Below are 72,089 nucleotides of genomic sequence, written 5' to 3'. Positions count from 1 at the left end.
GAGATGGAATCATCTGGGAAGCAAGTGTGCATATCGAGGTGAAGAGGGCAAAGACTGAACCCGGGGAGAAATTCCATCACGGAGAGATAACTTTGTGAGAGACAGTGGAAATCAACCTTTATCCCTTGCCCGTGACACAAACTTATGGTCAGTGTCAACTTCATCATTCCAGGTTTGACTCTAGTAACAAAAAACCAAAATCTCACCATTATATAGTGAAAAGATACTTACACTGAATGATAGGCCGGAACTCTCCTGTAAGCAAGATCCTGGCATACTGACTAATTAACTATGTTTTCTTATAGCTCCATGAGACAGGGAGGCCTTTTTACTTTCATTTTCTAGCCTGAGCCGTTTAGTCATTGAGGGTTAGTTAAAAGACTTTTAAAGGAAGTTGGGAGTGAGCCATGTAGTTTGAGGGAATAGTTGGTTACTGGTCAGGGTGCCTTTGCAGTCTGAATTCAACCTTCTCTAGGAACTAAAGGGCATTCATTGGTTGCCTTTCCTCTGATTATGAAACATTAAGTAAATCCTTTTTTTGGACAGGATAACTGCTCAGATTTCCACTTCTGGTGCTATCAAATACTGATGAATATTTTATATAGCTAAAATTATTCCCTGATATAAGCATATGCTGCATGTACAACTAATCAAATATTCAGCCAAGTCGCATAGCTTGTACGACAAGAAATCCCCTAATAAAGGGCTCAGAGTTTTCAGCAAACTGGTAAAATTCTCTCTTAGAAGCTAGTGGAACGTGTGACATTACTGTTCACTACATTTTAATGGCAAAATAATAACAAATAATGTCAGTTACTTTATCTCAACTGTTTTATCTTTTCCTTGCTGAAAGCCTCTAATGGAATTACTGTCTTTTTAGCTAACCAACTTATAGAGAATGTGGGTAGTGGTTTCAATATTTATGAAATGCTCATTTTCTCATAGTGTAGAGGCTACTGATTTTTTTCTGCAAATGACAGAATTTATTAATTGATGCTTGAGCCTGTTGCATGTTCACTTTAACTTTCAAGAAGGCAAAGAACATGGCAGACACATATTCAAAGCAAAACCTGAAACATCGCTTGAAAACATCTAGCTCAAAAACTTCATTATAGAGGAAAACACCCTCTGCACAGCGAAGAAAAGCTTCAGTTCCTGTCAGCATAATTAGGAAGCCCTGAAAGAGATTTCTTAGGATCGTTTTTATGTTTTTAATAAGAGTTCTTAACCAAAAGAATATATAGGGAAATTTATATTAATGGTATTCAAAAAATTGGTAGATTCATGTATCTCATATTTACTCATGAGTAGAATAGAATTATAAGTTTATGGAGCTGACACTTCTCTGAAAAACATGAACCTGATTTGTTTGGTATAAAAAGCACCAACTCTCTCTCAGCACTAAACAGGACATAGAAGGTGATGTGAATAGCCTCCAGCTATTATTTTTTAGTAGTTATGTTAGCTTTAAGTTCACTTACCATTTAGGGAAAGAACTTGGTTCAGGGAATGGACTAGAAATCTTGAAAGGCTGAACTCTTAGATTTTAATCTCAGTTCACAGTAGCCATAGGCAACTAGCCTCTGTCACAGAAGCAATTGAGAACATAAATGTTGTTAAAGTATCTTGAGCCAATTGAATAAGATAAAATTTTATAAAGATATATGCCAGGGTATTACTGATAAAGCAATGTGCTTTTTCAGGATAGCCATTATTATTAAACAGCTGGCGGAGTAATATAAATCCACACAATGGGCTTCAATCTGCCACATGGTCATCCCTAAGCACAGTAGTACATAAAGTAAAGCTTTGCTTTGGTCAGAATATCTTGAAAAGCTTTCCATGGTGCCTGAATCTCAGCTTCCCACTTTCCTTTCCAATGAGAAATCAGAATAGTTACTGGGGTGGAAGGCTTAGATGACGTCCAACTGGGTCCAAAGGCTCCAAAGGCTGGTGGGCTGTATTGTTTGGAGGCCCCTAAACAAAAGCAAGGATTATGAAGCGGGTTCAGTGTCTAACTCCTTTACAATTGGGTCCTGTTGGGTTTTTTGCATTGACAGCCTCTTAGTCATTATTATCCCAATCAAACCAGTTTTCACGATGATATTCCATATCCCATTTTCATCGCTACATGAAATGTAGTATTGAAAGGGCCGGGCATCTTTCACAGAGCATAACAGGACATTGATAACTGTGCAGATTGACTCCCAATGCAATCTCGGGCCTTGTTTCTTACTTTATGATCTTTTTTTTTTTTTTTTTTTTTCTGGACCAGCAGGCTTTCCCTCATCAGGCTGGCGATGGCTCACTTCACACATAACCACTCAAGACTTCTGTGCAGCATAAAATAGAAGATCAAAAGCAGGTAGGAGAAGAGGAATAAAGGAATGAATTGAAAATTGAAAGGGATGTAGTTGGAAGGAAACAAAGGTTTATAAAAGATGAGCTCAAGTTTCATGTTGGTGATGATTAGTCTTGCAAAACCTTCTGAGACCATGGAAGCATTTGCTTGTCGAAAATCCAGGTTTTCTCTCTCTCTCTCTTTTTAAAGGCTTTTCATAATGAGCAACTCTTTTCTCATTTGAAGGGTTGAATCTTTTTTGAAAGAGTTTGGTAACACCAGGCATTTGAACACTCAGTCACATGCAGCAGAACCAGGCACATGGAGAACAGCTGATTCCACAAAACCAAGGGCTTGGGTAAGTGCCTGGCGCTGAAGCCACCTAAAGTGACTGCAAATGCTGTGTTTTTTGTAAGCACAGGAAATTCATTTTAATTTAATAATCTTTTATGATGTAAGGCGATCTCTGGTAAAACTCTTCTGGTAGTGTGGTTCCATTGATGGGTAGGGGTTGGGCTGGGGAGTATCTTAAATATCGCAAAAGGAAACGAAAAACATCTTCCCATATTTGAGGGAAGAAAGCTATAAAGAAAATTTTATGTTGTGAACTGCAGTGTCATCCCGAACATTTGGGTTGGATTTGGAGAAAGGACTTAATCTTTTGGCAGCTTATTCAATTTTGAAGTTAGAGCCTGAGGTCAAAAGTTGTCCATGATTTGCTACACCATTGTATATCAGGCTGCAATTCCATCCGCTGTCCCCTGCCAGTCGGCCACAGTCCACAGATGTTCCATTAATGAGATATCAGGATCCCATCCTACCAGAAAATCTGGTTGAATATGGGTGGCATCATCTCTAATTATGAAGATGATATTATTGAAAATAATTATAGTTTGATTTTCTTTTAAATAAGAATAATTTTAATAATGAGCCTAGTATTACTAGAATTGACATGGGATCTCATGTAACCTGGGAGCTATCATGGCGATTCCCATTTCTTGGGTGACCTCTAAGTCTCCTTCCATTCTAAGTTTGCCTTTGGTAAAACCAGTTGTTTTTGATGTTAGAGAGAAGACCTTACTTCTTAGGTTCATGTATTTGAGATAATAATCTTTTTGGTTCTCAGGAGTATGACATTATTTGTTTTGCTACTGTGAATTGGCTTCTTACAATTCATTTTACAGGCCAAAGAAAAACAATCTAAACTGTCAGTTTAAATAACTTTGGTAGCAATAGCAAAGAGGTTGAATTTAGTTAAAAGTTTAGTATTTAATACATAATAGAATATTTCTTTATTTCATTTTTCAGTCAGTAGCTTTATCTTATGAGACAGATATCAGAGCTATTATTTGAACACTGTTCCTAGTTATACAGTTTTTAATGTTCCTCAGTGATTTTTTTAAGTTTTTCTTTACAGAGTATTATAATACTTGGCTAAATATAAAAATCTATAAATATGCTGTATGTACTTTCATTTTAGGCATTTTCAGCAATGTCCTCAAAATAAAATATAGTAATGGTTATTGTTAATAGCCACATAATGTAATAACCAGATCATGCTAGATATCGTAACAAATTCTACATTCCTTTCAAGACATTTAAAGCTCCCCCCCGCTTTTAAGAAGGCCTATGATAATGATCCAGAGGATATTAAAAAATCAGAGTTTTCTGCTAGGAAATCTTATTTCAAAGGTAACTTTTGAACCATGAGCAGATGCTCAGACTGTAATCTATTTAGTTATGGCATCAAACAGTGAATTACTGAAGATTATGTTTTTGTAGCTTTTTCAATAGCTTGGATAGCATTAAGATCATTAGTAGAAGATGATAATCTTTTGTATCATTTAAACACCTATTAGCAATGTTTGCCTTCAAGGAATTCAATTTTTTGGTTAATTTACCAAATCTGTGCTCTTTTTTTCTTCTGTATTTAAGCTGGAATTTAAACTGGGTCAAGACCATAAATTAAGCTTGATCTGGTTTGCCGTATTTTGCTTCCATTACAAAATGTTGTAACTAAAAACCAGGCATAACAGCTTTATCAAGACATGATAAAGTAAATGTTAGACTGACCTTTATAGATTCAGAGTCATGGCTGATTGTTACTAAGTATCTAAGTTGATTTTGAGTGGGGAATTACAGGAATTCCAAACTCTCAAGGCTTCAGTGATGTGGAAAAGAAAGGTACACCTCAAAAAAGTAAATGATCGACTTGACCAGTTTGATAATACTTTGCCAAATATGGAATGAATGTCATGGGAAGTGTTTTATTAATAATGACCAGTGGTTTTTACCAGGGCTTACAGAAAAATGTATTAATGAAAAAAATAATAAAATGATATTGGTTGAAAGGAATCTCCTGAGAAATGTATTGTGTCTTGTCCCCCAGACATATGTATTGTGTTATGTAGAGTCATACAGTAATGTTTAAAGCAGGGTTGGCAAGGCCCACAAAGTAAATATGTTTAGTCTTTGTGGGTCTTTGTCAGCACCACTTAAAGCTGCCATTGTAGCTCAAAAGCAGCCCCAGAAAATATGTATACAAATGAGTGTAGCTATGTTCCAATAACATTTCATTAGTAGACACTGAAATAAGAATGTCACATAATGTTCCCTTTTCATGAAATATTATGTTTTTTACTCTTTTTCAAACATTAAAATATGTGAAAACTGCCTTTGTTCATAGTCCATACAAAAGTAGGTGTTGGGTAGAATTAAGCCTGCAGGCCATAGGTCACTGACCCCTTGTTTAAAGTGTTAATTTTCTAGAACTCACAGTAAGGTATAATGGTACACTAAGAAATCTAAAAAAACAAAATTACATGCCTGGATTTTTACGGATTTTTAAAACATAACAAAAACGTTTAGAAACTATTATAGTGCCAAAACTTGAAGAAAAATAAAAAGCTGCTAAGCCTTAAGAACAGCAAAATTAAGTTATATTAATATGGCAATTTTGTTATTTCTATTGCTATGTATGTGAAAGTTCCAGATGCTAAAGACAAAAGGTATTTTTTTAGCTTGTTAAAAGGTGGTGGAAGTTAAATGAAAACATTAATAGCTTTATTTGTTTATAAAGTTCAGATTGTCTGTAAAATGATGTTAATTTCAAATTTTCACTAAGACTATAGTCATTTAATATGAAACTGCATCACTAGAAAGAGTAAGAAAAATGAAGACTGCTTAGTATCATATGTTAGAATTTAAAGTATATTTGCTCAAAAATGCTTAACTAATAAGTAATCAGAGCTCATATAACTACACTGTCTCTCAGTTGAACATACCATCATTAACCCACTGAATATAAACCTGTAAATTACATGAATAGTGCTTTCAAATTAAACCATTTTTTAGGTAAGTTATAATTTGAAATTAGAAAGAACTATGGCTAACTTTCTATTTCAAATGTAATTTATCATAATTTGGATATAAGAAGTTAAAATAATTGAATAATAAAAAACTACTAATCTTTTAGAGACTTAAAATCATTACCATAGGATATACGTTTTAAAAACTTAGGTGTGTTTGTGTATAATGCACATTTGTGCTCATACATGCGAATTCTGGCACAGCAATTCTATTTAGAAACTTATTTTGAATAAGTATTTGAAATTAAAGTAATATATTTCTGGTTTCTAAAAATTCCTTGCTTTCTCAGTTCTATCATAGGAATGTGTGCCATCAATGTTAATGGAATGAAAAGGAGACTTAGCAAGGGATTGTATTAAGTTTGATGCTTTTTAGTTTATAAAAACTGAAAAAAATATTTACAGGGCATTAAAAAGTGCTAGCTGAACATTTTTTTTTAAAAAGTGAAACAATTACTTAAAGCTATTTTGAGAACACTAAAAGTATGAATATTTTTTAAAAAACTGGATCAATTAACTAATTCAAGTAATTTTTAATCCAAGAGTTTTATATATGTGGATATATTCTTAGACCTCAATCTCATTTTATTTTGTTTTAAAATCATATAAAAATAAATATAAATTACCTCTAGTAATGGGTGGGTTTAAAGATTTTAATTTAATTAATGTTAGTTGAAATTGAAAATTTTCATTAATGATATAATCTTTAAAAATTAAAGCATTATCCTGATCAGGACTAGATGTTGGTATACTTGATTTTCTACATTTTGGTAGTATGGTGTTGTCCCTTTTATATCACAAATATGATACTAATTTATTTAACAAACATTTCTTGAGAATCTACAGTGGACATGGCACTTTGTTAGATCCTAAGTACAAAGGTGAGCATAATACTCTTGCTTTTATGAAGCTTACAGGTTTACTAGGGGAAAACAAAGATGTACATCTAGGTCATCTGGGGTAATTTTGAACTTCCTCTCCCACAGAGACATTTGGCAGTATCTGGAGATATTTTTGGGTGTCATGACTTGAGTGGGAGTACTCCTGGCATGGAGTGAGAAGAAGCCAAGGATACTGTTACACATTGTACAATGTTGTTAAAACATCCTATAAAAAACAATGATCTAGTCTAAAATGTCAACAGTGTTGACGCTGATAAGCCTTGACTTCAACGTAGTACATTTTTAGAACTGCTATTATACAATGGCACAGAGACTCTGGCAGAAACAGAATAGCTAGAAGCAGAAAGTGTTGTCTTGTTAGAGGAATATCTGAAAGAAGAGCTATATGTGAACGAACTCTCAAAAAGTTGATTGGAGAGATGTTCCTGATAAGAGGGGGTGGAGTTGGGAAGAGGAGCTTTGCAGACTGAGACAGCAAAATGAGCAAAAGAATGAATGTGTGTGTGAAATAACTTCTCATCTTTGGGAATGATAGGTGTAGAGTGGGTAGAATGGGTATTGGAGAAGAGAGATCTGAGGTTGGGCAGGTAAGTAGCAGTCTTATCTCAGAAGTTTTTTCTTTCTTTTGTTTTGCCACATCATAGAGTTGGGTTTTCCCCTGAAAGGTGTTGAAGATGATGAAGGGTTTCAAGAAAGGACATCACATGGTTGGGCAGTCTATTTGTAGGTTTTATCAGCCGTGGTGTCAAGTGTCATGATTATTTAAGGAAACACATAATACTACATCATTTGATCAGAGAAGAGCCATAGGAAGAAAATGTCTCCCAGTGAGAAAAAAGGATCCCTACTTTTTTTCCTATAAATGTTTTGCTTCTGATTATATACTTTTCACTTTCTTGGTCAGAACCACATGACAGCAATAAAAACTCAACCTACTTTAATTTATGTAGTTTTGTAAATGTATTCTGTTGCTGACTGGCTGAGTCCCACAGGCCTAAGCCACCATGTTGTGGTATTAGGTAGCATTGTCCTTTCTTAGAGGTTCTGTTTTCAAATTTCTGTTATGGAGCCATGATGAATTACAAAAAAAAAAAAAAAAAGAATCTGCTTACTACTAAAAAAAAAAAAAAGACAACTATAAATGAAATCTCAACTATAGCAAGACCTTGTTCTTTTGTCTCAGTGGTTCTCAACTCTGAATGCCCCGTAGAATAAGTGGGGGGAGAGATTTGGGTATCTGTATTTCTTAAAACTCCTCAGGTTAACTAGGAAATATTAACTTCACATTTTTATTTGGGTTTTTAATTTCTTTTTAAATTTTCTCCAATAAATGTATCTTCTTATTTCTATTAAAGATTAAAATGAATTTTAATTGTTTTGGGCATACAACAGCTTTTAAAAAGTGGCTTTCTGACAGTGATACAGAACAAGAGGAAACTAGTGTATGATTTCTTACATGAAATTCACAGGTTGGATGAGTCTCACTCAGGTAGCTAGTTAACTAGAGAGAACTAGGGATTTGAACATGGAATTTTGAACAGTGGTATTTATGCTTTCCAGTGGTCTTATTTTGTACTGCCTAGCTCTCTGATTGCTTGATCAAGGTGACTAATAAGCATGATGCAGTGAAAGAAAGGCTAGGAGTTTGATTTTCCTAGCTATAGATCAGACCTCTCATCCTAGACAGCTGCCTTAAAAATGTGGGGTGTTATTGCTAAAATGCTACAGGAGATTGTACTGTGTTCCTGTGATTGTACCAACAGAATTCATCCTTGCAAAAAAGTAACTAAAAATGCCAGTCCTAATCCTTCATTAACTCAATAAAAGCTACTAATTCCCTGATCTGTGCAAGGAGATGACATTTTTTTTCATCCATCAGGAAACAGAAAGGAAAAGAAGGTTCAGTTCTCATTCCCTAAGGATTATTTATAACATTGTGCCAATGGGCAAAGGAGAAAACACTGTCGTCTATGAGTTGTCTTCTCTACAGCTTCTGGAATATTTTTTTTTTGCATTTCTCTTCTTTGCATCAAAGCATTCCCTCTGTGGAAAAATTTCTTCTATATACTCATTGTCTTCTAGTTTCCTTACTAATTTTCTCCTTCAATTCACAAACTTTCTTTTTTTTTAAAATTTTTTTTTTTTCAATGTTTATTTATTTTTGGGACAGAGAGAGACAGAGCATGAACGGGGGAGGGGCAGAGTGAGAGGGAGACACAGAATCGGAAACAGGCTCCAGGCTCCGAGCCATCAGCCCGGAGCCTGACGCGGGGCTCGAACTCACGGACCGCGAGATCGTGACCTGGCTGAAGTCGGACGCTTAACCGACTGCGCCACCCAGGCGCCCCCACAAACTTTCTTAACCAAGTATCTATTGCCTCTACTTCCTTAATATATATTTATAACAAACATCCTCCTAAGACATAAACAAATAAATAATCAATCCCACTCTACAATCCTACTTCAAGTCCTTACTCAGAGCATGGGAAATACATTTTTTCTCAACATCGTTTTGTGGGGACCTCAGTCTGGGAATGACATTTTACCTTAGCTTGCTTCTTCTGTGTGAAGCCAATCAATGTTTGTAGGTAGGGACATTCAGCCCATGGGGACCATGTTGCTACCTTGTTCTAAACCAGTGAGTTTCAAACTTTCCAATATAACTCACAGTCAGATATTTACATTGTAATCTAGCATACACTCATCCAAACATACATACATACATACATAGTTTGTACATACAAATTTTATAAAAATATTCTATTTGACTCTATTCCATTATTTTCCATCCTATACTATCCCAAACTATTCCATTTCATGAGAAATGTTGTTCTTGACCCACTAAACTAATATCCTAGTACAATAATTATTTAAAAAGATTCTTCTCATCTAAACCCATGATTTTCAACAAGGTCTGAGAAGTGTAGAGATAGTTTGAAACCTCTCACGAGGTGTACAGGTAGTTTGAAAACAAAGCTGTTTTTGTTGTTCAATGAAGACTTGTGTTTAGTGAAGAGGATTATCTTATTTAGATTTTCAAATATCACATGTAGGAGATAATGAGACTGTTTCAAAGACGTCATTTCTATTCTTCTCATTTATAGTTTATCCTTTTTGTGGGTCATCCAAGAATAACTAAATACTTATTGCCATTCATTTGGCAATTAATTATGTATTGCTGGGTGACATCTTTTGTGTAAATCTTTGGGTCAGAGACATTTTTGTCATGATGAGCCTCAGTTTTCAAACTGTTCTTGTTGGAATATTTACCACAATAGTACAAAATAAACTCTCCTAAAGAAGTGGTATCTCCATGTCTGAAGGATTTGGGTTAAATTTTCCAAAGGCCCTGATTTACAGTTATGATACAATATTATCCATAATCTTATCCACCATAATATATCCAACTGCTTACCTCCTTCTTTCTGTTCACCTGCTTCCCTCTCACTTACTGATGAAGATCCACTGTAAGGGCCTTACCTACTGTGGCCTGCAGCTATCTCTACAGCTCTCTTGGGGCTTCAGATCCCAGACACAAATTTTGGTTTATGAGACAGAAGCTGAAATGTTGTAACTAGAGTTATAGCTTATATTCCTAGCACTGGCTATTGCAAGGGCCATGATTTTGTTTGAATTATTTTCATCTCATTGAAGATACAAAAGCTCATAAGTTCACTTCTTAGAAGTGATAACTATCCTCCCTTTCAGAACTTTCATTCTTCAATGTCTTGACATCATTGACTTTGATCCTATAAATAAATTAGGCTTATTTCTGCCTCTTTCCTGTAATGCTACTAGAAAAAGGATAAAATATTTTTTCAAAGGTTCTGTAACCTAGGTATAATTATTTAGTCACTTAGATTGTTCTTATTTTATAGATAACAAGAAAGTCCAAGAGAGGTAAAGTGGGTTACATAAGGTACCGCAGTTAGAATAAGTGAGCTGTAGCTCACTTGATTTTGTTTTTATTATAAATTTCAAAAATATAAGAGATCAAAATAATAGCATAAATTAATGTTTTGCCCTAGCTTCCACATACACACACACCCCCTTTTTCTTGATGTCATTAAATTTTTTAAAAGTTTATTTATTTTTGAAAGAGAGAGAGAGTGTGTGAGCAGGGGAGGGTCAGAGAGAAAGGGAGACAGAATCCAAAAAAGGCTCCGGCCTATGAGCCGTCAGCACGGGGCCTGATGCAGGGCTCAAACTCACAAACCATGAGGTCATGACCTAAGCCAAAGTCGGATGCTTAACCGACTGAGCCACCCACGTGCCCCTTTGATAAGTCATTTTAAAACAGAAATACTGCTGATACTTGAACATCAGGATTAATGGTTAATTCTTTCCTTTTAATTACTGATTTTCAGAGTAAGGATTTGATGTAATGATCACCTCCAGGGATCTATGAGTGGTCTTTCTAATTTGTGATGTAGAAACAATTAATTAACATGGAGCTAACTGAAATGTTGACATATGAGGATTTAAACTTTATGTTCTTCCTGATTTCAACACTGATATTTAAGTAAAGCTTTTGTATATACATACTACTTGATCTGACTGGCTAAAACTTCTGTGGATCTGATTTTATCATGGCCAAAGGTATCATGTTTTGTGTATATAATTGTGTTGTTATCAAACATCTAACTTAGAGATATTAGAATTTATTATTTCAAGAGCTTCTTCTAGTTATCTTCTTGTGTATTATCTATAACAAGCATGCATTACCTAGGAAAACCATTTGGTCACTCGGCACCAGTTCCCACGTCTAAAAAACAAAGGCAGCTCTTTCCTTCAAGGTACTCCTCAGAGTGATGTCATGAAGGTTAATATTACATTCCCCCAAACAGCTCAACAAATAATAAAAAAAATATATATCATGAACGTTAATGAGAACAGGGTTGAATATGTATTTGAGGCAGAACAAAGTGCAATTATAAATTCTCAGCAGCCTAGTTTATTCTGTGATTATTGCTTCCTGAAGGCCTTTGGGACCTTTGAGAAACAAACAAAAATGTAGATGCAATGAGACATAAATAAAAGTATAAAACCAATAGCAACTTATTTATTTTTAAGTGTCATGTTAATTTTACCATTTGTTTGTAGGACAGACATGCCCAAAAGTGGAAGGGTTAATGCTTTCCCTTTATACCATTGAGATTAATCTATGAGGCCCCTTGCTGATTTTTATTTCTTAGAAAACAACAAGAGGTAGATATGAGGATGTTCTAGATGCAGTGTTTGGCCCCTCATCAATTGTTGTGGAGAGAGCAAGAAGGCAGTAGGTCTCTAAAACCTTCTGATATTGTAAAGCCTAAATTCTGATAAGGGAGGAGATTTTAGAAAGAAGGTCTTGAGGAATTTATCACAATTTTCTCCTCCAGTTTTTAAAACATCATGATTTCATTGGCTCTTGATAGCGGGAAGTCATCTTAGTCATCTTCTAGTCAAACATTTCATTGCCCACATGAAGTAACTGAGAGTAAGACACATGATGTGACTTCCCCACGACCACAGACAGTTAGTAATAGAATGAGAACCAGAGCCCAGACTATGGTTATATTTAATCAGAAGTATGCTAGTGTATGCTACATAAGTGTTGCCTTATATGAATTAATAGGCAACATGGTAACAAAAATATCTCAGTGAGCCTTTAGAAGGAAGTTGTGGGTAGGCCCAGCCTATAATTTATGATAGTAAAACAATTTTCTTTTCTTAAGAGATCTTTCATTATCCCAAGGCCATAAAGATATTCTTCTAAATTAACTTCTAGAAGTTTTAATGTTGTTGATGTCATTATTGTGAAGCTTAAGTGTTTCCCCATTGACTAAAAACTTTTTGAGGGCAGAAACATATATTCAGAGGTATATATTCTGTGCATTTAGTGACATCACATCAAACTGGAATTTATCGTCAACAAATTCCACTATATAATCTTGGGGGAAAAAAAGAGAGAGAAATGCAATTAATTTAAATAGTATTTTCAGTCTTCCTATTATTCCAATCAATGAATTGATTGATTACTGTGTAAATATGAGATAGACTACATCAAACTGATATCTTTCAGTCAATCTTAGTTCCCCTGTAATTGTCTGAGGGTGACCATTACAATATGTGGTATATGAATTTACTGTTTAAAGATGTGAATTCTATGCCTAACATGGCTTCTGAAGCAAAACAACTACTTATTCTGTGTTTAGTGTGAGGCTGGTTTTTTTTTCCTGTGTTGAATAATTGAAAAATATATTCTGAAGTGTTTAAAGATTAACATTCAATTAGAATTACAAATGACCAAACCTAGCTTTTCTTGAAGATTTTAAGTTCAAATTCTGACTTTTGTCAGTAAATTCTAGCAGACTTTATCATTTTTAACAAGTCTTTGAGGAATATTTGATTGTGTATGAAAAAGTAGTTAATTGACATTTTGAAAAGGAAATAAAATATATTAAATTTTGATCAGAGGAAGTTTAGTATGTTTGTAGGAGTTAAATTATCTCCTATAAAAATCTTAAGTATTCAACTAATGCTCAAATATAAAAAATAGATTTTAACATGTGCTCAAATTTATATTTTCTTAAATATCTCGATAATATATATAATCTTGGTAGCATGTCAGTTTTACATAACAAGTCTGAATTTACTCAGTTACATATCTTAAATCAGAATAAAAGGGCTGACCTTAGTTAATTAAATAGGTCAAATTCTCTAACACATTAATGACAAAGAATGCCAGTGTATATCAGTTAACACAAGAAATGGTTCTCTAATTTTTGATTATTTTAAATACTTCTATGCCTAAGTATCCCTGGATTTAAGAGATACTAATCTACTTTGAAAGCAATTATCTTTTGAGCTAACATCAATTTCTTATTGGTCACAAGTTTTCACTTGGACAATGGATAGATTCTTATTTGTAACCATCATACTCCATAGCCTTATTTATTGCCTATACAAGGAATTGATAAATTAGAGATTGGTCTTATTGTTGTTATAAGCCACATAACTCATCCAGCCCATATCTCACATTTCTAGTATTCTTTATATTCATGTTACCCATTACCCAATTTTTGTCTCTGCAACCTCTACCATACAGTTTTTTTTTTCTTTTTTTTTTTTTTCAACGTTTATTTATTTTTGGGACAGAGAGAGACAGAGCATAAATGGGGGAGGGGCAGAGAGAGAGGGAAACACAGAATCGGAAACAGGCTCCAGGCTCTGAGCCATCAGCCCAGAGCCCGACGCGGGGCTCGAACTCACGGACCGCGAGATCATGACCTGGCTGAAGTCGGACGCTTAACCGACTGCGCCACCCAGGCGCCCCTCTACCATACAGTTTTAATTTTAGATTAAATTTTGTTTTCCTTTCCTCGTAAAATATTTGAATGATTTATTCAGCTTTAAATATTTCTGATTTTTACAGAATCTTGCATTTTCTGTCATTATTTTAGTCTAGTAGGACCATAAAATTCTTCTGAATATAAAATGATGTCAAGGCAGTGGGATTTCTATATTACAAGAGTCTAAAAGGATGTAACAACCCAAATACAATGCATAAACTTTTGCATTTAGTTATATTATCTGTTTCTTTTCTTTTCTTTTCTTTTCTTTTCTTTTTTTGATCCTGCATTGGGGGAAAAGCAGGTATAAAATACATTTTCAGTGAATTGGGAAAATCTGAATATGGAATTGATATTAAATGCTATTATAATTAATTATAATTGTATTATTTAGTAATGGTGTTGTGGTTATGTGGAAAAAGTCCTTTTTATCCTTATGAAATGTGTGTTGTAATATTAAGAACCAAAATGTCTAAAACTTAATACCAAATGGTATAAAAATCACAATCACCACAACAGTAGATGGATGGATAGATAAAATAAACCAAACATATGAGGAAAATAATATGTGATTGGAATCGAGATTTGATTGGAATCTCAAGGCTGTGTTAGATTCTGTGGTGTCATTGGCTTCTGAGATTGTAGCCTTGATTAACACAGATATCATCTTGAAAGATAGTAATCTATTCAATTGTGAAAAGAAAAACTAGCCATGAAGAACTTATGGATAATATGTATCTCTGTACAGGGTTTTGTACATACAATTAGTTTGTACCTTAGATACATTGAAGTGAATTTTTTGTTATTTCTCTCTAAGTGAACTTAAATCACATAGGAGACCACTATTACCAATGGCAGGAAACATCAAATCTTGCCATGTCAAGACAACTCTAGTTTAAAATTTAGTCACTGCTGGTTTAAAATTTAGTTACTTTGGGGTTAACTATTTAGTCATAGTCAAAATTCTCCTTATCCACTTCTGGCCTCCTCATGTTTTACATGTGTGGAAAGGGGGCTCTAGAGACAGTGTAGTTCAGGTTTAAGAGTATGGCCTCTAGAGCTAGATTACCTGGGTTCAGATGTTATCTCTATCACTTCCTACGTGAGGGACCAAAATCAAGCTACTTAACTTAACCTCTATGTGTTTCAATGTCCTCATCTTTAAAATAGGCACAATCTCATAGGTTGCGGGGAAAACTAAAAGGTAATATTGATAAATAATATTTAATAACTATTAAATTTAAAACTATTAATTACTTTCAATAACTATATAAATAATAATAATTTGTGTAAATAAAATAAATAGTAGTACTTATTATATGCGTTAACTACTTAAAAAAATTCTTAACGTTCCCACAATGGTGAAGCTATTTAGTACATTTATCATCTTGTGGTCCTAACTGGTAAGTCCATGGGGAATTCTCATCTGTTTCATTTTTAGGTATCACCAGTGCTCTTCCTGTATCTACTATAACTTCTGATCTCTTTTTCTCAAAATGGTGAAAGCACAGTGGTTTATCTTCTCTCTTACCAGTGACTTGCATCCCTTCCCTTACACACATAATCTCTTAGTCTACTGGAATTCAGAGCTTCTAGCACATTCCCCAGGTGTCTTCTGGCTTTAGGTCATCCATCTTGTTGCTATCCACCACCTACTGGCTTCCCAGCAAGATATATAACACATCTCCATTTTCAATTTTCTTATCTGTCTCTCGTCAGAGGTTATAGAAGTTTTTTTAAAGATATCTTCATGCTGGTGACAAGACTGTATGGGAAGCTATCTTGAGCCTTCCTTTGTCTAGATCTGTCCCATCACCATTGCCACTCAATTCTGACTTCCTCATGCTGTCATGGGCACTCTGACAGACATTTCACACCAGGTTTTAGATGAAAAGCCAGACATGCCTCCCTTTTGCTTCTGGATCCCATGAATCTGCCTGGGTATCTTTATCTAAAGAGGGGAGCAGAAAGAAAACCCCACATGAGACTCTAAACACTCTTTTGCTTTCCCCACTCCTCTCCTTCATGTGGGGAAGAACATTTCATTGATGACATATCTTATCTCACATCTTCTCAGTATGTAGTACAAACTCTGTTCAGTTCTCCATGCCTGGCTCTTAAAGTTAAAGCCCAGATGTTGGAGAGCCAAAATCTCCTCTGTCTCTAGCAGCCAAGATCCATGGATTTTAATGGATATTTTCTCTACTTTGAGTTTAAAATAGGGCATTTGTCAGTCAGAATTGGGCAATATTTTCCTTTTCACAGAGATTCTATTTTCATCTTCCTCAAAGGGTAGGACAACAGAAATGATCAGAAGGAAACTCACAGAAAATATTCTATTATTCATGAATCCCACATAAAGAAGGGCAGTTTAAGGAATTTCAGGGATATTTTTGACTATATGAGGTGGCCGTGGTTCCCAACTGCTGAATAAGATGCTGTCCTCTGATTGTGTTAACAACGTTTTCCTGTCGGTATATATTGTGTTTATATAAGACCCTCTGTGATAACCAACAGAGGTTTGCTCTTGCAACTTAAAACAAGATTGCTATACTGCACATACTGCTATGTGTTTCATCTCTCATGACATCTAAGATTTGGTTGCAATGAATCTGGCCTAATCCACTGATATCTTGGTTCCTTCTCCATCCTGCTCTCATGCCAATAAGTACCTCTTCCAAATTGTTTTCATCTCAATATATGGAGCTACCATTTACCTGACTGACCAACACACACACTTGAGAGTCATCCCTATTTCTCTCACTTATTCTGCACCTAGCATTTAACATCAAGTCCTATTACTTCCTGCTCAAAATAATATTTTAAATTTGTTTACTTTACTCTAGTCCTGGTATTATAATCCTTGCCCTCATCTCAAAGGCCTTCAATGGCTTTCCATTCCATTTAGGAAAAATCATGTACCATGGTCTCCTTGGCTTACCTTCAGACTTACTTCCTGGCCCTTTTCTCCTTGCTTGGTACCATGGACTTTCCTTCAAATTTCACAAATGTTAACTGTTTACATTTTGAGACTTGTGGTTGTGCAATGAGCTCTGTGAGGAGCTCTTTTCAGACTTCATCTGCCTAAGTCAAATCAATCCTTCAACTCTTTTTTATTTATGTTTATTTATTTTTGAGAGAGAGAGAGAGAGAAAGAGAAAGAGCAGGGGAGGGGCAGAGAGACAAAGAATCCGAGGCAGGCTCCAGGCTCCAAGCTGTCAGCACAGAGCCCGACATGGGCTCAAACCCACGAACCGTGAGATCATGACTTGAGCTGAAGTCAGACACCCAACTGACTGAGCCACCCAGGCACCCCTCAGTCTTTCAACTCTTATCAACTGTGGCACATTGCAGGAAGTCTTGGCACCTCCCATCTCACTTAGGTTCTAGCAGGCACCCTTTCCTTTTCTTTCATAATACTTATGAAATATATTTTGTAAGTATATTTTTATGTTTGCAATTATTACTTTAATGACTATCTCCCTCTCTAGTCCATAAACTCTGTGAGAGTAAGGACCATGTTTGTTTTGCTCACCACTGGATCCCAAAGGCCCTGAGTCTGAAACTTAGAAACTGCTCAATAAAAATTTGTCAAATGAATAAAAAAAAATAAATGAATTAATTAATGGAGCAGTTTCAAATAGTGGGATACTAATAAAAGTGCCCTTTTATTCTTGAGCACCAAGAATGCTCAAGAATAAAAGTGAATGGAAGCAAGTTACCTTTCCACTATCATTATTGGTACCCATGCAAATACTTTTGATTTTTTGGAAAATGTGTTGATATTCAGCCAGAATATGTCAGCATGGTGTCTCTTCTGATTGGCTGATTCTTGTGTCGTGCCTTTTCATCAATATTTTGTATATTATCTCTATTAAGAAAGAAACATTTGGAAATAATCATAATAATTGTCAATTATTTAATTACAGGGAAATGAGCATTTAAAATAAATAATCATTTTATTATTAATTTGTTATCATACTTCATGAAACGTGAGTGGAAGTTGATATACTAACATATCTTCAAAGCTGCCTCAGGAGTATAAAATGTGCACACATCTTGAAAATTAAACTGGTGAATTATTTAAAAAAGGCTTTTAGAATGACTTAGTTCAATCTGCTAGTACCCCCAAAACTAAGGTGTTAGAATAAATGTTTAAGCTAAACATTGTAGATCATTTAAATTCTATAGATTACTCAAGAAAACCCTCCACAGGAAGACAGATGAGAAAGGCAGGCAAAGGGAAATAAATGAACATTCACTTTGTGTCAGAGAAAATCAGAGCTGGTTTTTCTTTTAGGAACAGCCTCTAGCATTTATATTTTTTCATGGTATACATCAGCATCTTTAGTCATAAAATTTCTGAGTGTCTTCTTGATGGCTAAACATGTTTCCGTCTTTGTTTGAGGAATTATTCTGAAAGTACACGTGAGTTGTATTCTTTGTTTAGCAAGACAAGGACACTCTATGTTAAAGAATGTATATGTAGATGATAATGGATATTTCTGATGAAAGTTTTATATTTTAATTTTCCTTTTAATACATACATTGCCTTTAATGTCCAAGTGGAACATGGAAATAAAGAGTACCAAGTTTCAGTCAAGACACCCCAACAGAAAACACGTTTCTTCATTAAATAGTCATGGCTTCCAGCACTTTAAAACTGAGGATTGTGGGGGCACATGGGTAGCTCAGTTGGTTAAGCATAAGCTCTTGAGTTTTGCTCAGGTCATGATCTCATGGTTCATGGGTTTGAGCCCCAGGTCAGGGTCTGCACTGACAGGACAGAGCCTGCTTGGGATTCTCTCTCTGCCTGTCTCTCTGCCCCTCCCCACTCGTGCACATGCTCTCTGTCTTTCAAAACAAATAAATAAACTTAAAAAAATAATAAAACTGATGATTGTGGAGAGTGGACCAATATGTCCTTTTTCTAGAAGCAAGACTGTGTAACACTTTGAGACTTCACTCAGCAGGACAGTTGCCTCCCTGTAAAAATTCAGTGCCTTATTGCCCCACCTCTCACCTGGGTCTTGTGGGTTTCTTGGAAGGACTTTATTCCTTTAACTTAAACTTTGATCTCTGTTAAAATACACATATTTCTTTTCCTTCCCTTTCCTGGGAACTCTAAGCTATTTCCAGTCATTTAAAGTATAATGAACACTTTCTGATCTTTTCTGAGGGGCAGGCTTGGGGGGTGTGACACAGAAGCACCAGGAATGAGGTTATGCCCCCAGTAGAAGTCAGCAAGCCTCTGCAGAGTCGGTGGCCAATAAATTTGGAGGAGGGGTGACAACGAGAGAATTAGGGAAATCATTGATGCGAAAGGCCCATTTTGTATTTTTGTAAATCTGTATGACAAAATGATCAGCTTTAGTTTAGTGAAAAAAATGCATAAATCTTAGCATGATGATTAAACATTTGAAGAGATGTTTGGTTTGAATTTTTTATTTTTCTTCCCAACTAGAACAGTATCTTACAGATGGTCTATATGAAGGCAGTAAAATTAAGGAAGTATGAAACTGATAAATCATTGAACCCATTTGTTTCTGCAAAAGTTACTTCTTGAGAGTAGATAAAAGCACTTTGAACATGTTCACTTTTTCTCAGGTCACAGGGGTGCTATTTAATAAATTACTTTTCTCAGGCACTAAGGGCCACCTTTATTCATTTGAAAAGGTTAATGCAGCTGTTCAAAATGTCCAAGTTTTTCCCAGAGAATAATTTATGCACTGAAAGTCTGTTTTATTTGGGAAATGCCTAAATAGTGTAAAAAAAAAAAGTGAAGTACAAATTAAAAACAAGTGGATCTCGCAGTTCATAACTAAAGTAGTTTTTTTAAAAAATTTATATGTATTGATTATATATCCCTGACCACCCCATTTAAAATTTCAATACTCCCATCCTGCCACCCCAGAACTTCCTATCATTCTTTTTGCTTTATTTTTCTCCAAAGTGCTTATCACAAATATACTCTGTATTTTACCTATAGATTTAGTTTTCTTCTGATTTCCCTTACTAGAATGTAAGTTCTAGGCAGACAAAAATTTTCAGCCCTTCCTCTTTCCCCTGGATAGTTCCAGGTATGTGTAAACATTCAATAATGTTTAATACATGGATGTAGGAATAAATCTATTTTGATCACATTTAGTAAGTAATTGCCATTTTCCCATTTGGGAAGTGTAGGATTACTTTCTAGAAGGAAATGCCACGTGATAGTTGAGGGTGGTTTCTGGAGTTATTGCGCATTGAATCTTGATTTTAACACATTGAATCTTGAGTTTAACCTTGGGCAAATTACTTCACATTTCTCATCCCCATAATAAGATGAATAAATCACCTATCTTATAGTTAGATAATTGTATAAAGTACTTTAAAAAACCCAATCTGGAACACTGTATATCTTTAAAACTCACTAGTACTATCATTAAGACAATTTGTGAAAAGAATATTCTTTATGCACTCATTGCCTGTGTGAAATAGTCATGACAATTATGTAGATGTTAAAAATATTTTGCCTCAATCATAAGATTCGGTTCGAAGCATATGTTAAGCATACATTATTAATGTAATTTACTTTCTGAAAATTATCAGGATATTAGTTTTATTTATTTGACAAACTCCAATTAAGGCAAACAGAATAGTGTAATAATTCCAAAGGTCAAGTTTGTTTTGAATTCTACTCTGTCATTTACTAGATCTGTGACCCTGAGCAAGTTAATAAAAAACTTTAGGCTTTAGTTCCCACATGTGTAACATGGGTAAAAAATAAATCTATGTTAATAGTTGAATATTAAGCAAAAAACAGTGCCTGGGACGTAGCAGATCTCAATAAAAGGAAGGTAAAAAAAAAAGAATCAGGTGTATAAAATTAGAGAACAGTGTTTATGACAGAACTATATCAATTTATACAAAATTGAGTGAAAATTGACAATGAAACTACATTTTTCTGACTCATGCTCAATCTTATGCAAATAAATCAGAATTTGTATTTTAGAAGTGGTCATTTTAAAAAGAAAATTTAACATGAGAAATATTGACATATTTAACAGAAAATCACTTAGCCCATGATTTCCTTTGTATTGCTAAGTATGAAATACAGAGCCTGTTACACTAATTTAAGAGATGCAAGTGTCTCTTTTTAAAATTAATACATCTGAATTCCTTAAAATTCAATGTTGTGTGTATGGTTGTCCTCTCTCTCCTCTATCCCCATCAATTTAAATTCATAAAGATATAAAGCTAAGAAGCATGTGCATGAAGCTTGTGCTCACTAATCATCAAGGTTTTTATTATCTACGAAGTTGCTATTAATGTTTTGTAATATTGGCTGTGTTAGGCAGTCTTTCACACCACAGTTAGCACCAGTCACTGGGGTGTTGGTTGCTGCACCTAGTTATGATGGAAAAGATGGGAAATGCCTTTGCTCAAGCTCCAGTTTGCTGGAGCCACAATGGGACAGCAGCCACTGCACGTCACACAAGAGTGGATGATAGAAATTAGGTTCTACCTTGTGACATGAAACTCAACTGAACTTTTTTAGCCAGACCAGGACTGGATACACATGTCTAGAATTATACTCGCCTAGGAGCTAGGGAGACTGAGCAAACAGGACCTTATGCTTTAATGAATGTAAAGAGTCTCAAAATAGTCCAAATCCCAGGCAATCCCATTTCAGGAAAGAACTTTAGGAGCTACGGCAAGATAGCATTTTCAAGCTTGCCTCTGTGCATTGATGTTTAGGGTTTCTGTGTGCAGGGAAAATGATGAGATAGGTTTGAAGGTGGGAAGTGTACAAGTTAATAGTTCATCATTTTGTTTTAACTTGCAGGTGGAATATAAATGCAGTCTTGAAAATGCCATAATCTCTGCCACTGTTATAGGGATCAAAATGTGGATACTGCCTACACAAGAGATGTGGGTGTCCTTTAAAAATCTCCTGCTTAATGTACCTTAATATTGACACACTGATCAGTACAAATGATATTATAATGTGATTCAACTAATCAGAGTTGTTACTAGCCCATGGGACAGCTTTGTGTTGAGCCATCTAGTTCCAGAGCATGTGTCTTAGCCAAGGGAGCACAAGCCCTGTCACTATCCCTCTTATTGGGTGTACTTGTGCAGGGGACAACTTGCACATCAATACATGGTGACCCTGAAGCTGATATTTCAGTGTCTTCTGTATGTCCAGACTGTGCTATGTTTTTTATGCACTTACAGTTTATAGTCTTGTGATCATCATCTTGATTTTCAAACGAAAAATCTAGAGAATGACTGGGGGAGGATTGAATCCATATCTGCTGATATCAAAATCAGTGTATATTTTGTTGAAATAAGATGCTGTCTACCTCTGTCTTCTTTTCATCAAAAAGTATTTATCAAGGGTTTTAATCTTCACGACAGTTCTGTGAGTCCTGTTCAAAGTGTAAGGGAGGGAAGCATGCCACTTTTGAACAGCCTCAAATCTGATCTAACTTTATAAAGCTAAGACTTTGCCACCACTGTTAGTAGGTTGCTTCAAATAGCATGAGTTTCTCACCCATTTTTGGTAAACCTAGATGTGTCCAGTTTAGTTTATAATGATAATTCTTACAGTTTTCACAATCAGGGCCTTTTCTCCATTTTTTGAAAAGAAATGATTTTTCTCCCTCTTAATGCCCACACTATAAAATACATCTTTTAAGCAGGTTGCATTCACTACATAAGAATTTGCTTATCCATTTTCAGATGAAAATATCTATTAAAGATCTATCACTTCATAAATTTAAAGAAAAGAAACTGATGATAAACATCAGCCAAAATAACACCTTTTTTTAAAAAATAACAGATGATATTTAGGTAGTGTGTATAGCAAATGTTAGCAGAAATACCCGTTGAATTCTGGGTTCCCCAATTGTTTTCCATGGCACTTAACCTCCCTGAGACTTATTCATCTTTCTCTGTACATGGAGTAATAATTCCAATCTCATCCAATATGAATGGGGGACAATAGGCAAGTGACCTGGCACACAGTGCCTTCTTTGTGCATAGTGTCCTCTCAGTAAGTGTTTTTTTTTTCCTCCTGTGGAAGAATATAAAAGCTACACAGCGTTTCAGAATAAAAATAACTCATCAGTGAAAATTCCCCACTCTGTGAATCACTATGCATGGAAGGTATTTCTGGCTTGGAAGACAATGATGTGAGTCTAGAGTCTCCAATGCCTCATGGGAATCAATGGGACCCAGCATGAGAAGGGTATGGCAGAGCATCTACTAGGTGTGTGTGTGGTGGGATGTACTGCTCAGAAACAAGCTGCTCTCTTTCCTACCAGTATTCCAAAATCTCCAAGAGATCAAGACTTTCTTGTTTATTTGAGGTGTCTTGAGGAGCTAGATGATGACATGGTGCAAATATGGCCAGGAGAGCCTGGATTAGATATTTGTGTGAACTTTTTGTTTACTGAATGTCCTAGAGAATCAGAAACAACTAGACATGTGGCTGTTCTCCCAAAAGTCATGAGGTTGGTGCCAGAGTAGCATGTTATAATGCTGAAGGAAAGAAGTTCCTGTTGAATTAATATTTTTCAGTCTATTTTTAAGAGTAAACTCATGCCTTCCTTTCCCACATCCTTACCAAAGTGACTTTGTTCACCATAAACTTGTTATACTAAAATGATGGCTCAAAAGCAAGATGTATTTCCTTCCTTTTGCTAAACACTTGATTAATCATGTAAGGGAAGATCTTTAAGGGCAGCTAAAATACCATAACCCCTTCCCCAAACCCCAAGCTTTTAAAATGCACTAAATTATTTGAGTAAACCATTTACAATTTTATTTTCTTTTTGCTTTTCACACACAGACCAAAACCACCAACCCAAAAGATTTTTTTTTCAGTGCACAAACTATGCTCTGAGAATAAGTTGGGTGCTTCTGGAAGATGGTTTCACTTTATCTGACCAAAAAAGGGTATCCAGGGGATAAAATATTAAACACCAGACTGACTGGAATTTAATTTTCAAAGTCAATTTATATTTATTTGTTCAACACACAATGACAACTTAAAAAATCACTTTCTATTACTTTCTCCTAGGAATTCAAGGTGTTCATTTATATGTATTAGTCCTATTTATTCACCAATGAAGAGTCATTGGATTCATGATGTCAGTCTACACATAGTATTTTTCTGTTCTTCCTTTTGCTTTAGTCCTGTGTTTCCTGAAAAAAAAAAAAAAAAGATACACAAACCACTGATTTTGAGAAGTAGCAATAGTCTGGAATTCCTTTGTTGAGGGGAAATTTTTCCTGACATTATTTAGTCATTAAGAATATTGAGAATCCTCTGAGAATCAAGTACTGAGTGTTGAATCCCTTTTACTTCATGAATATTGGTGTTTTAAAGTATAGAGTTGTCTCTACATTGATTGGTTGTCTAAGTACACTGTTCTAATCTGTGAAATATTTGGTTTGACTTCTTCCTATTTATAATACATTTTCTTTTTCAAACTTTATGACTATCATATATCTTTGTTCTTTCACTACAAAACCCTGGATTTGTCACCCTTAGCAAACTGACGCCAAAGAGTGGAAATAATTTTCAAATATTGTAACCAAAATTTCTGCATTGTTGCTGATAATTATTTCTCAGAATCCTTAGTCCCTAAATGAGCTTTGCCTGTACGTATATAGACTGCCAGCCTATCCAACAGTGAGCTCATATCAGCCTCAATCTTTTCAGTAAGTAAGAGTGAAGGCTGATGATGTCCACATGATAAATAACTCTTTTCCAGGTTTTGCAATGGAACGAATATGGTTGCCGTTGCTTCTAACAAGTAGAGTGCTTCTGGGGTCTGCTCAGTTTAATGGCTACAACTGTGACGCCAACCTCCACAGTAGATTTCCTGGTAAGTCTGAACCTAATCTTTTCTCTAATTATATCTTGAAAGAGTGATTATATTTGAATAGTAAGGTCCTTAAATACATATGGAAAATGGAGGGGGGTGGATATCCATCTACATTAAGTGGATATTAACAAATGGCAAATGACAAAAGACATTTTTCTGGAGTTGTAATTTATATCCACATTAACATACAAAGTGTTCATCATAGTTAATATTATTATAATGGCTGCTCACAAATGTGAAAAATATTGGTTATTGGGTGATAGAATCGGGAGAGGCTAATTTCATCAAAATTTGCCTAATTGATGCCTTTTTCTTCCTTGTAAGTTAATTAAGACTTTCAAAACTGCCCTATATGCTAATAGATTTACTTAGGAATAATACTTAAGAAAATGTGAAATATAGTACATTACTCAAAAATATTATTTCAGTGCAATGATGGTCATTACCAAAATACGCAGGCCAACTTCAGTATGCATAACATAGCAACCATCAATATTGTGACAGATATGAGATTTTTGACTATATTGATGGACATGTCCCACAGGTTTCTAAAATCTACACTCAGTGAGAAGATTACTTACTGAATTATCAGTGTTTCATTTAAGTATTCATCATTTTTATATCAGCTAAAGTTAGAGAATCACAGTTAAACACTTACAAAATAAAGACTAGAGAGTCTGAAATCACTTTTCCAAGTTTGCCATGCAAATTGAAATGCTTTCTGTCATGTTTTATATTTCTCAAACCTGCCAGTACTCCTGTGTTCAGAGCATGCCTGAGCAACACCATACTTGGATAGAGCAATCAGTAGGTAGTTATGTAGTTGACATGGGATTTCTAATTTTTATGAAGAGAGGTAATCTGGATTGCTCTCGAATAAGAGCCAGAGTGTGCAGGAATGTCTTCAGGAGCCCAGACTTAGGATGCAAGTGCTTGGCAGGTTAAGAACGACCTGGAGTTCAGGGTGGGGAATATCTGAAGGCAAGTCTAGCAAGGTATTCTAAGGCAGGGTTGTTAGTGATTTTGAGTACCATACAGGAGGGTTTTTTAAAAAATGTTTTTTTTGTAATGGAAAATTCAAACATATACAAAAGTAAAGATTAGTAAAACAAGTAATTGTACTGATCATCCAATTTCATCAATTATCAACACATAAATTTTGCTTCATCTCTCTCTCCTTCTTACCATTCCCATCCCTGGAATATTTTAAAGTGAATTCATTATTCATGTTTCAGAATGTATATGTGATGGAAAGGAACTCAAACAAAATCTTCACCCTTTTGTATATGTCTAATAAACTTAACGATAATCCCTTAACATATCATCTAATACTCAGCTAAGTTGCCTTTAAAACATCCACACAGTGTATTTGTTGACATGTGTCTTTAGTCTATTTTAATTGATAACAGTTTCTCTCTGTCACTTGCTTTTCTAAAATGCTGCTTATCTCTTCAAGTATTGTGGAATTCTGACTTTGGATCTGGTTGATGCAGCTTCAATGTGTTTGTTATTTAACATTCTCCCCTTTTTCCGTATAGCCTATAAACTAATTACAGCTAGAGATGAGTAAATTCAGGTTCAGTTGTTTGGACAAGAAGACTTTGTGCGTTATTTGTGGACAGTATTTTGTCTTTATTTTCTTGGTGATGAAGACACATTAAGTCCTTTTAAACACATTTTTTTAAGGATCTTACATGGTCATGTTTTGTTTTAGAAAGCCAACCTTGGGAGAAGCAAAAGATAGAATCAAGTTGGAAGAAACTAGAGGCAGAGAGAAATGTCACGAAGGCAGTGTCAGTGGGAACAGCAGCAGGAGACAGCTCTTAAGAGATATTTTTGTGTGGGACTCAACAGAGTTTGAGAACTGGTTCAATTGGGGAGGTGAAAGAGAAGATGATGATGATGTCTTAGATGATGTTATGAACTTGGATAACTGCATGTTGATACCAAAAGTTTAGGGCATTTGCATGTTTTAGAAAGGAAGTTTAGTCTGGGAAATAATGAGTTTGAGGAGCTTCTAGAATTTATAATGACAGCTTCTATCCAATAGTAGAAAATATGGACCTGGGTCTGAGGACAGAGGTTGCTCCCAAAGATAACTGTGTGGTATCTGAGTCCCTGTGCAGTGAGTGAGTAATGAGCGGGAAACAAGAAACTGAAAGGTAGGAAAATAGACTACTCTTTAGGTAACATTGGTGGTGAAGGAAAGAGAGGAGTGATCTGAGCCAGCAGTTTAGGATTTAGGGATTAGAGGACTAGAAGCAATTTAGTATACACAAGTAAAGGGAAAGTATTCAGAGATCAGGATTACCAATAAGAAAATAATTGATGTAATGAGGAAAGAAAATATGGAAAAGAGCAAAGATAGAGGTGGAGGAGTTGACAGTGGGAAACTGGTAATTGTTTCTTTGATTTAGGAGAGAAGGAAAAATAAAAGACATGGGCAGGGAAGTTGAAGAATACTAATTGTGATGTGGAAGGCAGAGGCCTTCAGGAGAGTGAGGGCCCAGAGAGTGAGGTCAGGACCTGGGGAAAGTGGTCAAGCCTTACCCTGTTATGCATGAAAAGAAGGCCAAAAGGTAAAAAGATTTCCAGGCAGAGAGGATCCAGCTGATATTGTACTTAGATACTTGTAAACAAAAGATGTAAATGAGCCAGGAAGTGAGTAGGACAGCATAGGGAAATACAGTACATTTAAAAATGATGTTAAAACATTCAATTACAGTGGTGCCCACTGACCGCCTGCATCGAAATTACCTGGGATGGTTATCAAAAGTGTTTTAGCCCAGGGGCGCCTGGGTGGCGCAGTCGGTTAAGCGTCCGACTTCAGCCAGGTCACGATCTCGCGGTCCGTGAGTTCGAGCCCCGCGTCAGGCTCTGGGCTGATGGCTCAGAGCCTGGAGCCTGTTTCCGATTCTGTGTCTCCCTCTCTCTCTGCCCCTCCCCCGTTCATGCTCTGTCTCTCTCTGTCCCAAAAATAAATAAAAAAACGCTGAAAAAAAAATTAATAAAAAAAAGTGTTTTAGCCCAGAAGTGTTTACTCCACTGTTTTACACCAAATATAGTGTCCAAATCTCTGATTGTGGTGCTGGGAATCTATCTGTATTTTAAACCCTGCAGATGAGTCTAATATGCATTCATGGTTAAAAACAACTGACATAGGGGCGCCTGGGTGGCGCAGTCGGTTAAGCGTCCGACTTCAGCCAGGTCACGATCTCGCGGTCCGTGAGTTCGAGCCCCGCGTCAGGCTCTGGGCTGATGGCTCGGAGCCTGGAGCCTGTTTCTGATTCTGTGTCTCCCTCTCTCTCTGCCCCTCCCCCGTTCATGCTCTGTCTCTCTCTGTCCCAAAAATAAATAAACATTGAAAAAAAAAAAAACTGACATAGTATATACTATTAGTTTCTTTAGTCCATTATTCTAATTAAAAGCACAGGTCTGTGTTAGGAAATAAAATTAAAAATAAAATCTTCCCCCAATCCAGAAATGCTCTCCGCAAGACAGTAGAGATGAAAACACTTATCATTGAGCAAGCATTAACCAGAATGTGATGCTCATTGTAAGCAATCCATCAAGAGATTGCACAGAGAGAAATCTTGGTCTTTTATATAGCCAAGCAGATGCAACCCATTACATATATTTTCAAGATAAACCATAACTAGTCCTCAAATAAGAGGACTTGACAGCACCATTTGTCACATATAGTTCATTCTAAATATACCTGGTGATTGGGATGACCATCTGTGTTAGCATATTGGCTTTATCTAGAGGAAAAGTAAACTTGTATCTTCCCAAAAGGAAGTACTTTTGTAATTTTGAGCCATGCTTCCTCTTGGGTTAGGATCTTGCACTCCCATAGAAACTGTGAGGTAGGAGTGTTATTTTCCTGGATGTTTATATTTTCAAAAGATGGTTCCCAGATCCTTGAAAAAGATTCTCAGGTCATAAAGCTGACAGAGGCCTTTCTAGTCTTCCTAGGATTCAAGGAAAGGTGAAAGTATTTAGAATTATAAGTTGTCTGATGTAAATGGTTTAAGAAAAGGGAGGGAGAAGTTCCTTCCTTTATTTTAAACAGGGAGAATTAAACCTCTTATTTTTAATTTGTATATGACCTTATACATGTTAGCACTTTTAGTACTGTTCCACTTAGACAGCAAATACCCAGACTTACCAAATGCACACGCACATGCATGCATACACACACACACACACACACACACACACGCGCGCGCGTGTGTGCAATTTATTTATTGCAATATAAAATCTGTATTTAAAAAATCTAAGATCCAGATAACTCCAAAGTCGAGGAGAGGCTTTAAGTTTATATGGATATTATTTTCAAGTGAGCCCACTTTTGCAGGTTGTTTGCAGAAGAAGACCAGAATGAGCAAATAAAGTATAAAGGTTAATTGCTCACTCCCCTCTTGACTTGTGGCTTCTCTTCCACATCAGGATCACCCTTGATATCATCAGGAGCTCCACAAGCTGCTCAGATACTAAGCAATGGGATAGAATGAGAATGAGTCTGGCAAAGGAGAGGGGCTATCTAAATGCAAAGTAATGCTAATAATGATGAAAGTAATCATCTCACCCTATCTGACCTTTGCTGTTTTATGACATTAGAACTATTTTCTTTCATTTCCATGGCATTTATCCTTGGGCCAAGGGAACTGCCATGGTCTAATTCATTTTAAATTTAAAGGGATACCATTTTATTTTAAAGGTAGTTAACTCTTGGCTATCTAAGCCAATAGCAGGGAACAGACCTGTACTCCACTGGCATTATGGTAGTGCTCTTCCCAGAATAAAATTCAAACCACAGTTTACTTTTAGAGTACCACAGAATTATTTGGCCTAAATTAAATATATGGATAAATGCATTTGGCCTCTATGACTGACACACACCTTCTGGAACTATCTCCTTTTTTTGGAAGATGGTAGCATATAAGGGTTAGCCTTAGCTTCTAAGAAGTCTTTAATGACCATCAAGGAAAGATTAGGTTTGTGGCACCAGAAATTTGGTGGCCTGACACCATAAGAATGGTGAACTAACCACTCATGGGAAACTGAATATAAGTCAGTGCTACATAACTTGCCATTTTGTATTCTATTTAAACTATTCATATTCTATTTAAACACTAATAAGGAAGAAACAATGGGTTCAATGTATTGAGTGATATACACATTACTAATTCTTTCTTGTATTCCTTAGATAAACCTTTAAAATCTTTTAAAATCATTTTACAATGGGGAAATGGAGGATTAGCGTTTGTTTAATGATGCAAAGCTAGAAATTGACAGAGATGTAAAACTAAGACTCTTGCCATCAAACCATGATGCCTTAAAGTGAATTCTGAATACTAAGTTTAACAGAATCACAATGGGAATTACCACAGTAACGAATCTGAAAAATCATATAGTAGGAGAATTTGTTTAGCCTTTTTAGTACCTACTTGACTAAGGAAATCTTTTTTTTCCCTAATACCTATTAATATTTCAATAAACACCAATGTTCCAAAGGAAATAAAATTAAGCATCACAAATTTCACAGAATTTAGGGGTGGGTCAAACAAAATGAACTCTCTATTCTTGTGTTAGGCTTTGCTTAATTAACCATTGCATTTCTCTGTGCCCAAAGATGAAGTCAGAGTGGATAATGGACTAATTATTCAAGGGAACATGTTTTGGCCTTTCTATGATAAGAAAGACGAATTCTCCTGCCTTTCTACATAGTAGTAGTGTTTTGGTCTCCAAGTTGTCCAGACAATGCCTGCCTTCTGCTTTGCACCTGTGATTGCAGTTACTAGACCAGATGAGGCAGAAGAAGTGATCCAGGCAGGGACCGCTGATCACTTCCTGATTAATCTAAATGATAAAATGCAGTGGCAAGCAAGTTCAGTAACTGAATAATTCAGAGTCCATCCCCTTTTTTATTTCAATAAAGAGGTTTTTTATTCCATGAGTTTTCGCTTCCTCTGCTTGTATAAGTAAAACCCATATGCTTTCTCCTGCCTGAAAAAGATGACCAATCTCTTCTGGTTCCAGAGAATGTAGAGGAGCTAGTGCAAATATAAGCCTGCAAAATTTGCCTCAAACTGCATATGAATTTCCTGAGGCACTAGACATGACAGCTTGTATTTGCTAATGAGAAACAGATGTGAAAAACCAAGGTGGCAAGAAACCCATTCGGTGTAGAGAGGAAACTTGAGTTCCTAATCCACCTTAAATTCTTCATCAGCTGCTGGTATTTTGTGTAGATGAAAATCAATACCCCTTTAGGAGTTCTTGCTCTTTTAGCTCCAAAACCTCAATATCGTATAAACTCTTGTTAAGGGTAAAAGTATCTTTAAAAAATGAGTTAAAACAATGAACATAGCATCTGTTCTCTGAGCAGTTTTAAGTTTATATAGTGCCAAATATTACTCCTCTCATTTTAGAGAGATAGAAGTGGAAATGATATGTAAGTTACTCTTATAATCTGCAAGGATGGTATAAATTAGTTTTGGAATGTCTATTGGAGTTCAGGAAGTAGATTATTTGCAGGTTAGATTTTCTATGGCACTACAAAGCAGTGTACTCTTCAGTATACAGAACAGACTCCTATTACATTGAATAGGTTTTGGTTCATACTGTCAGTTTCAACGCAATGCTACTTTTAAGTGCATATAAACCAGTCCATGAATAGAGATACAATTCTATTCACAGGAGTACCTGCATCTGACCTGCACAGAGCCTCCACCTGCTCACAACAGACCCCCTCCCCCACCCCGTGTGTCCTTCAGTTGTTCTGGCGAGTGCCCACAGCATGGTTGACATTTGAGGTGCTCCTCAAGTTATTAAACTGCTATGGTTTACGGAATGGGGTAGAAGTGGGGGCAGAATACTGATCCTATTCCCAACTTTGTTTCACACACAGCCACCTGAGCACTAAAATAAATTTGTTTGGACTCAGGCTCACAAAGCTTTTTACGAACACTCTTTCACTGAGATTCAAAACCAGTTCGGCAAACCTGGTGGCTCAGTCGGTTAGGTGTCCAACTCTTGATTTCAGCTCAGGTCGTGATCTTGCTGTTCATGAGATTGATCCTCATGTCAGGCTCTGCGCTGCCATGGGATTCTCTCTCTCCTTCTCTCTCTCTGCCCCTCCCCCTCAAAAATAAATAAACTTAACAAAAAAAGTTCCTCACACAAGGAAAGGAATTTTCTCCTTCATGATTCCTCCTCCCCTCTCTCTCCCTTTCTCTCATCCTTTTTCAACCGACCTTCTCCCTCTTGCCAGCATATAAATCATACAAATAGGTATGTGGTGGCAGTGCTTAATCCCACCAGATAGCATCCACCCCAAGGGTTAGCTTCTGCCCAAAGTATATAGATGTGACTAAGCAGTTCAATTGATTAAGAGACTTGAAGCATTGGCATCATCTGGGAGCTTGTGAGAAACACATAAATCAGGTCCCATCTCAGAGCTACTGAATCAGAATCTGCATTTTAATAAAATTCGCTGGTGATATATATGCACAATGTAATAAGTGCTGCTTAGAGCATGGTACTCATGATGTCTTGCTTGCTTTGTGTTGTTACATAACCACACGTGTATATCAGCCCAGGTGGCTGTCATGCCCTTGCTTGCTATTAATGACAATAGGAATCAGCAAATCTATCACTGTTAAAGGAGAATAATTTTAAAAAATCATTAATAATAAGGGAAGATAGTAGGCTACCAAGACTAATTTATTTTAAAAGGTTAAATACCCCCCAAAATAGAAAAAATCTATCAATTTCATAATACTTAATGGGTTGAGTTTTCTCAATTGGAAGTCAGAAAATATTTGACATTAAAGATATTGATGCTTGTCTAAAACTCTAAAAACAGGAATCATCTCAGGCACGTGGCAGAGTACAGATAGGAAATATGAGTTCTGGATGAACAGTAAAGATGAAATCGTATTAATTGCACACATATTTGTGAATCTTAGAACTTATTAAAAGTTAGAAACCATGTGTGCTGTTTGTGAAGGAATTGAATTAAGCAAATTTTAATAGACATTTGTTGAGTATTTGTTAGGCACTCTGGGAAAATCCAGAGCTTTCAATGAGTTCATAATCTACTGGGAAAGCAAATATCCATTCCCAGATATAATATAAGCAGAACAGTAGAGTCACAGTTAAAGGGATGCAAGGTAGAGCCCCAGAGAACTATTACTTTCCATTGGGAAAAGAGGGAAAGTCTCATTAATGGACAATGTATATATTATTTTTCTGTTTTCAGCTTTTATTTCTCCTCTTACTTGAATTCTATCATTGGGTATTTCATCTATTATTATTGTTTATGAGTGATACGTTGAGTATTTGGTATTCTTAAATTTATATTTTTCACTCTTTTCTATTCTCCAAATACTAGACTCCTATTTCTGACTACCTGTTGTACATTTCTGTTGAGTGTCCCACATATACCTCAGCCTCTCAAAAACTGAGATTTTCATTTTTCTTTCCTGCATTCTTTATCTCAGGAAATAATCTAGTCACCCACTAAAGCTAGAAATCTGAGTATCAGTTTGAGATCCATTCATGCCATCATCTAATCATTTTCCTATAGAATTTAGACCATTGGAATTTATTTCTTCTCAACAATCCCTTCCAAGCACTCCTCCCTTTTAGACACATGGTTGTATATAATATGGTATATAAGCCTAATCTTTAGTAAGCTGCATTATAATCGTCTAGTTTTTCTGTCTCCTTGAATTAAACATGAGCATCTTGAAGTAAAGGAGTGTTACTAATGCCTTTATCTTCAGAGTCTAGTACAGAGACTGACATGTAATATGTATACAATAAATGGTTTTTAAAAATACTTTGTTGACATGAACTGGCATGTAGTTTAGGTCTTGAAAATAAATAGGAACAATAGCCTCCAGCTTGTATAAAACTGATGGCACTGATTTTGTGTTTTAAACTCCTGTGTACTTCACCTTTTTTTTTTTTTAAATATTATGCACTGACCCCAGAGTTGCTGATTTTCATGCAGATTTTTACATTTTCAGGTTAGGGGTTAGAACATTTCAGGTTAGAACATTTTGAGCCACTGCTTTGTGGGGCTGAGTACCAGTCTACAGCCCAATTTTTGGGGGTGTTGCCATATTTGTATTGTAGAATATGTGTGTACAAATTATTTGAACAACTGTATTGATCTGTGCTCTGATTATTCGAGGTAACAATTAGAAAATGTTAAAATAAATATTCTGATGCTAGTTAAAGAAATGTAGGTCTCAACAGTATTGAGATGAGATGAAAATCATTCAGTCTATCAAAAGCTGGGGATCTTTAGTCTCATCTATATGCCATTGAAATTAAACTAGTTGCGTATGGAACTGTTGAGGAAAAGAACAAAGTTAGATATACTTGTTAGATATATGAATTATATGCTACAAATATATTGTCAGTGATTGTGCCTAAAGGGAAAGTGTAGTTAGGTTTTCTAGGAATGGAACTTTATTGGGAATGAAGTAGAACGAGATTTTTATTCATATGGATAATTGGATTCATCCTTTCTTTACTCCCATTTATATGGTAACAATGCTCTCTCAACTCCAAATCTGGACACATTTTTTTATGTGGTAAGAGATAGTTGACAGTGACAGGATATTTAAAATTTGCATAATTTTCAAAAATGTGAGATAATCTCATTGCCTGATTGATAGGTGAGAGAAGTGCAGAACACTTCTTTTTTTTTACCTGAATTCGATTCAATACTGCATTTTTTTAGTCTTGTGAAACGCTTAACTTGTTTAAAACATCAGGGGAAAAATAGCCATTCTGGTAGTATAACTGCATATAAGCTCTAAGCCGGCCTGCCATTTTAATAATGCTTTGTATGTTTAAACACAAAACACTAAAAATCAAAAATCTAAAGGTATTTATTTCTTGATATTTTTGTTTTTAACTTGTAATCATTGAGTTGCTTCATACTCAAGTGTTGTTCAAAAGGATATACCAACTCAGTCCAGAGGTTGGACAATAAAAAGGCTCCAAAAAATTTAGTTGTTGAGAACAACTGTTATTCACTAACTCTGAGGAAAAAATTTGTCTTCTTTTGGCAGAAATTGCCCTTCAGCAACTTAAAGTATCTCTTCTCCCTCCTCAAAGCATCACAAATGGAAAAAGTTGTGCTGAATGGATGTCTTTAGTATCTACAACCAGGAAAAAATGTGTTTCTCAGAAGGGACAGTGAAAAGTCTTTAGAAAACTGGGTTAGGATGGATTTGAACAGATCTCTTTTCTTACACTGGGAAAAGCGTTTCTCTTGTTATCATATCTCCTAGTGGGATCAGCTTGTAGCAAATTCAGTTCCATTTCAGGAGTTACAAGCCTTCAGTTAAACACAGAAAACTGAAGAGAGCTCTACATCTGGACAAAGTCATCTTTGCCATTTATGAAGCTATTCTAAGTATCAGTTAATTCCTCTCAAAGGTGAAGAAGCTGAAGTCTTTAGATGGCTTAAATTACAGGGAATGATACTTCCCCTTTGTAACGTATTTAATGATATATATTCACTTCAATACATTTGTGATATTACATGTAATGCAGTGATACTAATTTCCTATCTACTGGACATCAAGAGAGTTCTTAGTGAACTCCCTGGAAGCTAAGATTTGATCGACATTGAGGTAGATATTTTGTTATCTTACAGAAACCATTTTGTATGAAAAGGTTTCCTGTGGTTTTGCCCTTGTGTTTGCCACTTGACCTCATTTTCTACCATTTCCTCCTTTGTATTTTAAATTCTAATGACAACAGAATTGTCCAGCTCTCAACCAGGCTTCAGCATATTTCGCACTTGTATCATTATTCACACTGTCCCCTCTGTGTTATAAAATTTCCACTCCTTTATATCACTAACTCCTATTGGTACTTCAAAACTCAGGTCAATGGCATCTTCTCCAAGAGGCTGTTCCTAACCAGCTGGCCTAGGTGAGGTTCACTTTCTATACTACCCCATAGCTCTCTGCCCAATCTTTCTGTCAAACTGGGTCATGACTATTTCCTCTTATGGACTATGATCTGAGAATAAGTACCACTACTTTGTAAAACCTCAGTGTAGTCTGTTGTTCCAATATTTCATGTGATTAAGTAATTCATTACTCACATCAATGAATATTATAGCTTCCTTCTTTCTGGGACTTTCAGTATATAGAGAAGATAAATATACAAGTACACAAATACATACATGATTTTAAGGCTATATGACAAAATAATGGAGTGACATAATTTAGATTTTGGATCAGGAAAATCTTTGGGGAAAAGACAAATTCAAGACATGAAGAATAAATAGGAGTTAATTACACAAAGACTGGGAGTATGAAGACATCCTAAGCAGAGAAAAGAGAATTAATGGCCTTGTGCAAATATGTACTAGGCTTTTTTAAATGCTCACAGCATTTTGTGGAGGAATAATTTATATAAAATAAGATGCACCAATTTTAAGGGTGCACCTTGCAATTGTTTAACATATGAATGTACTTACATAACTACTAACCAGATCAAGATTGAGAACATTTTTATCACTCCACAAATTTTTCTTGTTTCTCTTATTGTAGACAATTCCACCCCAGGAGGTAACAGCTACTCTGGCTTTCATCACTCATTGTGATGCATTTAAAAAACTGAAAAAAAAATTCAGTGAAACAAATATAGGGAGCAAGGGACTAGTAGGGAGAGAGATGTGAATGCAGAGATAAGAAGATGGCAGATCATGGAGAGTCTTGAGGACTTGGTTGGATTTGGAATTTTGGTCTGAGTGAAATGAATAGCTTTGAAGACTTGAGGAGAGGCAACATGATTAGATTCATGTATTAACAGGTATGCTAATTAGAGAGGGTTAAGAGTGGAAATAAAGGAGCCAGTTAGGAAGCTAATATAATATTCTAGGCCAAGAGATAATGGTGGCATGAGCCAAGGAATAGCATATAGATGGAGAGCAGTCAATTGATATAAGATGTGGGAGCCTGGGTGACTCAGTTGATTAAATGTCCAACTCTTGATTTTGGTTCAGGTCATGGTTCATGAGACTGAGCCCCACATTGAGCTTTGTGCTGACAGCACAGAGCCTGCTTGGGATTCTCTCTCCCCCTCTCTCTCTGCCCCTTCCCAGCTCACATGTGTGTGCACACACTGTCTCTCTCTCAAAATAAATAAATAAACATATATATATATATATATATATACACACACATACATATGTATAGACATATGCATATATGTCTATATATACATATAGACATATATGTATATATGTATATAGACATATATATGTCTATGTGTATATATAGACATATATACATATGTCTATATATATTATATGTCTATATATATTATGTAATATATATGTCTATATATATTATGTAATTTGAAGATTCTAAACACTCAAACATTTATTAAAATGAACTCTATTATTTTAGTAAAGATCATCATTAAAAGTTATGATTGTATTTAAACAGCTAATGTGGCTGAAAACTGATAGACATATTCTCCCAATTTTAAGTAGTACTTATTATTTCCTCTACTGTACTTCATAATGAATTCACCTATGAAGGGAATATTGCTTGAAGTTTTCTATAATAATTAGGCTAATATTTATCTTTTGGCCATGAAAAAGATTTTCCATCTTTCTCTCTACCTTTAACCATGAAAAAGATTTTCTTTCTTTTTGTAATGAGCTTAAAATCATAACCAAACATAGAAATTTTCATTTTTACTTATTCACATTTTCAAAATATGACTCACTTAGCCATCAAAAACCACCATGGAGAATGAATACTCCAAAGAAATATGCTGTTGAACACTTTTACCCTTAGATTAGAATTGTGGTATTTAAGTGAATTAATTCTATGCCAAAAAGTCTTGAATGATATTTGCATATTACTTAGGTGAACATCATCTAATTTAGTAAAATTATCTTTTAGTTTGCTTGTTTTCTTTTTTAAACAGATTTATTTCTCCAAATAGCTTAATCGGTTTTTGTTTTGTTTGTATCCACATATAGAAAATCTGATGCTTATTTTTGATTCTTTAAAAAAATTTTTTTACACTTATTTATTTTTGAGAGACAGAGTGAAACAGTGCACAAGTTGGGGAGGGGCAGAGAGAGAAGGAGACACAGAATCTCAAGGAGGCTTCAGGCTCTGAGCAAGCTGTCAGCACAGAGCCCGATGTGGGGCTCGAACCCATGAACTGTAAGATCATGACCTGAGCTGAAGTCGGACACTCAACCAACTGATCCATCCAGGCACCCCTTGATTCTTTATCTAAGTGGTAAAATGGAGTGTTAAAAAGTGGCAAGCTTACTGCATTAATGTCCTCAGGCTGCCATAACAAAGTGATACAAACAGGGTGACTTCAAACAGAAACTTATTGCCTCATAGTTCTGGAGACTAGAAGTTCAAAATCAAGGTGTCAGCAGGGCCATATTCTCTGATGCTCTGGGTAGAATCCTTCCTTCCCTGTTCCTAGCTTCTGGTCATTTGCTGGCAATCTTTGCATTCTTTGACTATTGATGCATCACTTCAATTCTGTGTCTTCACATGACATCCTTCCTACGTCTCTGTCTTTTCATATGGCATTCCTTTTATAAGGACACAAGTCATTTTGGATTAGAGACCCACCCTATTCCAGTGTAACCTTATCTAAACTAATTACATCTACAATGACCCTGTTTCAAAATAAGGTCACATTCTGAGATACTGGGATTTAGGGCTTCACTGCATCTTTTGGCACATGATTCAACTTGTAACAGATAGCAAAAACAATCAAAGTAAGTTTCTGCCTCTGGGGAATTGCCTAGCAGCCAACCTCTCCATTTGCTGCATATATTTTCTTCATTACATGTAGAAAAATAACTACATAGAGGTATGAAAACTTGTGTGTGTGTGTGTGTGTGTGTGTATGTGTGTGTGTGTATGTGTGTATGCTCACCTGTACGGACCTGATAACTCATAGAATAGTCATGGAAACTGGGAAAATGATGTTTTAAATTTTGATGCATAGTTCATTCCTTTTATTTTGGCATAGTCACTGGCAAAATTTTCTTAAAGCAGGCTATGCATGTTTTTTGTAGTATCAGCACATTTGTTTTCATTCCTTTCTCTCTAGAGTAATTTAATATAGGCAAAATAAAATGGAATTCTGACGGATGGCTTATGTTTCTCCATCCTGGGTAAGATGGCTTACAAAACACCAAAATGCTCAGCAATATGGCTTATGAGGGATTTTAACTGCTTCTTCCTTATACTTGGGAAAACTTACCACTTGCAGTGAGTCTCACTACTCTAGACAGGTTATCTGAATAATTCAGATAATTACTCTGGTTCTGAATTTTCTCTGCAAACCTGATTTTGCCCCTTCAGTTCTCTAATCATTCTGTAACACTCAACTGACATTTAATGCAAATCTACTGTGTATCAAACACAAAGAAACAGAGATGTTTTATAACTCCTAAATAGCTAAATCTAAGACTATTTTCCCTGGCTACTTCTCTTAACAACCTTCACATTGGATCATGGTGTATTCAAACATAGGAATGAGTTAAACAGGCTGAGGGGATGAGTAACTACATTAGGGGATGTTATAGTTATTCTTGTATCCTGCACTGTGCTTTTGTGACTAATATTTGCTTTCTATATATTTTTATTTCAGCTGAAAGAGACATCAATGTCTATTGTGGAGTGCAGGCCATTACAATGAAGATTAATTTTTGCACAGTACTTTTCTCGGGTTATTCTGAAACAGATCTGGCACTGAACGGAAGGCATGGGGATTCCCACTGCAGGGGGTTCATCAATAACAACACCTTTCCCGCGGTGGTCATTTTCATCATCAATCTCAGCACCTTGGAGGGCTGTGGAAACAACTTAGTGGTAAGATGAGTGTAAAATCCTGTGCTAGGTTTGGGGTCACAACAAAAATCTCTCCCCGTTTCATGAAATCATCAGAAGCCCAATCTTTCAGGAAGAAATTCCAATAAAACTGAACAAATCACTTCCGTTGCTTGTGTGAGGCTTTAAACATACAATTTTATTTTCCAGTGATAGTTCCCCTTATTGTAGCTGAGCAGTAGAGGGGCTTGAGATCAGCTACACTACTCTAAACAACATTATTTGTATGAGTGACATTGATAAATATTTCTCTACACTTTATCATTAGCTATGTTTCTCCTGCTTTTTATGGAACTGTCTTATCATGCAGAAATTGTTTGCTTAGTGAGTTGGACAATGGGTCCCTTGGCCTATTGCCTCTTAGTGACCTCATTCAGAAAAAAAAGATGAAATATAGAATGGGAAGACTAGACTCTCCTAGGTTTCATGTTTACCGTGGAATGATCCACACCAGTGTCGTGTGAAAGAGGGCTGTCAGCATTTCCGGTGTGATATTCTCCATTGTGTGGGATTGTCCTTTGAATTTCAAAATGTTTTTCATACTCAGTCTTACTCATGAAATCCCAGTAGATTGTTCAGAAAAGGAAATCTCTCTAGTCATTGTGAAAATCAAATATTTCCATCCCCAAACAGAGTCACTAGTCTATGTGATTCATTATTTATGCTTGCATTGAACACACAGACACACACACACACACACACACACACAGGAATTGAATAAGGAATTGATTCTCCCAAGAATTAAAATTAATTGAAGTATAAATATTGTGATTTGAGGGGTGTTACACTGAAATTCATTGAGCACTATTTTTCATTTTGCTTGTTTAAATATATTCTTATTGGTAAATCTTAGCACAGACAAAAAGGAGATCCAATGAGCGTGACCACTTAGCACAGTGAATAAGGAGAAACTGGCTTTTCCTCTTCATAAATTATTATTTGGGATTAAAGAGGAAAGCTTAATTTCTCTAAGGACAGGGTTTCTAAGACTTGATGGGGGATGGGAGACAGGAAAAAGATTTCTCTGATTTCCTTCTTTATCTTTTCCCAGAGGGTAGTTAGAATATTGTGCCCATGACCATTTCAAGCCTGCAGCTTGAGTATTGTTGACTCTTTTTATTAAAAACATTTATTCATCTCTCTGAGTTGTGCACAGAGAGGTTATGAGGTGGGCCTGAGGGAGTGTGACGCAGGCTGGTTATTATATGTCTGTGTTTCCTTGTGAAAGGAGGAACCCACGTGGAGAGACAGAGTTTCCCTCCTCCCACCATACCCTGGGGTCTTTCCTTCATGGCACTTTCTTCTCTGGATTTAAGTCTTGCCCTGCTACCAAGAAAACAATTCAGGAGAAATGCCAGGCAAAGCATCTGGGTGTGTGTGCACATGTGTGGGCGTGTGTGTGCACACCTGCTGTTTACTTTTTTAAAAAGTTGAGTGATTTAGGTATAAAAGTTGCTACATATGTGTACGTGTGTTTTATTCTGTTTTCAAAGAATTGGTATGTTTAGCTAGCCAGTCAGGCAAATGCGAGAGGAGGGGAAGATTTGCATATATTTTCATTTTTTCATAGACGTCACCAGCTTTGGAGTTTGCTCCAAGGACAATCCTACATGGGAAAAATTAAGTAGACTATTACGTCACTGGATTAGGATAAAAAAATTGTTTCAATTATAGTAATTCTGGCCCTGTTCATGAATTAGCTAGATAATTGCCTCAGCTTTGCCTATGTACTCCAAGTTCACGCATAAAGTTTATTCTCTTGTTGAAAAGTAAGTATTATAGGTTTCCATAATATCTGCTAAAGTATTTATTGAGCATCATACTGTAGTTGATGTAATGGGAGGAGCTGTATTCTATGAAAAGTATAGAGTGTTATTATGAAAGTCGAGAACATTATTATTTCTATAATGGTGGCCAAGAACATTATTATGAAAGTCAAGAGCATTATTGATTATTCCTAAAATGGTGGTTCTTAAATCTTAGTGGGATTGAATAATCCAGTCTCAGGAAAATACACATATGGACAATATTTTAATATAAAGTCTGGGAGTTCATCCCCTTGAAACCTGTCTATGAACTGTTACCCTGGGAGGGGATGAGAATCTCCATGTATGTACCACAAAGGAAGACCCTCAGATGGTCACATCAGAAAAAAAAAAAAAAAATTGTGACCTTAATGCATTTGCTCAAAATTTATCTCAGGGGCCCCAAGCTGCTGGTGTCACTGTGTGTTGCTGACCATGCAAAGGCAAAGGCTAAGGGGATCCCCTACCCACAAAGAGTTCTGATTATGGTGAAGGGGACTGCCAGTTTAAGAGACCGCTCATGCACTGTGACTCCTCCTGCGATGGAGATGAGCATTGCGGTAGGACAGTCAGGAGGTTTCCTAGGGAAGCTGATGAGACCCAGGAAAGAGTAGGATACATCATGGTGAAGCAGGGGAGAAAGGAGGCAGAGAAAGCATGTGCAAAGCCTTAACGAGATCCTTGTGACTGGCTGGAGCATTTTTTTTTTGAAATTTTTAAAAATGTTTTTATTTATTTTGAAACAGAGAGAGAGAGAGAGAGAGAGAGAGAGAGAGAGAGAGAGATGCAGGGGAAGGGCAGAGAGAGAGAGGGGGAGAGAGAAAATCCCAAGCAGGCTACCCCAATTCAGGACTCAAACTCACAGTGAGATCATGACCTGAGCCAAAATTAAGAGTGTGATGCTTAAGGGACTGAGCCACCCAAGCGCCCCTGCATCTGGGACATTGTTAACCAAGTGTGTGATTACAGGGATATGAAGCGAAAGTGGGAATCAAGATAAGGTTAACAGGAATATTTTAAGCCATGCCACAGAATTTGGACTTTACTGGTGAACATTTTGAAATGACTTATTGTAGCACTCTGAACATGTACTGTCTCTCCTTTCTTACTTATGAAATATGAATAAAGTGTCTTTGGTGAATATGAAGTTTCATTTAGTTAAAAGACATATTGATCACTTATAAATAGCATTATGTGCATATAATCTCAAAGCCATGGCATGTTGTAGTTGAAACAGATGCTAGAAATGATCTGGTCTAGGGGCGCCTGGGTGGCTTAGTCGGTTAAGCCTCCTACTTAAGCTTAGGTCATGATCTCATGGTTCATGAGTTTGAGCCCTGTGTTGGGCTCTGTGCTGACAGCTCAGAGCCTGGAGCCTGCTTTGCATTCTGTGTCTCCCTCTCTCTCTGCCCCACCCCACTCACACTCTGTCTCTCTCAAAAGTAAATAAATATTAATTTTTTTAAAAGAAATAAATGATCTAGTCTAATGTTTTATTTTGCATATGAAATGCCTGGATTTATATATAGCTATTTAATCATTGAACTTGATCTACCATTCTAACAGGTATCCACAATTCCTGGAGTCAGTGCTTATGGGAATTCAACTTCAGTACAAATAGGAAATATTTCGGGATACATTGATACTCCAGACCCACCAACAATCATCAGCTATCTACCTGGGCTTCTTTACAAATTTAGTTGTAGTTATCCATTGGAATACCTGGTTAATAATACCCAGCTTGCCTCGTAAGTTCAAGTTCTATTCTTACTTTCACATTCTGTCTTTATATTTGAGTCATTTTTTTTTTTTCCTGAACGGACTTATAAAGATAGCAGGATTTGTTGAGAATAGCCAAACTCAAGGTAATGGAAACTATATTAAGTCCTTATCTATCTATCTATCTATCTATCTATCTAACATTGTTATGACCCATATCAACAGATCAGATGTATATATTTTCCCCCAAATTAAAACTGGCTCCAACTAGTCAAATGACTGCCTGGGGGTTCTCCTCACTCCCTTCAGAATTGCCAAAGACACTAATTGCCCAAGCACTGGAGTGCTTATGCAGTCCAGAAGGTGTACTATTTCCAGTGGATAGAACAGTCACTGCATTGTTGGGTCCTGCTTGGCTTCAGACTCTGCCAAATGCTCTCACTGTGAGACTCTGCTGCCTCAGAATCTGGGGGCTCTGTGCGTCTTGCTGAGGTGTCAGCTGCATAGGTGCTGATGGTCCCCCAAGAAAAGTGGCCTCACTCAGAGCCCAGGAACTTCAGATATGGACTGTTTATAGTCATGTATTGATTCATTTTTCCCAGAGGACATACTCCAAGACAGGGTTATATCCACATTACAACAGAGTCACTGGATTTGTCAAATATTTTTGATAAAGTGGGGTGATTGAGTGAAAACTTTCTCTTCTCAGTTCTAGGGTTTGTTATCACAAGGGTGTAGTTACTGTTTAATCTTAGTCATGAGGGAATGCGGAGGCCACATTCTGTTTCGGTTAAAAAATAGTCACAGCTGGTTTCAGTGGCACAATGATGATAAATATCTTGGTGAAAAGTAAGACTTGGAAAACAAGAAAAGAAAGGCTTTGAGTCAAAAGGATACAGGTGTAAAGGGAAGTGGGCCATGAGGGTGTCACAATCTCACTCTGTTCCACCTTACTTTCCCAGTAAACACATTCCTGAGTTGTGGTGTATATGGAAATTCATTCATTTATTCAATAAATAATTATTATACTTCTACTATGTGCCATGCAATGTTCCAGCAGTGAACAAAGTAAAACAAAATCCTTGATCTTATGAAACTTCTAATGGGATTGATGAAAATGTATTTGTTTCAGATTCAAATTATATTGGAATGACATTTTTCTTTAAAGTCTCATATATATAATGCAAAATGGAAATAATGCCTTTATAAATAAAAAGATCATAAAGAACAGCTTGTCTTTATTTGGTCTCTTTTGCTTTTTGATACGTTCAATGATTTAAATCGTGTGCCTACTCCAGACCTAGGTAAAAGTTTGTCAAGCTTACTCAAGAGTTTTAGTGCCTTAAATCTAATATTAAGGTATTACTGAAACTTTTAATTTAAAATCTATCAATGCTTTCCTTTTTCTAAATCTGTTTTAGGTCCTCAGCTGCTATTTCTGTGAGAGAGAACAATGGTACATTTGTCAGCACTTTGAACCTGCTCCTTTATAATGTAAGTTGATGGGTGACGGATGTTATGTTCTCTTTCATCATACTGAGGAGCCATTTATGTGGATGGATTTTATATCAAAATCTACCAAAGGCCACATTAACCCCGTTATACTTTGGTAACATTTATCCACCTTTACTACCATTTTTATATATCCTAGTGATAAAGGTATACTAAAAACTCCATTGCTTTCTAAAAGTTGATAAATGACTTAGATTTTATTTTGTAAATGTGATTCTACATAGTTATTCCAAGTGTCTATCTACATTTATATGTATATATTTATTTGCATGTGTGTGTGTATGTGTATGTGTGTGTGTTTAGCCATAGTCAGGGTCAAGATGTTAGCAGTAATATTTTTGTGATAAAAAGATAGGAAAAGTCCAAATGCTACTTCTCTTGAGGGCACGCTTGGTGATGAATGTGTTAATATTTTCAAAATGGATTTTGGCTGATGACAATTCTGTCACATTTGAAATAGTTTGGGTTGACTACATAGTATTGTCTAAACTCTTGTCATGTAAATATCGACAGTGGCAGGAAAACGTAAAAAATACATGGATTTCTATTTATAACTCTAACATTAATCCCCCAAATGATATTTTCATGTTGATTAAAAATTTTTATTCATACATTTTAAATGCCTGATTTAAATATCAATTTTTCAATCTATCAACCAACATTTTGGTAAATTATGAATCTGATTTTTACATTATTATTCATGTCATCATGGCACTGAGTTATAATTCATGCAACTGATTTAAAAGTCAGTGCTTTATACTTTGAATATAATGAGCTATAAATATTGTAGTAGGACATTTTCCAAAGGCATTTAAAAGATCATGTTTATAAGTTTGTAGTCTGACACCACTGAGTTCTAAACAACAAATTAAAATGTATTGGAATGAAGATGGCCTTTCTGTCATTTCTAAACTTTCCTCTGCAAGGAGAAACTGCCAACTTACTTGGTTCTATAATGCTCAGCAAATATGTGCCAGTATTCATTCCCAATATGAACAGATATTTATTATTGTTTTGAGCAGTATTTTTAAATTGGGAAGTTCCTATCTGCTGATTTATACATGTAAGCTCCCTGAGGTAGAATTGAGGTGACTGGTTTGGGTTCAGTATTATTGGTTATTTTTGAGTGAAACAAAGATGAAAATTCCTGATTTTAAAAAAGTAAAAAACATGCCCAAATGGTATTTAATGACACCATTATTTTTTGTGTGTAAAATTAAACTATTCCCTTACTGGAAAAGCAGAAAATAAAACTTTAGAAGTGTGGATTTGTTGAGAGCTTTGCTGTGAGGGTCCTTCTTTTATCATTAGAAATAGTATTCCTCTATTGTTAACTAGACATAATCCTTCAAAAACTTTCTAGCATCTTTTTAATAAATTTTTAATGTTTATTTATTTTTGAGAGTGGGGGAGGGGCAGAAAGAGAGGGAGACACGGAATCCGAAGCAGGCTCCGCGCTCTGAGCTGTCAGCACAGAGCCTGACGCGGGGCTCGAACTCACAAATCCTGAGATCATGACCTGAGTCGAAGTCAGATGCTTAACTGTCTGAGCCACCCAGGTGCCCCCAAAACTTTCTAGCTAGCATCTTAATGCTAAATAAAAGCCTATAATTTGGTGATAACCTTAAGATTATAATTCTATGGTAAAAAAGGCAACCAATTGTTTGATATCAGACTATAAATGAACTAGGTAGTGTCAAAACATCTCATTTTTTTTGATGTCTATGCTTTTTATTTGACAAGACTTAACATCTTAAGATCTCTGATGAGAATAGGATGTGGAAAAATATTTCAGAAAACAAAGCAGACACATCTCATTTTTAACCAGTTTGCAATAAAGGTATCATTAATGTTGGAATTAAAAAGTTAAATTGAATTTTAAAAGTTATTTACCAGACAATGAAATAAATAATAAAATTGAACAATTTCTCCACAAATTATGTTTTTTAATTAACAGACCATTTTTTACAGCAGTTTTTGGTTTACAGAAAAACTGATCTGAAAGTAGAGAGTTCCCACAGACTTCTTGTGCCTGTACACAATTTCCTCTATTATTTACACCTTGAATTTGGGGGTATATTTGTTATAATTGATGAACCCATATTGATGCATTAACTGAAATGTATAGTTTACATTGAGTTTCACTCTTCCTGTGTATTTTGTGAGTTTTGACAAATTCATGATGACTTATACCCATCATTACTATAACATATAGAAGAGTTTCACTGCCAAAGACTACTTTGTTTTTAACATGACATGGTCATAATATTTTGTCATGTTACAGGGCACTACCAAACTAGTAATTTATACATGCTTCCAGTTATAAATAAGTGACAAAGATGAAAAATACATTATAGGTAATATAGTCAATTATATTGTAATCATGAGAAAAAAAAGCCCTAGTAATTTACATGAGAAAAAAAAATTTGGTTTACTTTCACTAATTGATCCAAAATCATATTTATTATTTGTTTGAAACACTAACATTTAGCTGTCCAAGTGTAATTTTATTGCAGCGTTTCAAGTTACATATCATTACACAAGCATTTGTGGCCAAATCTTCCTATTTCACATGCAGTTTTTGAATGATGAAAAGTTACATTTAATACCTACTACTCTCATTCTCTGATTAGTTATTTGGAAAGGAAAACTTATATCTAGTTCGGTGCAATTGTTCATATCTATGTATTCTGGCACCCAGTAAATGTACTTAGGAAAATTTTATTTATAAAAAATAATTTTTATATTAATAATTTATAAAATAATTTTATTGACTATTCAGTTTCCATCTATGTGGATTATTTCAAGTTGAACTGTGGCCTTATTTTTGTGTAATATAAATGTATCGGTTTTCTTCTCTGTGGAAAGCAAAGATGACTTTGTGAATTTGAATTGTATCTAAATGTTAGTGTCTTCTGAGAGGATAAAGAAAGAGTAAACCTGAAATAGTGTTACAGTAATATGAATGCCTTTTCAAAGTTGAAGAAAAAAATCTAAAATAAATATAATTGATTTTAGGGACAATATAATAAGAGTAAAAAAAAACTATACAAAATAAAGGAAAAAAAAGTAAGGTAAAAACATTACCTTTTAGAAGCAATTTTAGAAGGAAATATTTGTTGATTCATTTGCAAATGACTTAGCAGTATAATAATTCTAACAAAGTCAACGTTCTTCAAGACACTACTGAGGCAAGTATATAATCTCTGGCGGCCCCTGGCGGACCCAGTCGGTAGAGCATACAACTCTTGCTCTTGGAGTTGTGAGTTCCAGCCCCAAGATGGGTGTAGAGATTACTTAAAAATAAAACCTTTAAAAAATAAAATAAGGATCTATATATTTAATGAGGTGTGGAATACTTGGAGAAGTTTTTAAAGAGAACAGGAAAGATAAATAAAAGTATCTATTGGAAATGGTTAGAGGAGCTATTATCATTTATGATAGAGAGAAGTACGACATATATTCCCTCATTTATCTGGCTGTATTTGGGAATGAGATGTTTCACACGAGTGCAACCTTTTCAAGAGTAAAGCATTCATACTATAATTTTAAAAATTTGTAATTTTAAAAATTCAAAACCTGTTGCTTTCTTCCCAGCCTTCTTAAACAGAATATGCTCTGTATTTTGCCTTTGCTTGATGACTTTGAAATTTCATAATGAACATTAACATTTTTCCTTTGCTGAAAAATAGATTCAAGGTTACTAAATTTGGGAGAAGCAATTTGCTTCCATGCCAATTGATTTTACAGTTTACATTTTTAGAAATTCTTTTCTTTTCGTTTTCTTCTTTGCATCTTACAATTTTTTTCTGTTTTTCTGTATTATCAAATTAAAGCTGTCACATCTCAGTTTCTGACCTATTGCTTTAATACTGTAAATTGGGGCATGGTATAAATAAGCTCTCTAGAATTGCTATACACGAAGAGGAAAAAGATAGAAGTGAAGTCCTGAGACACCTTTCTATAAGTAACTATCAAGGAATTTATGAAGGAAATATTGTGGCATGCATTTTGGCAACTTGGAGGACTCATTGGTCTCTTTTTTGGTTTTCAATTAAATTTTGGTACTTTCCAATTGCCAGATAAGTGATTTGGGGCAAATGAGAGATTATCAAGAGCATAAGGACCTACAACCCCAATGGGAAAGGGCTTAAAGTAGATGAGAAACTGCATAACAGCCACTAATTTAATTTAAATAAATGAAGTATTCATTTAAATAAACTGAATATTAACAACTGATTATTAAACAAATTAAATATTAAACACTGACTATTAATCACTGAATGCGGTTTAAATACACAGAACATTAACCACCATATACGATAAGCTATGGAAACAAAAGGATTTATGTATGGAAATGAATTTGTTACTTGGATGTGGTTTAAGAACAGTTCTGCCAAGAAACTAGAGGATTAACTAGATCATTTTTGGGGTTAATTCTGTAGTTTTATGGTGATTTGCCCCCTTTTTTATATGGTATTATGGTTTTAAGTGGTAAATGTGCTGTTGTTGGGAAGACAATGATGAATTAATTTCTTATTTTTTTCATCATTAGGATTCAACCTACAGTCAGCAGTTAATTATCCCAAGTATAGGATTACCTTTGAAAACCAAAGTGTTTGCAGCTGTACAAGCCACTAATCTGGATGGCAGGTATTTTCAAACTCTTTAGTTGTTGTTGGTTAAAACGTTTTGACTGCACAAAGCCTTATGAATCATAAAGTTAGCTCATTCATTTTTAATTTAAATAATGCTGCCATTGTCACACCATTTAGGAATGCTAATAAATAGAAATAGCAAATTACAAAGATGAATAGGGACACTTATTTTGTGTCATTAATTGGGAAATAACAAGTCTTCCCATAAAGAAGGAGGGGGAGTTACTGGAAGAGGGAATAGGCAGACCTATTGGAATAGGGTAACCTGTGGGATACCACAATGTTCTATTCTTTCATCGGAAAGATGATGGGTCAGATGTAGTCATTTCATGAACACTGGTGATTTATGCGCTTTTCAGTGTGTATGTTACTATTCAATAAAAATGTATTAAAAAACAGAGGAACTCTCCCCATTATGATCTGGGCCAGAATTATATAAAATGATCCTCAGAAACATCTCTGTAAAAAACCCCAAAGCGATCAAGCTTCATATGACCAAGTTTTAGATAAACCAGAATGATCAAAATTGAAAGGGAATTCAAAAGCTGAAGATTCAATCCTACCCTATAATAACATTATCACATGTAACATTATCACATATAATATAAACTTTACATCCTGAAATCATCTTATCAAATTCAGGATTTAAAAAATGATTGGCATTTACTTCCCATAGGCTAGTAATTTTTATAACATCAGAGTTGGAATGAAGTAATGTATAAATCTAGGCACAGTGTAGCCATATGGGGGAAGATTATGTATTTGCCTCATGGTTTTCTTTTACCTACCACAGTGTCATTCATGGACTCCTACTCTCATCCCCACTGATTCTGGCATAATTTTCAGTGTATAATTTATGTACCAAACTCCTTGCTGTATGTGATATTATAATATCCTCTGTCATTTGTTAGGGTTAGTAACTTCCAGAAACAGAATATTGCTGTGTACAGTGAACATAGAAGTATCTATAAAGCTTGCTTTTAGGTTTTGTTTCTTCTCACTTTGACCAGTTGTTTTTTACACAATTTGTGTGTGTGTGTGTGTGTGTGTGTGTGTGTACTGTGGTGTGTGTGTGTGTGTGTGTGATATTAGCCTTAACTTCACTTGATGCAGGATGGCAATTTGCTGCAGATTTTTAAACATCTTGAGCTTAGGAGAATGTTTCAATAAACAAGAAGCCTCTGAAATAACTAACAAAAACATAGTTCTATTTTGTGGGGGTGAGGCATTTGTCAATATTTACTTCCCTAGGATTAGTAACTAATACCCAAAAGGAGATTCTGACTCTATATTATGCTTACTTCTTTCTGCAGATGGAATGTCTTAATGGATTATTGCTACACAACCCCATCAGGGAACCCAAATGATGATGTTCGATATGATCTCTTCCTTAGGTAAGTCTTGTATTGAGAGCAAAGATCCAATTGTAGATAATTGAAATCAAAACTCCAAGTTATATAAACAAATAATTGTAGGGCACTTCTATAGCTTTTAAATGTAAAGTTTTATATTTTGATCTTTTAGTCCTTATAAAGCTGGAAGGATAAAAGTTGAGAAGAGTTTTCAACACAAAATGCTGATAAAGCTATTGTTGAATGAGAATTGCAAGTAAGTTAGGTCCATCAAAGATGTTTTATTCATGTTTAGGACATGTGGGAATATTTCACTGTCTTAGAAAAAGCATGGTTAGGATATTATTGGCAATAAGAGAAAGGCAGTGGGAGGTACTATTTACCCACAGCTAGACTGTCTCATCATATGTCAAAAGAGAGTAAAATTAAAGTAATGGTCCAGATAATTTAGACCCCAAAATGCTTTTCTTCATTTATCAGTATTTAAATGAAAGTATGATATAGCCTACTACTCCTTTTTTTAACAGAGCCAATAACTTCAACTTCATTCTCCAATAGACAATGATAGAGTGAATGTAATCTACATTTGGGGAAAGGGGACATTGATCATAAAAGCATTCAATCATCCCAGTTTCCTTTCAGCATTTTTATCTGACAGCAGAACAGACTTGAGAGTCAAGCAATGGCTTCTAATCATGCTTACAAAATGCAGTTGGCTCAGATCACTGCTGCTTATTAACACATTATGGGAGTAATATGATGGGAACCAAAAGATTATGCTTTATCAGCTAATCAAGGTTAAGATGATGTCCAGAGACTAGGTCAAACTGATACTCTTATATCCTATTGCTGGAACTGTTAATTTAGGCAACATTTTTGGGAAAAACATGTCAGTATATATCAAAACCTTAAAAGATTTTATATTCTTTGATTCTGTATCTACAGGTTTGAAACATACTCTAAAATATTTATGATTTTATGTTTTATCAGTGATATTTAAAATAGTAAAACTCGGGAGCAATGAAGGCTATTCAGCAATGAGGAAAGGAAATGACTAAGTGGATTGTGGAGAACTAGTAATTTGGGAACTCACACAGACATTAATTTATATAAAGTTATTTATAAAACAGAAAAAAAAGATTGGTCCTATTCTATCTCCTCCCTTTCTGTCTTTGTGGTATTTTTATGCGTGGAAATAATGTGGCTCTTTAAATTTTACATGAATTGAAATATGAAGTGAAATAATCAGCATATACAGTTTTATGTACAATGGACCTCATTTGTATAATATATGATAGAAAAGACTGTAAGGGAATCCATCAACAGGCTCCCAGTGGTTATTTATGCATAGGAGGATTGTGAGTCATTTTGTTTTGATGTTTTTCTTATTTTCCAAAATTTCTATAATGATCACATAGTGATAATCTGGAATGTGATCGTCAGACTTCTAGTATGACTATGGCTTCATGCTGAATCTTTTCAGTGTTCTTATTAGAAACTATAGAGAATGAAATAGTTACTAAATGAGTCTCTCAGATGTCAGTTGCAGTGAAACTAGGTGGAAAAGAAAACTAAGAAATCCCCAGATAGGTGTGAGTGATAATAAAAACAATTAAGATCAAGAGCAAATGGTGCAGAGGGAGGCCTGCAGGAAGTTCTGTGGGGAGAGGTGGTGGGAAAAGCGGGGAGGAAAAGTCAGTGTTGAGCGGTCCTGGTAGTGGCAGATTTCAGAAACAGCCAGGAGAAATGTGCAACAGAAGGAGAGGGTACTGCTGGGAGTGGGAGTTGCTAGGAACAGGGTTGAGGCCCAACAAGCCAACAGCCCTGGGGAATATGGAGAATGAAGGGATAGAGAATGACTAGAACCTCAGAAGTGGCGGATCTCAGAAAGTATCAGGAAAAGTACATCTTCTAAAGAGTGGAGGATTCACCTGGGAAGATAAGGGTCTTGGAATAGGCTTGTGAATGAACCTGAAGAACATGGGGCTGATCGTAGAATTCTTGAATATCTTTAAGTTCAGAAAGGCAGAGAAAACTCAACTACACAATTATGCCACATTCAGTGGAAACTTGTTGGCCATTGTAAAACAAAAGTGGGAGAACCTTGCATTGAGGAAATCCATGAGAGAGGTCACTACCATTCCACATTGCCCAAAGAGTCCCGGAAAATGACAAATCTAGGGAAATCCAACACTTTCAAATGTGAGTGGTAAGCAAGTGAAGATACTGCTTACAGTGTTCCAGTATACTACCAGAAAAATGTAAAAAATAGCTGAGAAAAAATTTTAAAGATTAATTAAACTCACTGGAAAGCCATTGCCATGAAAAAGATAAGATTTGCAATTAAACACTGCAACATTATTTTTTTTAATTAAAAGTAACCATAAAGCAACAAAAGCAGAATTGAACAAGTGGGATTACATCAAACTAAGAAGCTTCTGCACAGCAAAGAAAATCATCAACAAAATGAAAAGGCAATCTACTGAATAGGAGAAAATATTTGCAAAACATGTATCTGATGAGGGGCTAATATCTAAAATATATAAAGAACTCATATAACTCAATAGCAAAAAACCAGACAATCTTATTTAAAAATGGGCAGAAGATATGAATAGATATTTTCCAAAGAAGACATAGAGATTATCAACAGGTACCTGAAAATATCTTCAATACCACCAATAATCAAGGAAATGCAAATCAATACTATAATAGAGATATCACCTCATACCTGTGATTTATACACCTCCGTGTTCATTGGAGCATTATTTACAATAGCCAAAACATGGAAACCTGTGTCCAATGATAGATGAATGGATAAAGAAATTGTGAATGGATATCATATGGGAAAAGAACCCTCATGGATATCATAGACACAGGGAACAGATTAGTGGTTGCCAGATGTGGGGACTTGGGGGTGGGAGAAATGGGTGAAGGAAGTCAAAAGTTAGAAAAAAAAGAATAACTGAAATGGGAAAATAGAGAAGGACAAGAAGAGGAGAGAAAGAACAAGGCAAGACAAAAGAGTGGAAGAGTAGATGGTGAAGAGAAGAGACAAGGGCAAGGAAAGGAATGGAAGAAAAGGGAAGGAAAGAGAAGGGAAGTAAACAAGTAAGAAAAAAGAAAAACTTATATTCTCTTTTTTAATAAAAATTCCTGGGAAGATTGAGTAGATATAGTTTTGCCTATTCCTCCTAAGTGTGTGTGTGTGTGTGTGTGTGTGTAAGCTCTGAATATTATATACAAAACAAGTATATATATTTAAACTCTGAATATTATATACAAAACAAGTATAAGAATAATAAAAAAAATATAGAGATAAGGTTAGATCAGCTAGGGACTCTAAGACCTAATGAATTATGGTTTTCTTTTTGCCTTTTATATCCCACACTTAGAGCTGAAGAAGTCAGGAACTCAGATATATCAATGGCTACAGATATAAATAAATGAATGGGTGATAAACCCGTTTGAATGAATGAATGAATGAATGAATGACAAAGCCTGTCCTCTCAATACAAAAGACTAGGAAAGGAGTAGCTTAGTAAGACAGAAAGCTTTTACACAATAATTGTACTATTCTAGTCTAATACCACATCCCCACCCACGCTAGCAAAGACTGAGTGGCGAGCCAAATTTCTACCCTTGTCAGTAACAAGGTGTCCCAATATCCCATATGGGATGATTTCAGAGAAGGTGGAGTGGGGTTTCTGTACTTCTCCCCCCTGGCAATAATGAGATACCCTTACATGTCCTATTGGGTTGACATCAGAGGAATCCTAGTGGAAAGTCAGGCCATTTACTACAATGCCACAGTAACAAGGCCATAGTCCTTGTGGTGTTGGTGGAGGCCACTCCTACCCTATGTAGTCAGGGATATATCAGTGGAGGTCCAGTGGAGAGTAGAAACTCTCACTCTATCCAGAATTAACAGGATCCCTGCTCCTTGGGTGTCAAGAAAGGCCAAGGGGAAGTCTGGAATTCTACTCCTATCTGGTAGTAATGACACAGCATCCCTCCTTCCTTGATGAAGTGTTGGAAAAGGAAGTCAGCTAAAATATAAGGTTTATATAAAATCCTGAGTCTCATAACTAATAGTCCAAACCCCAACGTTCAGTAAAAATCACTTGACACAGCAACAATCAGGAAGACCTCAAAATAAATGGAAAAAGAACAAAAATAAATGTGATGGAGAGTTTAGAATTATCTACAAAAGACTAAAGCAGTCATTATAAAAAGCTTTAACAGACAATAGCAAACATGCTTATAACAAATGGAAAAATAACAATGAAATGGGAAGTCTCTGAACAGAAATGGAAGACATAAGGAAGAGACAAATGGAAAATTTAGAACTTAAAAATACACCAACAAGAAAACTAAATATGCAACCACCCTACAATCTAGCAATTACATTTCTGGACATTTTTCTCAGTGATAATGAAGTTGATGTAAGAGGCTCACACATACAAAAATGTGTGCACAAATATTAATAGCAGCTTTATTTTCATTAGCCAAAAACTGGAAGAAAATAATATTCTTCAATGAGTAAATAATTAACTGTGGTGCATCAATGTCATGAAATGCTACTTCTAAATGAAAAAGAATGGATTATAGGTATATATAACATAGGTGTATCGCTAGATAATTACAGTAAGTAAAAAATCAAATCACAAAAGGTTACATAGGGCATGATTCCACTTATAAAACACTTTGAAAAGACAAAATTTTTATTAGGCAGGATATTCCAATGGCTAAATAAAGGGTGTAGCCCTAACAGATATTATACTTAATAATAGCTCTAAAATTATTAAAGGAATGTGATATTATGCAAGATTAGTCACGTACACAAAAATTAGAATATTTTATTGAGTTCAGAAATAGATCCAAAACATATGGGAGTTTACAATATGATAGACTGTGATATCACAAATCAGTGAGATAAAAAGATTTTAAAAACAGTGCTGCAAAGTGGGTAACCATGAAGAAAATATTGCATTGGATCTATAGTTCACTCAATACACCACAAAGACTTTAAATAGATTATTAATTTGAATGTAAAAAATACAGTTTTAAAAGTGGTAGAAAAAAACCATATTAACATAAGAAATATTTTTAAAACTTTGATGGAGGGAGATGGATGGGACATGGGCTAGATGGGTGATGGGTATTAAGGAGTGCACTTGTGATGAGCACTGGGTGTTGTATGTAAGTGATGAATCACTGAATTCTGGAACCAATATTGCACTGTATGTTACTAACTAAAATTTAAACAAACAAAGAAACAAACAAAACAACTTTGGTGTAAGGAAAATCTATATGTGGCCCAAATACAGATATACCTTGGAGATGTTGAGGGTTTGGTTCCAGATCACCCAGTGAAATAAATATTGGTAATGAATTTTTTGATTTCCCAGTGAATATAAAGTTATGTTTATACTATACTACAGTCTTTTAGGTATGCAATATCATTATACCCAAAACAGTGTACAAATTTACAATGTAAAGTTAAAATATACTTTATTGCTAAAAAAGGCCAATCATCATCTGAGCTTTCAGTGAGTTGTAATCTTTTCGCTGGTGAAAGGTCTTACCTCGATGTTGACGTCTGCTGACTAACCAGGGTGGTGGTTGCCGAAGGCTGGGATGGCTGCGGCAATTTCTTAAAATAAGACAACAATGAAATTTACCACGGTGATTGAATGTTCCTTTCATAAATGATTTCTCTGTAGCATGCCATACTGTTTGATTTTGTCCGCATTTTACCCACAGTAGAAATTCTCTGCTGCTGTTTTATCAACTGACTTTATGGAAAATCCTTTGTTGTCATTTCAATAATCTTCACAGCATCTTCAGCAGGAGTAGTATCCATCTCAAGAAACCACTTTCTTTGCTCATCCATAATAAGCAACTCCCCATCCATTCGGGTTTTATCATGAGCTTGCGGCAATTCAGTCACATCTTGAGGCTCCACTTCTAATTCTAGTTCTCTTGCTATTTCCACAACATCTGTAGTCACTTCCTCTGTGGATGTCTTGAACCCCTCAAAGTCATCCATGAGGGTTGGAATCAATTTCTTCCAAATTCTGTCATGTTTCTATTTTGACCTCTTCTTAATGGCATCTAGAATGGTGAACCCTTTCCAGGATTTCAATTTACTTTGACCAGATCCATCAGAGGAATTACTATCTACGGCACCTCTAGCCTTGCAAAATGTATTTCTTAAATAATGAAACTTGAAAGTCAAAATTATTCCTTGATTCATGGGCTGCAGCATGGATGTTGTGTTAACTTCTGGATAACTTGCTGCAGTTTCTGTGTCAGCAGTTGCTGATTTATCTTTTATGTTATGGAGTCAGCTTCTTTCTTTAAACCTCATGAACCAACCTCTGTGAATTTCAAACTTTTCTTCATCTTCTTTACCTCTTTCAGCCTTCACAGAATTGTAGAGGGGGCCTTGTTCTGGATTAGCTTTTGGCTTAAAGGAATGTTGTGGCTGGTTAGATCTTCTCTCCAGACCACTAAAACTTTCTTCATATCAGCAGTAAGACTGCTTCACTTTCCTATTATTCATGTGTTCACTGGGTTAGCACTTTTAATTTCCTTCAAGAACTTTTCCTTTGCTTTCACAACTTGGCTGTTTGTCACAGAGGCCTAGCTTTCAGTCTGTCTAGGCTTTCATCATGACTTCCTCATTAAGCTAAATCATTTCTGGCTTTTGATTTAAAATGAGAGATGTGTGACTCTTCTTTTCACTTGAATAATTAGAGGTCATTGTAGGGTTATTAAGTGGCCTAATTTCAACATTATTGTGTCTCAGGGAATACGGAGGCCTGAGGAGAAGGAGAGAGACAAGGAGGAGGGGGAAGTTGGGGAACAACCAGTGGGTGAACAGTCAGAGCACACACTTACCAGTTAAGTTCACTGTCTTAAAGGGACACAGTTTGGGGGGGCCCCAAAACAATTACAATAGTAACATCACAGATCAGCATAACAAATATAATAACAATGAAAAAGTTTGAAATAGTGTGAGAATTACCAAAATGTGACATGGAGACATAAAGTGAGCAAATGCTATTGCAAAAATGGCACCGACAGACCTGCTTGGTGCGGGGTTGGCACCAACCTTTAACTCGTAAGAACCACGGTCTCTGCAAGCACAATAAAGTGAGCACAATAAGGTAAGATATGCCTTACTAAAAGCCATACAATAAAATGTTGAAAATTTAACACAAAAACAAAGCTTCTGTGTGTGTATGAACACACACACACACACACACACACACACACGGGCTAAGCAACAAAGTAAAACAATTGCAACTTAGATAACCAGCCGGGAGCTAGTCTTCCTCACACATAAAGAACTTAGAAGAATCAGGAAGAAAAGACCAACAACAAAATAGAAATTTGGGCAAAGGACATAAACAATTTTCAGATAAAGAAATGTAGTTGGCTCTAATATGTATGAAAGGATGCGCATAGTCATTTCCACTGGCAAAGATGCAAATGAAAATTATATGGTGATAGTGTCTTTTTCTTACCCAAGAGCAAATAATCCAGAAATTTTTACATATACTTTGTTGATATAGTTCTGGGGAAATAAGGAGTTTCTTTATATATTACTTGGGAAGTACAAAATACAACAATATTTATAGAGGGCAATGTGGCAGCATCTATTAAATGGCCCTATAGATACATTGTACAGATAACCTGCTTATGTTCAAAATACTGTATTATATTTCACTCTTATTTGGATCCTGAGAAACTTAACAGAAGACCATGGGGGAGGGGAAGGGAAAAAATAGGTTATAGAGGGAGGGAGCCAAACCATAAGAGACTCTTGAAAACTGAGAACAAACTGAGGGTTGATGGGGGGGTGGGAGGGAGGGGAGGGTGGGTGATGGGAATTGAGGAGGGCACCTGTTGGGATGAGCTCTGGGTGTTGTATGGAAAGCAATTTGACAACAAATTTCATATTTAAAAAAACCCAAAAAACAAAATACTGTATTATAAGGCTATGCATTATTACTTTGTAAAAAGCAAAAGATTCAAAACAATGCAAAGGTACTTAAATAGGTACCTGATTAAATAAATGCTGGTACATGTGTGTGATGGAATACTACACAGTGTGCAAAAAGAATGAGGTAGCTTGCTAAATATTCATATTTATAAATGTGCATTTACATTTTATACATTCATAATGTCTAAAATACTGTGCTAAATTTTTAAAAAGGGAAGGTACAAAACAATGTGGATAGTGTGCTTCTGTTTTTTGTAAGAAGGAGGAAACAATAAGAATTCATTACTTTAGCTTTAAATGTATATACCCTGGGAGGATGCAGTAACAAGTGAGATCACCTCTGGCAGATTCGAATATGTGTGTGGAATGGTGTGGACAAGGGCAATCATGGGAGGGAGACTTTTCACTATATACCTTTTATTCTGTTTGGATTTTTGAAACTTATGAAAGTATAATCCCTCTAAAATTTGATGGTACTATTATAATCAGAAATTGATCTGTTTAAATTTTCTGATCTAGGTCACTCTTGGCATATTTGTTGAGTTAGCTTATGCTCTTATTAAATATCTGTTACATGGCATGATTTTGTTAGCTCTTAATACTGCAGAAATTAATTTATAATTTTCAGCGGGCTGGTAATTTCCAGTAATATCCTGTTTTCACATTCCCTAAAATATAGCTGCGACAAAGATCCTCAGACCACTGTCATTGAAAATGGCAGAAGCCAGCAAGGCCGGTTTTCCTTTGAAGTGTTCCGATTTGTGAAACACAAGAATCAGAAAATGTCCACCGTCTTCCTGCACTGTGTTACCAAGCTCTGCAGAGCTGATGACTGCCCCTTCCTTATGCCAGTATGTTTTTAGCAACTTTATTCTAAATTGTCAAATTGATCTAAGCTGAAGGGTTATCAAATGTTAAGAACTAATTTCTATATGGAAAGCGGATATGCATTGGGTCAAACAGTTTGAAGTAGGATTTATTTACTTATTCATCCAGTAAAGATCTACTGAATGCCTATTTTGGGTCAGTTTGAAGTAGGATTTATTTATTTATTCATCCAGTAAAGATCTATTGAATGCCTACTTTGTGCCACACATAATACTGGGAATACAGCCATGTGTGCATGATTTTCTGAACTCATTTAGCTTATCTTTGAGGACCAGGAGACAGTAGTGGAAGAAAATAAGACAAAAATGTTATGGTGCAAAGGCAGATTGTACATATAGGTTGTAGTAGGAGACAGTATTTGCTTTTGTGAGAGAGATAGAACAGGACAGATTGGGAAGTCTGATGGAAGATATAAAACCCAAAGTGTGATTTGAAGATGGATGAATCACAAAGGGGCAAAATCAAGAGTGAGAGACCCTCCATGCCAAAGATTGACCAAAGTCACAGACATATAAGACAGAGTAATCAGGGAACTACCAGGCCTTCAGTAAAGTCATGGAGCAGAATAGAGGATGATTGGAAAACCTGGGAAGGTGCACAGGGCTAGCACTGGAAAGGTAGATTTGGCCCTGATGGCCAGAAATCCCTTGGATTACAAGTTAGAAGTTCTAAAAGGTGAGGATCTTAATTGCATACAGCCATCATTAAAATACAGATCCATTTACTAGTGAATTAAAAAAAAAAATCTATTTCTGGCAGGCCCCCTGAGGTCACATCAATATTAACCTGAAAAAATGCAAGCACATTTTTTATTTGAAATAGCTTTAATATGTTTTTATTTATGCTCAAATTCAGGCATTTCTTCACAATTGATTGCTTTCATCCTAACTAGCAATATCAGATGGGGTTAAATGGAGAATCCACATTATCTTGTCTCTGTGCTGACCAACAATTCAGGGAAAGATTTATTAAAGGCTTGAGAGATATAAAAGTACAAAACTTTGATAAACACAGCTCTTTTTCAGGAGAACCATTGAGCTATGTAAATTAATGAGGCAAAGCACAATTATAACAGGAGGAAATAAGAAATGTGGCCCAAGCCAGAAAAAGAAACATTGTAGCAGTTATATGCAAAGTAATTAAATAAATGCACAGAAGTAAATGAATAAAATTAAACATGTGGTATCTCTTCCAAAAGAATCTGCTTTCCAAATGGCCATAAAGAACCAATTTTGTGCCGGTGTGGAATTTCATTTGTTTTCATTAACACCTCAGATTTGCGGCCACAGAGAAAGGAGGGATGCAGGGAGGAGGACCACTTGGAGCCCCCAGAGCACGTCTGGAAATGCAGTCCTTTCTGCTGGTCCCATCATTACTCGGAGTGGTAAGAACGCTCCTGCTTTTGTGTATAATAATAGACTGTTCCAAAATGGCTTATTACTTGGCTTCTAAGGAGAACTCAGAGTGGTTTCTAAACAGCACTAATTAACTGTGAAATAAGATAAACTGCTAAGCAACTTCAATTTCACAGTAGTTTCCTGTTTACTCAACTTTCACACAAAGGGCAATATTGGCTTTACAATATTGGCCTTTTTACACATGCGCATGCACGCGCTAGCGTGCGCGCGCGCGCGCACACACACACACACACACACACACACACACACAAGTATACAAGTATACGATGCTGGACATTTTTCATTCTCCCTACCCCTGAAGACTGGCCTGCGTGAATTGCACTCATCTGCTGTTTTGCCATCCAGTCTTTGGTTGGGCTTGGCTAGTAGGTAGTGCTATCAGCAGATGGAAGTGTCTGCATAACTCCTCCCAGCCAACTTTTCTACAGAACTAGAAACCCTCCCTTTAACCCATAGGCCAGGGAACTTCTTGACTTTCTCTTGTGAATTTCCTACATCTGTATAAATAGTCCCATTAATCTTTTCTTAAAATGCCCAATTTTAGTACCATTTGTTTCTTCCCAGATCCTGAATATTACACATCCCTTCTAGTGCACTCTGCCATGGTCATGAATCTAATAGCCACAACTGTTTATACACATATATTCTCATGTATACAAGTATTTGTGTACACACTCTCCAGAGGAATACTGCTTTAAGTCAGCGTGAACCCAGGGACATTTGGAATCAATTGGATAAAACAGACATGCAGTGTAAACAACACAAACTTAAGTCAGAAAAACTGGTTCTAGCTCCAGCTTTTGTCTAAACAAGCTATGTGATGTGGAATTGTATGCCATTTCTTGGGGCAAGTGTTTTTTCATCTTTAAAATGAGGGGTTTGAAGAAGTTGCCTTTAAATTTCTAACTCTATAGCTCTAAATTTGTCTTTAAAAAAAGAAGAATTCTGGTTTGGATTATATTCTAGTCATTGTTTCTCAATTTTATATAAGCCATAAGGCTATTACTGTATTTCAGTTAGATTATTTTTACTTTTTCTCCCATGCATCCTGTTCCACAGTGAAAAGAAAGTTTTGTGTGAAATAGGTAATTAAGGAAAATAAGGTTTTGGCCTAAAAAGTTTAGACAATTTCTTGAATTATTTACTCCTCTGGTTTGTGAAGAGCATTATTTAAAAACAAGCTAATAGGTTTTTAAAAATAATACAGAAATTTATTAAATATGAAATTTCAAACTTGGTCTACACTCTCTGAGGTTTGGTATGTGTTTTCAATGGTTTGAAAATGACTGGTTTGTGGTTTATGAAAGGCCCAATTCTTATCTAGCTGTCAGAAATAGTTCATAGAATTACACTACATGGAAACTCAACTCTTGTTGCCAATAATTAGGAATGCTTTTGGGAAGGCACAATAAGAAATGTTTTTATTTCTATGGAACATATCTAGTGTTAGTTTTGTAGAAGAAAAAAAAATCTTGAAAGCGACATTTCTCTGCCCATGTTGAGTAAATGGCTTTTCCTCTTTATTAGCCTCCTTGCTTCCTTCTTACCTGGGCCAAAACAAATTTAAATATTACAAAGTTTAAATAATTTGTTAGTGTAAGATACGTTCTTATAAAGACGAATGTTTCTAAGGCTCCCAAGTCCCAGTAAAGATTACCGAGTAGAAGTGTCTAATTCTACCATAGCTAACAGCTAGACAGGTTTGGTAGGTTTCACCTAAACCATATTCAGTTGCCCAAACTATCTATGATAAAACCTCAAAGAGTTAATGCCTTGATCACAATGTCTCTGATATCGTGTCTGGATTTCTTCTCTTCCAATTTCAACCTATTTCCACCTTAAGGATAATATTCATTTTCTCACAGAATAGTTTTGTCTTAGTCACCCTGGTCTCTTCATTGGCAAAGCCCCCAAAGGATCATGTTCAAACCTGCCAGATGCCCTTCATTCCTCTGTCACTCTCTGTGGATTTATTTTTTATAATTTTGATAAATGGCCGTAGGACGGTGCTCATTTGAGGGCAATCGTGGTGGCCTCACTGTCTAGAGGGCCATATATGACCGTGTTCACATTATGATACTTATGGTATCCAAGCAAAAAATATTATTTTAAATTCTATATAAACACAGAACTCAGAAATCAAGCCATATTCATCCACAGGAAAATCCTATGTGAACTTCATGTCTAGCTTAATGACCAGGGCTACCTTCTTTTCTCAGTTTCACCTCATTTTTAACTTAGGTCAGCTAGAATTTATCTCTCTAGATCCTGTGGCGGGTTTTATATAGACAAGTCCAATTTCAGGCTTGATTTGCTCTCTTCAAAGCTCTCTGGTACTTGGGGATTTTTGCTTTGTTTACTCATTGAACCACTCCTTTCCCCTAGACAACTGACTTATGTCAGGTTTAATAAGTTGTTAAAGCACAATACTTTTGTTTTAATGAATCAGACATTCTGCTTATACTTACTTAACATTGTTAATCCTTTTGTTGGTTGATTTAGGAAAATATTCACATCTTTTCAAAGTTTAAAATCTTCAAAATTCCTGAAGTGTCCTTATTTTACATCCCCATGTGCTAAAATTATTCGGTAGGGAAATGCTTATCATGGGGAACAATTCTGGAAATTCACAAGTGCAAGCACTGGAACACAGTAGTACCTAATTGTTTTATTACATAAATTCTGATGGGGAAGTCCAAGCCAAGCTATTCAACTTGTGTCATTGAGTTTTATGGGGAGTTAATAATTCATTCAAGCCTCCACATGGGACAGGCACTCTGCTAGGAACTGGGAATACCCCCAGAGAACAGGCCACAGTCTTTGCTCTCAGGTATCTTAGCATTCAAAGGTAGAGATAGACTATTAACAAACATAACACAATGGAAGGTACAAAATTTGGAGGTTCTAAATTTGAAATATGTGGTCCACTTTACCACAAAGGTAGTTGAAGATTAAAAAAATAGTTTGCTTGTGCTAAGAAAGGAAAAATATTTATTCTGTATATATCTTACACTGATATTTACTTTTTCCATTTATTTCTACTACTTATATGAGAGAAAAGCAGAGAAAAACAATTTATCTTCCACTTCTGGCTTTCAAACAGCTGTGGTATTGCTGCCCTCACTTTCTTCCTGTGGGTCCTCAGCTAGCTGTATGTTTTTTGAAGAGTCCACCAAGTTTAGTACTCCAATCTGTTTTAACTCCAGGATGTTTCTTTTAGCATATATGTATATGGTAAGACCAAATGGGTGTGAGAGAAAAAAAAAACAGAGTTTGTGTTGAAAAAAAATCTCCTGGAAAATGTCTACCTCCATTTTGGAGCTAGATCAAACTTCAGTAGATGGGAAATTGATGGATAGTGGAAACAGCAACCAGATAGCTTTATCCACTATTGAATACAATTCCGAATAATATTCAAATATTACATGCTTTGATTTTAGTCATCTGCCAGAGGTAGGATGCTTTTGGTTTTTCAGCATCTTGGAACCTGTAGCTGGTAGGACTCATTTGACATTTTGTCTCAGGTGAAGATTTTGTCCACAGCCCAGTCCTCACGAGTGGCACCTGGGATATTTATTATTCTTCCGGAAGTGTTGGTGGTAATGTGGGAGAGAAGGAGGATATCCTGACTTCTTTTATTAACTTCAGGATGCAGAAAATAGTAGGGGCATCCAGTCCTAGGATCACCTAACTTGGTCACCTAACTTGGGACACATAGGAGGATGGAGCTCTCTATTCTTTAAAAAAAAATTAAAAGCAAGTAAGTGTGATTTATAAACAATGAATATCTTTGAAAAAGGAATTTTAGATCATTATATATTCTCTTCCATGTTTCAGTGAGGCAGCTTGTCTTGGAAAGGGAGCATGCATATATTTTGGGAGAATTGTTCACAATTCATTCATTTTATCCATTTCCATGAGAAACAATGTCTTTATAAAGTAGTGTGGGTTGGAGATTAGGGTTTTCCTAGTTTTCCTAAGGGTGTCCCTATTATGAAAATTTATGCTGCCCCCCCCTTTTGTCCTATAGTGGTACACTGCACCATTCTAAAGAATGCTATAAATGAGAATTCTATTAATTCAGGGCATTGCACTTCAGACTCAACAGCAGAATCATCATTTATGCCAAGACTCATATGTCTTAAAAGAAATGGCTTCAGATAGCTTATAAATATCACACCAGGTTCTTTCAATCAATTGTTTCAAATACTAATCTTGGGGTTTCATATGGCCTGAGTTATTCATCTTTATAACTAAAAATATTCTCCATACTTGGCTACTTTATATGATTTTAGGAAAAGGATTCTGAAATTGAAATTTTATTTAAACATATGCTTACCTTATCACAGAGGCTGTGACAGATGGAAGATTCTTCTTCTGTAAAATGGGGGCAGCAATAATATCTAAACCATATGGCTGTTATGAGGACAAAATGTGATGACATATGAAACAGCACTTTGTAAACTTTCTGGAATTACACACATGTTCATTGTAATAATATTTATCCTCCAAAATCAAACCGGCAACGGCACACATTTTATGGTTCAAATAACGGACACCCACAGACACATACGCACCCAAATGTTTAAGGACAGAAATGAAATCCACTACATTGTACAGGATCAGGGGTTAATGGCTATATGATTACAAAATGGGTAACACAAGTTGGGAAGCCAGGTGAATGCATTCATTCCATCTATTATTATGTTTGCCAGAGATGAGTAAAAAATCAACAGCTTTGATCTTTTACATAACAGATACAAAAAAAAAAAAACCCTACAACTCAAGGTTAGGAGTCATGTTTTCCTTTCATTTAGTTATCAAGTGTGAATTTATCTTCTTGGAACTTAAAATGATGTTTTTGCAGATTATGGTGGGCAAATTGGCAATGCTTAAAATAAAGTGGCACTAAATAATGAATACTTCTGTAGAACAGAATAACAAATGGCAAGTTATAGGGCTATAAAAATTGTAATAGCTGTTAACAATTACTGCCCCCACTAACCTGACTAAAGAGATAATGATGAAGCAAAGTTGGCAAGAAAAAATATAGTACAGTATATTTTGTGATTCTCCTTGTATGCCCCGGGGCAGTGGCAGGGTGTGGGCCTGGGGAATGGATAGATAATAAAATCTTGGACACGTGAAACAGAAAATGTGAAAACAGAATTGTTTCGGAAGATTCTCATTATTGCCTTACCCATGAGGCTTGTGGGTGAAGGGAAGGGCACATGTAGGTAAAAAGTAATCACATAATTATAATAAACCTAGGTAAATATTTAAAGATACAATATTGCTTTCCTTTTTCTTTTCTCCTCCAGATGAGACTCCAACCAACAATTCACAGCTTGGTAAGATAACAAACATATATTGAAAATAAAAGTATGATTTTAAAAATTTTTAAGTATTTTTTGATGATCAGTTGCACAACTCTAAACGATGAAATGTATTGAGTTCTGGTTTTACAAGTTTTTATATTTTAAATAATAGTTCACTGAGGATTTCTGGACTCATATGTGACCTGTTGGTCAATTTTTATAGCATTTTATAGATGATTTTGTTTTTGACTGCTCAGGGGATACCTGACTTCTAACCCATATATTGGATTGAATTATAGTCAAATAGATTGTAGCATGAATCATTGTCATGCTGTTACTTTGCAAGATCGTAATGACAGATGTTTTGCAGGTATAAATTGGGATGAAGTGAGATAAATCTGACAGTGGACCTTCCCACTGTTTGTGTTGTGCTTGCAGGTTCTCCAAGGGAACCTCCCTTCCAGCTGAATGCCATCACCAGTGCACTGATATCAGGAATGGTCATCCTGGGAGTGATGAGCTTTTCCCTTCTCCTGTGCTCACTGGCCCTTCTATACAGGAAGGCACCCACCAGTTTGGTGTTGAATGGCATAAGAAACCCAGTCTTTGACTGACTTTAACAGGTCCCTTCTCTCAGGAGGACTCACTGACTATACCCTGTGTTACTGCAGTCAGTGTTTTCATCCAAATTGAATGCCAGCCAGCATTTGATATTTGTAGGTTTGATAGATTTCACAGTGTAGTTCGTCAGCATGACGATAGTGAAAGAATTTGGGTGGTATTGTTCTCGTCGCGTAAGTATGTGGTCAGCCCTATTTGTATGGCACCAATGGGTAGAATGACAACAAGCCAACCATATTCAGGACTCAGATCTTACAGGATCAGTCATATTTCATTTTATTTCAATTTTCTTTTGATAATTCATTGTTATAGAGATAAAAGGTGGGCATAGAAAAAATATACATTTGTTACATTTTTCCCCCTAAGCATTTATACCCAGTGTGCTGGCATTTAGATTGTTTATGTGGTCCTAAATTGAAAGTTACTTTTTTTATTTGTTTTTTTTATTCCAGATAATTCCAGCTTGGGGATATGTTTTAATTGGACTGGTCGATTTGGACACCTGAGATTTAATTACTCTTTCTGTGACCTGAGTTTTTGGCTGATTTCCATGTCTGATGACATTCATTTAAAAAACAAACAAACAAACAAACAAACTCAGGAAATGTGTCTTAACCTGGAGCACCTATTTGTGTAGCAGAATGTAAAAATAGTTGTTAACCTCTAAAGGAAACCAAGTGACCCTAGGTCATTATTCATTTACATGGGAGTGGCTGTGCTCAGTTTTCTCCTGGTTCACTGAGAACGTCAGCACAAGTTCACTTTCCTCCCAGGTAAACAAGTCAGCTGCATTTGCAGCTGTGCTTCCAGCAGTGAGGCAGCTGCAGAGATCATTCTTCATTCAAGAGCCATTGCATGGGAAAACAAACCATAGTTGTGGGAGTGGACATTGTCCCCACACATAAGCATAATGTTCCCATGGGGTTTTTAGCAACCTAGTTTCCTTTTGTCCCTATGACAAAGAGTAAACAGGGTAAGTGTGTTTTGCAGAACATTGTTGAGTCTGTATGAAAAAAAAATGTCCCTTTCCCACAAATTTCTGATGCTAGCAAAGCAAATAATCTGGAAGAGCCCTACTTTTTAGGTGTCTTCTTGAACGTGTCATGATGGCCATGGAATAAACAGTATTTTCCTGTAATAGTAAACTGCAAGAGGTTGTGATCCTTTGTCAGTTTTTCAAAAAAATGTTTAAAAGCCACGTATTAAGCAGCCTCTGTTCTTAGCAAAAAATCATCCTTTTCTTTGTTTGGTCTATTCACACAACTGAATAGAACAATTCAGTGACGGGCATCAAAACCTCGCATGTGTGGGGGCGCCTGGGTGGCTCAGTCAGGTGAGCATCCAACTTCGGCTCAGGTCATGATCTCGCAGTCTGTGAGTTCGAGCCCCACGTTGGGCTCTGTGCGGACAACTCAGAGCCTGGGGACTGCTTCAGATTCTGTGTCTCCCTCTCTCTCTGCCCCTCCCCCGCTTGTGTTCTGTCTCTCTCTCAAAAATAAATAAACATTAAAAAAATAATAATTTAAAAACCTAGCATGTGTGGCTACTACAAGTGCTATGTTAACCATAACAACTGCTGTAGAGACTAATTTCTGTTCAACATTTGTGACCCATTATTCACGACTTAATTTACTATATTATATGCAAATCACTATACAATTTTAAATTTGTTTCAAATGAAGTACCTATGCTCTAAAATTAGTAATTAAATCAATCATCAAATCAAAATACATCTTGTCTCCAATTGCCTCAACAGACCAGAAGTGTTTATATTATAATAATTAGTTATCAGATTGCCTCAACTTTCTCTTTCAAGGTATAGACACAAAGTGAAATGGGATCTGGAAAGTCTTCAGATAATTTAATCAATATGAAAAGGTCTAACACTTAAAAAAGCAATCTCCTCTTCCCTTTGTTTCTTCAAGATCACTTTGAAGTGACCATTCTGAACTTTGATCTGTGTAAAAATTTATTTTCTACTTTAAAGGGAAAACTCCTACAGAAAAAAATGTATGGACCATGCATGCTACTTATGTGACCTTATATGTGTACATGAGTAGTGCTAAAATAGTCTAGTAAATCTATTTCAGATACTGTAAGTGAATTGCCATTAATCTGAGTATTAAATCCTGTGCACAGAATACTATCATTGAAACCAGTTTGTCAGTTTGATTTTTGTGCTTTAGGGATGGCTGCTGTTTCAGGTGTTGCCCTTTTACATTCCATACACCACTTTTAAAAACTCAATAATGGACACATCATTTTGCAAGCAACTTACATCTCACATTACTTTTTTTGCCATCCTTTCATCATAAATGGGAGGCTCAGAGCTATAATGAGACGAACTGGGTTTGTTTTATACAGCTTTGTTCTTCTCAACCTGCTGTTATGTGTAGTATTTAGTTACATTGAATATTTTGGTTACTATAGTGTGAAAACCTTACGAAATATGTGCAAATGTTCCTTCAGTTTTAATACCTCAAACTGTTTTTTTGCACTTCAGGGGTAAGGTCTGATGACATGTAAAAGGTGATTGTTTAATAAAATGATTGTAAATGAATATCTTTAAAATAGTCACCTGGTTTTTTTAAAGATATTTCTCTTTCCTACCCTCAACATTCTCTTCCTGCTTTCAAAAACATTAAGAAATATTGAACTTAAGCCACCTAACGCAACAGGGAAGGGCGTTGATCTCCGAAGCTAGATGAAGCTTGCTCTCTCCATATTGAGCTCCCTGGTTACGGCTCTGTCTCCATCTCAGGAGACATATCCCAGAGATCAGCTGACGGTAAAAAAGTGTTCTTTACCTTGCATGTGAACACTGACTAAAACTGAGCCTATAATTTTTAAAACTTTGAGGGGAGAGTAAGGACTGGAAGGACAAGGATTCATCTGCCCAGAGTTTCACAGGCTGTCATGACAGCTCCATCAGGGCCTGGCTGTCGTCCCTTGTTTGGGAAAGTGACACAGAGTTGAAAAGAGCTTTTCCTGACTCAGAATCTAATCTTACAGAAGTGAGTGCTACTCTGGGGCCTTGAGTGCTGGCACTTAACTTTGGGAGCGTCGCAGAAATGGTGGTTCATGAAGGGACATTGTCAGCTGTGGAAAATATAAGATAGTAAACTTCTAGAAGTGAGAAAAGAGCAGGAGAAGTCCATGGGAGACAATTGTTTGTGAACATATATGAGGCATAGTTTCAGGGATTTCTAGAGAACTTGGCAGGAGAGAATTATAACATGGTGGAGAGCCTTCTATTATGACTGTGGAGGCTGTTAGGCTAGCACACATTGGCTTTCATTCCATATTTATAAGGAAAAAAGCAAGCTGATCACAGATCAATTGCTTTTGAGATGAGGTTCATCAATTATTTACAAGTGAGAGACATTTAATATAAAACAATCCAAATATGTAATTTAGAAAAGATTGTAGTTGGGTAGTAAACAAAACAAATATCAGGGTTACCTATGGTATTAGGGTTTTCCAGAGAAAAGGAACTAATGGGCTATATGTACTGTATATGAAGAGGTTTATTTTAAGGAAGTAGTGTGCACAATTCGGGAGGCTGACAAGTCTCAAGATTTGCAGGCAGCAAGGCCCAGTGGAGCTGGAGGTGTAGTTCCAGCCTGGGTCCAGGGGCTTGAGAATGAGGAGCTGATGGTGTATTTCCAGTCTGAAAGCTGGCAAGCTTAAGACCCAAGAAGAGCTATTATTTCAGTTTAATTCCAAAGCCAGGAATGAACCAGTGTCCCAGGTTGAAAGCAGTTAGGTTGGAAGGAATCCTCTCCTGGTCACAGGAGGTCTTTTCAGCTTTTTTGTTCTAGCCAGACTTTCAAATGACTACATGCGAATCACCCACATCAGGGAGGGCAATCTGCTTTGCTCATTTATTCAAACGTTAGTGTCATCCAGAAACACATCATAGACACACCCAGAATAATGTTTGACCTAATGTCTGGCAACCTGTGACCCAGTCAAGTTGACACAAAATGAACATCACAGATGGTAAACTTGTAAACACACCATCAGTATGTCTCACGCTGCTGAAAACCAGAAGTCCTAACCAATCTAATAGCAGTAAGGGAATGAATAAACAAAAATGTTACAACAATTTGGCAATCTACGACTGAAATGATTTTGAAACACTTAATGTCTAGAGGTGGAAACTTATGAGCAGAGAGGTCCTCTTTTATAGTAGCTAACAATATGGATCAAATAGAGAAAAGATAGGGCCGTGAGTAGGTGGGCAGTGATGAACTCCTCATGCCAAATTATCATATACATCAGGAGAAACAGGGCAGGAGAGGCTTGGCATCAAAGCACTGATGGAACCACATCCCGCAGGGCTGGCCCTGGTGCAGAGTGGGTGACGACATCAGCAGTGACAATAGGCCAGAAGCCCTGAAGAACATAAAACTGCAAAGCAGAGATATTGGGGGCAAATGCAACAAAGGAAGTGCTGGATGCTGGGAGGAGAGGCACCTTCTTAGTGGGAAGGAATTCACTAATAGGAGACCAAAGGAGAATGTTTGGTAGATGTTACCCACATTTGTCAGGATGGTGGTCCATTTCCTCCAGAGGCTCAGAGGAAGTGGAAACTGGATCAACATGTTACATTTTTGTGTTTGTGAGACTATCTTGCCTGATTGCTTGTTGGTAAACAGCATCAGTCTCTACAAATTTGAATTAACACAGGAGAACTCAAAAAAAAAAATAGCCTTGGTTAATGCCAGTTTTTGCTGAGATAGCAGGGAGTGAATTGGTTTGGGGACTTCTAGACATGAGATTTTGGAAATCTCTGGTCAGGAAACTTTATTTTCTTTGTGTTCTTGAAAAAATGAAATTGAGAGCTCAGATTATCTACATAGTTCAAAGCTCCAATTCCCTTTGCTCAAGTATCTGGATATTTTCTGTTTTATTTAAATTGCCAACATAATTACCTCAATTTTCCGTTTCCCTTTTTACGTTGAAAAGCGAAGCGTCATCATTATATGTTTAGTGAAAGTCAATGTGGCCCAAATTTTGAGGTTAGTTTCCGTCA

The 72,089-nt window shown here is 35.9% G+C and overlaps 1 protein-coding gene across 1 annotated transcript; it reads left to right on the top strand.

The window, feature by feature from the left end:
• The first annotated feature begins 24,711 nt into the window (after nt 1–24,711).
• On the top strand, nt 24,712–67,458 carry ZPLD1 (zona pellucida like domain containing 1). The gene is made up of 10 exons (XM_032594605.1): nt 24,712–24,825; nt 39,511–39,731; nt 43,121–43,302; nt 44,695–44,767; nt 49,341–49,438; nt 50,757–50,837; nt 59,486–59,657; nt 60,970–61,078; nt 66,434–66,463; nt 66,869–67,458. Exons 1-10 carry the CDS (start codon nt 24,720–24,722, stop codon nt 67,042–67,044), a joined length of 1,248 nt encoding a protein of 415 aa, XP_032450496.1. The 5' UTR covers nt 24,712–24,719; the 3' UTR covers nt 67,045–67,458.
• The last annotated feature ends 4,631 nt before the right edge of the window (nt 67,459–72,089 follow it).

Source organism: Lynx canadensis, chromosome C2 (assembly GCF_007474595.2).
Source record: "Lynx canadensis isolate LIC74 chromosome C2, mLynCan4.pri.v2, whole genome shotgun sequence".
In the NCBI taxonomy this organism is placed as follows: domain Eukaryota; kingdom Metazoa; phylum Chordata; class Mammalia; order Carnivora; family Felidae; genus Lynx; species Lynx canadensis.
The sequence above is the reverse complement of the archived record's forward strand: the minus strand, read 5'-3'. Positions and strand labels throughout refer to the sequence as shown.

Excerpts from the sequence above, each read along its gene's own strand:
- ZPLD1 (XM_032594605.1), top strand. The coding sequence starts at position 24,720 with ATGGAACGAATATGGTTGCCGTTGCTTCTAACAAGTAGAGTGCTTCTG. Across the intron at positions 49,439-50,756 it reads GCCACTAATCTGGATGGCAG|ATGGAATGTCTTAATGGATT; the intron begins GTATTTTCAAAC and ends TTCTTTCTGCAG. Across the intron at positions 50,838-59,485 it reads CGATATGATCTCTTCCTTAG|CTGCGACAAAGATCCTCAGA; the intron begins GTAAGTCTTGTA and ends CCTAAAATATAG.